Source organism: Lepisma saccharinum, chromosome 20 (genome assembly GCF_977018435.1).
Source record: "Lepisma saccharinum chromosome 20, izLepSacc3.1, whole genome shotgun sequence".
NCBI lineage: Eukaryota > Metazoa > Arthropoda > Insecta > Zygentoma > Lepismatidae > Lepisma > Lepisma saccharinum.
In genome coordinates, this window is record NC_139248.1 from 5,473,926 (window position 1) to 5,539,356 (window position 65,431).

The 65,431-nt window shown below is 38.9% G+C and overlaps 1 protein-coding gene across 1 annotated transcript; it reads right to left on the bottom strand.

Moving 5' to 3' along the window:
* Positions 1-6,364: 6,364 nt before the first annotated feature.
* Positions 6,365-53,718, bottom strand: LOC146003517 (sialin-like). Its single transcript, XM_083141805.1, has 11 exons — positions 53,530-53,718; positions 47,411-47,553; positions 36,051-36,271; positions 31,584-31,811; positions 29,920-30,004; positions 27,662-27,882; positions 24,921-25,067; positions 21,269-21,401; positions 14,820-14,978; positions 11,933-12,018; positions 6,365-6,816 (listed from the first exon to the last, which is right to left on the bottom strand). Exons 2-11 carry the CDS (start codon positions 47,433-47,435, stop codon positions 6,607-6,609), a joined length of 1,515 nt encoding a protein of 504 aa, XP_082997931.1. The 5' UTR covers positions 47,436-47,553; positions 53,530-53,718; the 3' UTR covers positions 6,365-6,606.
* Positions 53,719-65,431: the final 11,713 nt, after the last annotated feature.

The window sequence follows — 65,431 nt, forward strand, 5'->3', positions numbered from 1 at the left end:
TGTAAGACAGGTTCTTCAATTCTTTATATTTTGCTGTTACCTGCTGTAACACGCCTCTGATTGGTAGGTACATAGACGTTAAAAATATTTTTTTAAAATTTAACTATCTATTTGATTTGCAGCCAGAAGCACAACTGCAATGTATATGTTTAAACAAAAATTGGCATTCAAACAGTGGGGAATTTTCAAAAGGATGGGGATTATGTATGCTTTTTTTATAGTCAATTTTCATTTTGTATCTATTCCTGTCTTTGACATTCTCTTTCTTTTGGAATACTTGCCCAAGGGGTGCAGTGGCGTGGCCAGGAATTTTGAAAGGGAGGGGTTATGTACACTTTTTCTGGTAGTCAGCCAACATTTCGCCATCTTTTCCTACCTTTGACGTTCTTTTTTTTTAAGAATACTGGGCCAAAGGGGGGTTATAACACCACCAACCCGACCTTGGGCACGCCACTCAAGGGGTGCGTTGAGACCCCACAAACCTCCCTTGGGCATGCCACTGCATTCAACTGAACAGTAAAAATCTTTGACCATTGCACAAATTTTTTGGCAAATAATTTTTAAGGCACAAATGCCCCCTTGCCCTCTACTGGATGCACCCATGGATCAGAGTTTTAAAATTTCGAACTTTCTCATGTCACATTTTCCTCAGGATGGCCCTGTAATCAACATTTTGTTTTAAATGTCCAAATTCAAGAAGAGGCCCAGACAGGCACGTATCTAGAATTTTATTTCGGGATAGGGAGTTTGAACTTACAAGTATCTCAGTAATATTATTATTACTAATAATAATAATGATTAAATAATAACTATATTAAATTAAATTAAAATATTAAAAAAGTATGTAAATTAATTAATATTGTATTGTTATTATTACATGAATGAACCTCTCAACGTAATGGAACCACCAGCACAGTGGCGTGCCCAGGGTTTTCAAAAGGGAGGGGTTATGTACACTTTTTCTAGTAGTCGGCCCTCATTTTGACATCTTTTCTTACCTTTGACGTTCTTTTCTTAGGAATACTGGGCGAAAGGGGGATTATAACCCCCACCAACCCCTCTTGGGCACGCCACTGCACCAGCAAAAGAGCCTGCGCAGACCCGCGGCTCCTGTGCATCCTCTTCCCATGTGGAGGGGAGGGGCATGCAGAGTGGAGCAGGCTTCCTTATGGCCCCGAGTTGAACCAACAAAGGGGAAGGTGCATGGATACTTTTGGCCGAAGGTTCTTTCCCTTGTGGTCACTCTACACATGGGCATCGGGAGGGGCAACAAACCGGTCCCTTGACCCCTCTCCTTGAAATCAGCATCCTTTATTATAAATTATAATAAAAGAAGAAAGCCTGTTATTTTTATTGTTAATAACAGAAATAAGGTTTGGGTTGTTAGTATTTGAAGAAAATAACCAAAGTAAAAACTGCAGGAACCAGTTTCATTTCCAGGTTCTACTTTTTAATTAAAAGAAAAAATAGTTCCACAGTCTACAAAATCCTCTACCCCCACAAAAAAAAACTTTTTGTGCGAGTTCACATAACAATTATGACTAAATATTTTCCCTAACTTTTGTGTGTAAATCTTGGTAACAAAATACAATAACTAAATTTCAGTACACTCATGGTATGAAATTTAAAATAAAATTCTGAAAAAAACAAAACAGTTTTGTTAGATATTCATTCATCTAGTGGATTGAGTAGAACACTCTTCCTAGTTATAAAATATTAATATTGTGCTGGGCAGAACGGTAGCGAAAGGGTGAAGAATTTTCATAGCATGAGACTGTCAGGGTTAATTCTCCTCCATTACCACTCCAACCAGGCACTGGGAAAGGGTTGCTGCCATTTACTATTGCTATTCTTGGTCGACAATGAAAATAATTAGGTGTCAATTTAAACTAGAATATATTCTATAGAATGACATAAACAAAATTAAGAATTACAACTCTCCCACCCATTTGTTTTACATACGATTAAACCCTGTTGGCCAAAGAAAAGAAAATCTTTGAGTTGTGAGTTTAGTTCAGTTCGTGCACGTTAAAAATTCGACTTGATAAATTGGAGGTCCACACGCTTAGCTTCCACATTTCCTCTGTCCGTGAGGGTCTAGGAGACGCTGGGCGATAGTAGGAAGTGCCACTGCCACTACTGCAGTCGGGCTTCACTTTGTCTGGATCAGCTATCCTCGGCTACAGAGTACTAAATTGTTCTGGTGATATGAGCTCATCTTCTCGTGTTGTAGCACAACTCAGTGGAAGATAAATCCTCCCATCCACTGTACTATTCTTTCATCCACCTCACGAAAATACACAAAGGAGCTCGAGAACAATGAAAGTTCTTCTCCTTTCCACACTTATAACACAGTTGCACTCCTCCTCTCGTCAGATTCTCAAACACACTGTCCTGGAAAATGCACGTTTCCCTCTTCCAACTAAATTATTAATAAAGAAAGAAAGAGTCAATCAGTCCGTCAGTTCTATTGCCCTTTAGCTCCTCTGTCCTCCCTTGGACCAATGGTCAACCGTCTTTCATGGTTCCTCTCCATTTACCGGGTTTTACACAATAAAGGAAAAAAAGTCACTTCTTGCAGACCCCCCCTCCTTTTCACATAACACACACAACTGCCAACTCGTGTCCTTATTCACCTCTAGCTTAGTTCCTGTATACATTCTTTGTTGTAGCTTTAGTACTCTATTATTACATGTATAACCACCCTTCATTTCTATGAAATGGATAGGGGATAACTGGTGATCGGCGGAATTCGGCAGTGGACATGGACAATGACAGAGGATTCCGCTGATAACCAGTTACTGGACATCGGTCGGTGAGACGTTTTAACTGTTTGGGAGTAGACTTTTTATATTGCACCTTTCGGGGCTGATTAATGGGAGGGATACATAATATGGAAGTTTTCATTATGGCTTAGACTACATTCAAAAATCACTTTTTAAACCACATGCACCTTTTAACCAATCCTTTTTTTTTTTTTTATAATAAGTGACACGGCATGATACCAATGCCAAGAAAAGCCTGAAGAAGGGGAAAGTAGTTACCCCGAAACATTGCTCTAATCAACATTGGACTACTCTCTAATCGTAAGTAAGCAATTTTAGTGTTTTTAGAAAAAGTTTTTTTTTATTTTTAATAAATACATTAATTCGTTTATCTCAAGTGAGTAATACTACGCACTCGTGCTATTATTATGTACAGTCACGGACACTGCCGGCTTGTAATGAATACATTGACTTTCAATGGAATCGTTACAAGCCGGCAGTGTCCGTGACTGTACTAACAGACTGCTGGCCTCACTCCCACCTACCTAGGTTGCAAAGTAAAATAAACCAAATCAATCAACCACTTTGGTAGTTCCGTAGTTCCTTTCTGCTTTCTTTAAAAATTGTGATTCTCTCAAAATTTCAATAGGGGCTGTAGCATCCATACCCCCATCAGTGACCTCTGCAGTCGCCAAATCTGAACCCAATAGATATCTTCTGATTTACATGTCACCCCGTAACTGGTTGGATGATTTTGAATTTGAACATGCATACATGCAAACAATTTATAGCCACACACAAACATGTGCACGCGCACGCGCGCACACACACACACACATATATAAATGTATTATGTAAATAATATAAATGTTACTAAATTTTCAAAAACCATGTCCAGCAATTCCTCGTAGAAAAATAAAAGAACCAAATGAATATAAATAACTCCGCTGATAGAATAGAAAGAGTGTTAAACATATCTGTTTGCTCTGTTAATCTTTATATTGTTACGAATATACGGGGTGTTCAAGAAGTCTTTGTATGAAAACAAAAATTAACTGTATCTGCTATATGCAACATGGACAGGAAGAAATGGTACCAAAATGATCGGAAACTATTCAAGTTTTTTTTTTGTTTCAGTTTTCTGTAATGTTGCAGTAGTGTAGCAGTGCCAGTGTCCAGCAAACCGGAAATGTACACAAATCAGGAAAAAGCTGAGTGTGTCCTGTGGTTTCAAGAGAGCAGGTCACAAAAAAACAGTGCAGAGACAGTTTCAAACATCCTATGGAAAGGTGCTGCCCGATGGTAGGAGCATTAATTCGTGGTACGACAAATTCAAGACCACAGGATCTGTTGCTGACGCACCGAGAAGTGGCCGAGCATCAACCTCAGATGAAAGGGTGGAAGATGTCAGAGTGGCTTTTGTCCGAAGAAATCCGTACATACGGCCTCACGTGAATTACAGATACCAAAAAGTTCTGTTCATGATGCGTTACACAAATGTTTATTGTTTCGTGCATACAAAGAGCAAATCCTGCAGGCTTTGTTCCCCAATGACGGCAAACGTCGGTATAACTTTGCGATGAAAATGTTATCACGCATTGACGCTGATAATGGCTATCTGGAACATGTTGCTTCTTCAGACGAGGCGGTCTTTCATGTCAGTGGTTTAGTGAATAGACACAACGTGCATATCTCGGGTAAAGAGCTCCCTCATGAGGTGAGGGAGTCAACCATGGGAAGCCCGAAGGTGAATGTTTGGTGCATGCTGCTGCATGACAGAAAAATCGAACCATTCTTTTTCTGTGAGGACACCGTAACATTTGGAGTGTATCTCAACATGTTGCAATTGTTTGCTGTTCCTCAATTGCTAGAATACCACCCAAATGTTATCTTTCAATAAGACGGTGCACTGCCACATTGGAGTCTGGAGGTTCATTCGCCTACCTTGATTAGACATTTCCTGGAAAATGAATTGGTCGAGATGGACCGACAGCGTGGCCTGCACGATCTCCAGACATAACCCCTTTAGATTTTTTTCTATGGAGTTATGTGAAAGACAATGTCTACAGAACTTGCAACTCTGCAACAATGCATAACCCAAGTCATCACATCAATCCCTCCTGTGATGTTGGCTAATGCATGGTGAGAAGTTCAGTTTTGACTAGATGTACTCCGTGCTACCAAGGGTGCTCACGTGGAGATTTATTGATTTCTTTCCTATTGCCAATAAAACTTGAATAGTTTCCGAAATATTCTGGTACCACTTTTTCATGTCTATGTTGCATATAGCGGATACAGTTATTATTATTACATTTTTTTTTTCATACAAAGACTTCTCGGACACCCGGTATTTTTATATCCTCATTATCTTTCTAATCTTCAAATATATTATGTATCGGATTGGATCATAAACTGTGTAACACTCACGAATATATGCAATGTAATATGATATCATGTAATTGACGAAACCATGGACCATTGTAATCCCTAAGGTGAATAATAAATCAATCAGTCAATTCACTAGACATATTGGCACAAGTGTCCCTCCAAAAAAGCTAACAGTGGCGTACGCAAGGGGGGTGTTACGGGGTTTAAACCCCCCCCTTGAGCTTGTGGAAAAAATTAAATGGCCAATTTTTCACAGTCAAACATCTGGGACAATAATATTACTATTACTACTTCCACTACTACTACTACTACTACTACTAATAATAATAATAATAATAATTTGAATTATTATTTCCATGCAGCATGGAGAAAAGCAGAGCATTCCAAACACATGCGTCTTTCAGAGTGATGCTTTGAAAATAAACACGAGTTTATGAGGTTAGGTTAGGGTAACTATGATTTAAAAGAGAAAAAAGTTGTTTTGTATCTCAGTTGCAACAATGTTCAACAGACTGGCGTACGCAGGATGTGAATTATCGGGGACATTTATGCGGGGAAAAAGCCGGGAAAATTCCAACCAATTTCGGGAATTTCGAATCCGGATCTCCCGCGTGATTGTCACTTGTCAGACGCTCTACCGACCAGATCACCGCAGCTCCTTGGATGAGTTCCATACTTTGATTATTTCAATTTATTTTAATATATTTTCTTGTATTTACGGATCTTCTTCACCCTTGAAATGTCTCACCTCGTTGACCAGACAATTATTTCGTAACAAAGAAACAAAAGAATGCTCCCAGGATTTGATAAAAATAGAATGACTAGAAAGTAATTTCTTTCTATTGTTTTCATAAATACTATATTTATGTAGATCTCTACTACTTAATAGTAGTAGTAGTGGTATTAGTAGTATTATTAGCATTAATTCAGCTAATTAATTAATTATAAGTATTATTAATTACTTGTGATTATTATTTAATTAAAGTATAATAAAACAATGGTATGTGAATTTGGAAAAAGTTTTAGAAATAACACCCCCCTTGATGAAATCCTGTGTACGCTACTGAAAGCTAGTGCTATGTACACTGAGTTTGTTTCACTGGCAGACTAAATACATTACACATACCTTTTAAGTAGTTCCATAAATGCAATAGATATTGAACAATAAACACCCAAATATTTATATAAAAAGTTTTTATTCATTATGACAATTTAGTGAATGTATAAGAATATTATAAAATGGTACAACATATAAAAATATGACTAGGCTACATATTTTTCCGTGTCAAAACATGTTATAAATACTTAATTGACACTGTAAAAGACAAAGGCACATTATTTAAGTATGCAGGTAACTTCATCAATGGTTGTGTCCATTCACAGTACAAACAATAAAATAATGCAAGTTTTAATATATTTGATTGATTCATTCCTGTAAAATGGAGTAGTATTATTACATTTTGGTGCTTTCTTCTTCACAAGGCTCCTTGGTGGTTGCTGTTGCAGGCAATATCAGTTCCTCTTTTGCCTTCTCTTGGTGTTCGCTTGGGGTTGAGTTCCATGGCTGAACTTCACCAGAACCAAAAATCAGAAACGCTGTTCCGCAGAATAAATACACCCCTGCTGTTATCCAGAAGACCAATGTCCATTGGTGAGAAGTTTGCTGAAATGACAGAAGGAACTTTTCAGTCACCATAAGCACCAACACGAAAACACACAGCTACTTTATTAAGAACAGTATCTAGTAAGAAGTAAGTCTTATTTTAACCTTGAGAGTAACTGTAATTATTTCAGGAAGACATACGGTTAGATTTCAGAAATTTTCCAAGTGTATTGTATGACATCAGCCAGGCCTTACAGATTTTTCACTTTGTAATTCCAAAGATATTGAGTTTAGATCTGGTGACTGCAGAGCCCATTATTTTCGTAATATTTGCCAATTAAATACTTCCCCCAGTATGAACACTGTGTGTAATGCCAGCTTCGTGGCTGATCATATTCTCATTTTTCATCTCACCACTGAATTCCCTGTCTTACAGTTTCAGCCTGGTCATACATGTTTTTGTGAGTGTCCCTTCATCAATTTTCATCTAATCATCACTTATCCTCATTGTCTCAATTATCCAAAGTGGCAGAAAAGCGATATACAATATCAAAACTACAAAATATCATGCACGATAGTCTTCCCACCAAAAGGTCAACTCCATGTTGTATTTGTGTTATTTTACATCACATTTCTGCCACATTTATCTAATGACGACAATGAGGATGAGTGGTAATTCAATGAAATTGATGAAGAGATACTCAAAAAGTCCAAGTTGGGATTTGAACCCAGGAACTTCAGCGGTGGTTGGCCACCAAGACAGCCACCACTCTTTATAAAATAAGTATTATGATGAAAAATACTTAATAAATAGTGCTAGTATTTGTTACGCAGAGAAATGTCTCATGGATATCTCTGCCATGTACACTTTTATTTATACCCCTCCCCTTCTCCATATATACATCTCTACGTTATAATGCATTATCAACTCCTCCAGGTCGCCTCTTGCTCCATTACAGAGGAATGCACTTTACCGGGCTTCGCTCTATGAGTGCACTATTTACCATAGCGCTAACCCACTCTTGCAGTTTATCATGCAAGAGTCTCTACGCAGTCCTCTCCTTACGTGCTGTACCTCTAATTTGAGCTATGAGCACACTATTTATGAAAGCGCTCACCCGCACCCAGTGATCAGAACGCTACATTTTATAAGTAGCTTCGCTACAACTACAGCTACTCTTCAAAAATGTAGCTTCGCTACAGCTACAACTACATTTACCAAAAAGTAGCTCGCTACACTACTCCTGTTCGCTACTTCGCTACTTTTGCGCTACTTCTGTATTAAAAACTTAACCAACTATATGGCTATTCAAAAGAAGCCCTAGTATGATAGTTGTACGTACTGAAAAATAGATTCTGTTATTTATTACCATGATTCCCTTCATTCTATAATTTTTATAGCAGTGTTACTTCAGTTACATATTTTTAATAAAGTGTTTGAGAATAAAGTACCTTTGTAAGTGGCATATCAATTCAAAAAACTAGGTCTTACACGAATCCGTGATGTTCTTATTGTCATATCAAAAATATTTATGTGACATACTTCCTTTTAAAATTAATTGGAAGAATATCGCAAGTATCGAAATTAACTATAACGTGTTGCGCAAAATGGGAATAAGATAAAAATGTGATATTTAGCCATTTAATCTTCTTAACATAAACAGAATGTTATTTCGGGAATGGCGGATATTTTCTCGAACCTTGAGGATAGCTGGGGAATGCTTCTAATGGTATAAATGAGAAACAGGTGGAGCAATTTCTTTACGTAAGTTTTTCCATTGAAAATGCTTCCCCGACGACACAGTGAGAATTGTAATTGTCACCTTGTATTCAAAGGGCCCCAGGTGCGATACCCAGCGGAGGGCAGGCTACATGGAGGTTCGTATCAATCTCGATCAGCTGATCTGTGCATAAAGTGGACTTAAAACAAATAGTAGGAAAGACGCCTAGTTGGGAGGATGGGAAATTCCTGCTCCTCCATTCCCCACTCTGCTCATCATTCATCATTCTTCCTCGTTCTCACAATTAGTCAAAAGTGGCAGAGAACGGCCATAGATAAGAAAATAACTAAATAAACAATGCATCCTCATGATTAGAAAAAGTTACAGAAAAGGGACGCAAAAGTAGGAAAAACCCATAAATTTGAAAACTGTATTAACAAAGAAAATTGTTATTTCTGCAGGAAAGTCAATAACTTGTACATTCTTTTTACGATATGATAAAATATATTGAGTAAACTGATGTGTATATCCGAGTGTTCTAAACATACTGTTATTTTAAAATTTGCCATCAAACATTATGACCAGAATAATTGTAATTCCAGAAACACTTTCGCTCTTGTAACAATAATTTCTTGCCAGTGTGATCCTATACACTGACATTGATCAATGCTGTTAACGTACTGAACCATTGATTGCTGGCACTATTGCTTTGTCAGATTAGTAGGAAATGGATCCCTTATTTTGCACTGTAAGTTGAGTTTTACACAGTAAATATCGACATTTTGCTGTCTGTTACGTCATGGATATCCACAGGATTTGTTCCAGGGGTGGCGCAAACGGGGCATTTTTTACTGGAGGTGTAGCAAATGAGGCATGATTCTCCCCAAAATAACGATGCAGATAAAATAAATGGCTATTAGCCGGAATATATTCATGTATGCCAGTTACTTATCTGGATATTAGAATTATTCAGATGCTAATGAAATAAATTACGCAGATATCTATAATCTGCGTTATAAAGATATTTATAATCCAGATTATCTGTATTTGCATGTAATGGGGACTTTGTCTTTTTGAGTCTCTTGCAAAAGTAAGCAATATTAACTAACTAACTCTCTAGCCTTCTTAAACCCGAAGGTTCATGGCTGCAGCAACACAGGCCTTCCATCTGTCCCTATCTTGAGCAAGATCTATATACTCTTTTCCATCCATACCGATTTCCCTTAGGTCCATCTCAACGTTGTCCCCCGACCTTCGTCTTGGCCTTCCTACAGGTCTCTTACCATCAGGTTTCCCAACAAGAATCCTGTAAACTCCTCTTTCCTCTCCCATTCGTGCCACATGGCCTGCCCACCTAAGTCTTCTTGATTTAATTATTCGAATAATATCTGGACATGAATACAAATTATGTAGTTCTAAATTATGTAACCTTCTCCACTCACCTGTCTCCTCATCCCTTTTAGGTCCAAAGATTTTCCTAAGGATCTTATTTTCAAATACTCTCAATTTATGTTCCTCTTTCAATGTAAGGGACCAAGTTTCACATTAATATAATACTACAGGCAAAATTACGGTTTTGTATATTTTAACTTTTAATTTCTTTATGAAGAGAGAAGTAACATGCATTTCCTGAATGAAGCCTAAGTTTTATTTCCTCTTTAATATAATTTTCATTTGTTAATATTACTCCTAAGTATTTGAATTTGGAAACTGGTTCAAACGAGTTGTTATCAATAATTAGATTTTGATTATTACCTAACACTTGGTTTCGGCCTGTAAGCATATATTTAGTTTTCTCTTTGTTAACTTCCAAACCTATCTCTTTAGCAGTTTTGAAAAATATTTTAGCATTATTCTTAATTGTATTCACATCATCCCCCAGTAAGTCTACATCATCTGCATATGCTAACAACTGAGTCACACCATTTAATTTTAGTCCTTCTTTAGTTTCTTTTACCTTCCTTACAGCATATTCTAAGGCAAAATTAAAGAGCAATGGAGATAATGCATCTCCTTGTTTTAACCCATCATGAATTGTAAATTTGTCAGACACATTAATACCCACACGAATTTTACTTTCTGTTTCACTGGTGCATATTTTTATCATCCTAACAAGCTCCTTAGGTATTCTAAACTCTACTAATATATTATATAATTTCTCTCTTTTGACTGAATCATATGCTTTTTTGAAATCAATGAATAGCTGATGGACATTTTGATTATATTTCCACTTTTTCTCAAGTGTCTGTCTGATGTGAAAAATTTGATCTGTAGTTGATCTGTTATGTTTAAATCCACATTGATAATCACCTATAATTTCATTAGCATATGGTGTTAGTCTTGTTAAAAGAATGTTAGACAATATTTTGTATGTTGTTGAGAGTAGAGAAATTCCACGGTAATTATTGCAGTTCATTTTATCACCTTTTTGAAACACAGGAACAATTATGGATTCTTTCCACTGTTGAGGGATTTCTTCTTTATTCCATATTAAACAAATTAATTTATGAATTTGACATATTAATGAATTTCCACCATATTTAATTAACTCAGCTGGTAAGCAATATTACAGTTTATTTTTGACGCCACTTTCCAAAATTACCTCACAATTCTCAGGAAAAATGTAGCTGTAGCGAAAATTTCGCTACAACTACAGGAATTTTGTAGCTTCACTACCGCTACAACTACAATCTTCAAAATGTAGCGCCGCTACAGCTACCGCTACAAATTTTGTAGCTAGCTACAGTAGCGACGCTACAAGTAGCGCGCTACTTCCGACCTCTGCCCGCACCCACAGTTTATCATGCAGAGGTCCCTACGTACAGCGCTCACTCTTTATGTATCCATCTGCTCTATGCAACTCTCTATGTATCCATGCGGCTCTGAGTCTGTCTGTCACGAACAAGTCGGAACATGGTGTGTATATATACACCTCCGACAAACTGGTCTGCCCCCAACCATCAGGGCGAAGGCCCTATTGTTACCTTTTAAACCAGAAAGCTATTGGGAGGAAACAACCGTTGGCTTCCCCGGCTACTGGACAAGAAGCAACCTAGGCCAGAGCATTTACAAGCATCCAAACTTTTACATATATATTTCCATTTTCCAGCTGTGTGCATTAAAACCACACAGCATAATTCAAAAGTGCTTTGTCAAAAATAAGAAATAAATGGATATAAGAATGTAATTTATACACATAATTTGAATAGCTTTGAGTTTGATATTTGTGAATTTTCTCTCAATCTCAATCTCTGAGCAAATATAGTTTATAAATAGAAGATTTCAACTACCATGTCCCAAAATTAATATTATGATTAACTAATATGCTAAATAATAAAAAAAAAACATTGAGTAAGTTAGAGTGACATCCACTCTTGCCTGTGAAATGGTAATATATAGATAGCACTGCACTAACAATGTTAATTTTAAATTTCAAAGATTGTTTGTGTACTTACATTATCATTTGTCAGATAGCCGGTTATAATAGGTGATAAAACACCTGGTATCATGGATAATGTCTTTATCAATCCAAGTATTGCACCTGTAAGGAAAAGTTTCTCTTCTTGAATCTGTTTTCTCCATTATTTACTAACCTTATTACAACTACTGATTTAAAATAATAAAATTTTTGAAATAACACAAGTGTAGTTTATACACAGACTGAATCATAACACCATTAAGCTTTGTTTCCATGATATGAAAAACTCAATATGCTGACCAAGACAGAAATTTATTTTATTATAAAACATTAACTAAACGTAACGTTTCAACCTTCTAGCAAGGTCTTCATCAGAGTCTGTACCAAGTACAAATGAAACAAGGTACAAAACAGGACGATATATATACACAGAAATCACTCCCCTCCAGGCACATTCCAGCAGGTGGTCTTCCTTGTCAACTGTACTTTCACCTGACAGGCGATTTAGCTAAACATTTCCTTTCATCTGGAAAGTGGTTGGACTCTTATCTTACACTCTTTTTCCTTATCCTTTCTTTATTCATTCCTCTTCCTTCTTCTCTCTTTCCTTTCCACTCTTTCTAACACCTTCTTCCATTCTTTGTTTATCTTCAGTCCCCCATTCCAGTTCATTGTGTCTTCTTCACCTTTCTTCTCTATTTCCTTGGCCCCTTCCATTTTCTCACTAGTATTCTCTTCTCCCTTCCTATCTGCTTAGCCTCATCCCACTCTATGTCATGTCCTGTTTCTCTCGTGTGTTTAAATATCGCATTTCTCTCTATCTATTAAGTCGAACATCATCCCTATGTTGTTTCAACCTGTCTTTCAGCCTCTTGACTGAAATTATGGGCCAATCTCTGTTAATACAATATTCTTACAGTGTAATCTGAAACAAATACATTTTCTTGTTGCAAATTATATAAAAAAAACTAGTCTGAACTAGTAAGAAGAAATACAGAGAAGGAACTCAGAAAATATATTATAAATTATTAAAACCTTTGGTTCAACCTGGTGGACCTTCCCGATGGTGTAGTAGTAATGCTGTCACCTTGTAATCAAAGGGTCTCTGGTTCAAACTCTGGTGGAGGCACATAGTGGTTCAGGTTCTGCTTTAAACTGTAGGTCCAGCCCCATCTATGCATATAGTGGACATAAAAGAGCTTTGACTTTTCACTTTCACTCGACTAGGAATTGAACCTGGGCCCTCCTAATAGGGCTTTCAAGCCAACTTCTGACCTTACCATTAAGTTTTCTGTTTATTACAGATATAAACCAACATCCACCTTAAAACTTATAATTGAGGTAACTAATCATACATAACACCTATTTTTAAAATATTTAAAAATATTCAAAAAACAAAGAAAGTGGTACTTACATTTTGTGAGTATGTTATTTACAAGACAACATTTTGAGAATCTACTGTTCTCTTCTTCAGGTCCAAAACTCCGACTACGAAAAACTTTCCATAGCCTCGTCAAGATATTTTAAAAAACAGGAATAAGGATGTGGGTTTGATATGGGTTAGACAGGAATTTAAAAACTATGCCTAAAACTGTTGTTGCCTCCATTCTGTTACAAATTAACAGTCCCTGAAGTTAAAAGACCCTTCCATCTAAAACACGTATTTCAACATTGAACAATTTTAAAAAGTTTAAAATCTGCCCACGTCATTTCACTACCTGTAGTAACCTCAGAATGTTTCCTCACTGAAGGCATTCAGTTCAATTTTGAAATACTTGTTTTAGATGGAAGGGTCTTTTAACTTCAGGGACTGTTAATTTGTAACAGAATGGAGGCAACAACAGTTTTAGGCATAGTTTTTAAATTCCTGTCTAACCCATATCAAACCCACATCCTTATTCCTGTTTTTTAAAATATCTTGACTTGGCTATGGAAAGTTTTTCGTAGTCGAAGTTTTGGACCTGAAGAAGAGAACAGTAGATTCTCGAAACGTTGTCTTGTAAATAACACACTCAAAAAACGTAAGTACCAATTTTTTTGTGTTTTTTGAATATTTTTAAATATTTTTAAATATTTTAAAAATTGGTGTTATATTGCTATTGTGAGTTATTCGCACATTCATAATGAGAACTAATCATACCGAACTATCTATTGCTCAAAATGCAAATACCCAGCTGGGGTAACATTACCACCTTGTACCCAAGGGGTCTCAAATTTGATACAACAACTCAACTCAACTCCTAGCTGGTGTGTGTGTGTGGGGGGAGGGGGTGATGCTTGGTCGAATTTGGTGATAGGGCATGTTAGTATATATGACCTTTTGAATTTTAATTTTTGTTTTCAGTCCACTGGCTAATTGGGAATCTGAACCACTAAGTGCTTCCATCAGGTATCGAACCCACAACCCCTTGGATATAAGGCGACGATGTTACCAGTATACCACCAGGGAGACCCGCCTGCTTCCATGGATCAACTGGGCCTCCCCGATGGCATAGTGGTAATGTCATCGCCTTATAATCAAGGGGTCGTGGCTTCGATACCTGGTGGAGGCACATAGTTGTTCGGATCCCACTTTACACTGTAGGTCCAGTTCCTATTAGCCTATCTGTGCATATAAGTGGACTTAAAACACAAACTCAATCAAACTGAAAACCATGGATCAACATGGATACAATCCAGTAGGTGAGCTATGCATATGCAAGTATGAATGGAATGGGAATGCATTATGAAATCCATCTTAACTAAGGGGATAGCATCCTCCCATGCCCCCACCCCCTCCACTTCGAGCACTGGAACTATTTACATAAAATAGATTATGGCCCACAGAAGATATATTACAGCATAGTGAAAAAATAGAGTTATAGTATTCAGAAGTGAATTAAAATCTGGTGCAACATTGGAATATTTCCAGTTTAGTTACAAACCTGCAAAATTTGGGCTAATATCGACAATATTTGAAAGGCTCCCAGAAGAACTAGCTCCGCCTACTGCACTTGTAAGCACAAGGAGAACAGCAGCTATTGTAGAATCTGTATGTCCAATGTAACCAATCAGAAGTAGCAAGATTCCTGGAATATATTCACCTGAAAATTGACATCAGTACATATGCTAATGAATGCAATTTTCTTAAGAAAGGTAGCACATGAAATAAAGCTATACAACTCTAATTCCCAACAAAATATCATTAAAAGATATAGATTATCCTGTGGATTTTAACTGTTAAGTTTAATGTCAATCCAAAAACAAATAACAGTGTTATGTTATTAGAAACATGCTTAATCCTAAAGGGTAGATAGTGGGGTGTGTTTGAATCTTGAAATGGAAAGAGGGGTTACAGCTTCTCTTTCAGTGGTCAGCACTATTTTCTCTAGTGCCCAGTTGATACCAGAGTTGTAGTTGAGGGTATATGGTGGTATGCACCATATACCCTCTGGTTAACCTTCCTCATTGGTGTATACCTATTGCTACAATGCATATACATTATACTTTGGTTTCATTTATATTTATTTATGTAATTTGATCATTACTCCAGTTAGCTTATTACCGTTAAATGATTTATCTATATAATTTCTCAACCTATAGGTCACGACCCACTGCTGGGTCCTGAGGGGGGTGGACAGCGAAGTCTGAATCAAAAATTTATTTACATGGGCTGATTTTTTAGTAGTGGCAACTATGCTATAGTGATGCCGAGCAATGGAGCCAGGCAATGTTGTTTATACCAAAGGTTAGTTACATGCGTACCCTCCCTCAGAGCAAATAAACTTACTCTTCTCACTCCATGCCTATGCGCAGTTACAAGAACAGAGCAGTTGTGAGCGAGCGGTCGCGGAGTGCAGTCAAGATGTTTACAAAACAGGAGCAGCAGAGCTGGTTAAAAATTGAATATGCTAGAGGTTGCACAACACGACAGTGTCACAAACAGCGGAAAACAACCTGCGAGCAGCTCTGAGGAGAAAACGGCGACACATTATGCATACACACAAGGAGAACTAGAAGTAATGTTTTCTAAACATTTTCGTAAGGACAATAAGGTTGTGTAACCATAAGGATGAAATTTTAAAAAAAGAGGAAAATTGGATCATGAGGGTGGGTAAAAAGAATGGATATAAAGAGGCTGATTTGAGGAGGAACTTAAATAGAGCACGCAAAATATGCGAAAAAGAGTTGGAGGGTATGAGTGTGGAAAGAGACTCGAAAAGAGGTGAGGCGAAAGGGAAGGAAGAAGAAATGAAGTTGAGATATATATATAGGAATCCCGTATTTCAAAGGGGTCTTGGAGAGAATTGAAAAATTAATAATGGAATTTTGAATTAAGTGTGGGATGTAGGCTGCAAAACTATAGATAAACATTTCACTGAGTACAAGAAAGATGGAAAAGATAGAGAAAAAGAGGGAGGAAAGAAAGGGGTATACAGTATTAAATGCGAGTGCAATAAGGAATATATCGGACAAACGGGAAGGAGTATGGTATGGATATAAGATGGAGAGAGCACGACAAAAATATATAAGGGAGGGAGTTCCTAGAACAGCTGTCAGAGCATATTATTGAAGAGGGACATGAAATTAAGAAACAGGAGGTCATTTGCAATGAAAATAAACAAATCAGTAGGAATGTATATGAGGCTTCCTACATTTGCAAAGATAGGGATAATAAATTTAACAGGAAGGATGGAAATGTGGGCGGGATTTGGATAGGGATGTTTAAAAGATGGGAAAAGCATGATTACAAAAACATAGGTTTCCATGTTACGCCGGACGTTATTCGCAAAGCTCAGGAAATGCGCGACTTTGAATGCGACATGACATAAGCGGGAAGGGAAAATGTAGGGGAAGTATGTAAGAGGGGAGCGGTAAATGGATAACTTCCTGCATTCGGCGAGGAAGCATTCTAGAATCGCCACGGGGAAGTGAAATGGCATGCGCCTTTTTAACTTTTTAAGGAGAAATGCTTCTTTTAGAATGATTCTTTTAACTTTTGTGGTTTTAAACAACAGTGTGGAATGGGAGTTGTAACAGGTTTTGGCAATTTTTTTAAAATTCCTCCTTTACCAGAGTCAAACCTATATCCTTTTTCCTGCCTTTTGAATTGACTTGACGTGGCTATGGAGTGTTTTCGATAGTCAAAATAGAACCTGATGAAGGGAACAGTGGTTTCCCGAAACGTTGTTCGGAAATAATATATACTCACTAATCGTAAGTACAATAAGTTTTTGTATCTTTAAATATCATTTAAGAATATATATTATTCTGTAATAGTGAGTAATTCACACAACCATCCCCCATACTCTCTGGATTTAAGTCCCTGAGACTTCGACCTAATCTCTAAGATGAAGGAACCACTTCGTGGGATTCGCTTCCAAACAGTTCAAGACATTTTTCTGGCAGTAGATCGCTCTCTTCATACTATCAACAGATTAGGAAGTGCCAACAACATCCGACGGCTTCCACATCGCTGGCAACACATTGTACACAACGCTGGAGACTACATTGAAGGCCTGTAAAACTTAGAACCATGTATGTATGCTGTGTGTCTAGAAAATAAATAGTTGCCACTACTAAAAAATCAGCCCTTGTACTTTGTGTCTTAAAAAACATGAGAGTAAAACTAGGATAAAAACTGTGTGGTATCAGCTGTGATGATTCAGGCATTGGAACTAATTTTTAGATTCAGACTTAACAAAGTTTTCGATATCTTTAAGAGGTGAGTGCCCTGAACTTTCAGATGAGGCATTAAAGTTGCTTATTCTCCACCTCAAATTTGTACAAAATAGGGATTTTCATCTCTGATTCAAGTGAAAAGAAAATGCAGAAATAGACTAGACACGCACTCAGATTTATGACTTAACCAGTATTGAACCCAACATACCCCAGCTTATGTGGAAAAGGCAGCCCCAACCGTCACATTAGTTCGGATTAGCCTTTTAAATTACATATTTACTTTTCAAGATTGAAGTATGTGTAATTTGTTTAAGCGAGCGTAAAAGAAGGCTTCTTAAAGTTCTCGATGATAGCCAAAATTTGATTATAAACTGGGTGCAAGTAATTCTGCCGGCACACGTGCTTATGGGTCCCATGAAGTGTAATATCCTTCAAGGTGGGTCCCAGACTGAAAAAGGTTGAGAACCACTGCTCTGTATATTTAATGCAAACATAATTCAAAGTTAATGGACATGGACTCCACTTAATGTTCCATGAAGCATAGTGTATACCTTGTGAAAATTTTTGGACTACAGCACTGGCCGATACCATTTTGAACCGATACCCGTATCGATGTCAATAAAGACATTGAGAGATTCGTGATTGGCTGGCATGCTCGGAGCTTCGATGAGAATATGAGCATGCTTCGTCTTGAGGTACCATCATGGGGAAAGGGCCATGATAATCAAATGCTCCGATTGATTACATGTATGGTGAGTATGACTCGGTGGCATGGCATGACTTTTTCAAAAGTGTTATCGGCCATCAATACGACAATTATGCCTGCTAGATGTTATCACCCCCCCCCCCTGAAAAAAACATGTCTTCCAGCTAGATTTTTGTTCATTTCGTTCTTATTTTGCAATCGGCACAGTGATTTAGCCACAAACACTCCTAGAAAGAACAGCCCTTTAATGCATGGTCACTACAAGGGCTGGACCCTCCGATGTGTCGTGCTTGTGATGACAACAGTGTGCTATCAAATATTTTTAGATTTTTGCGAAGAGCTGGTATCTTCCACCGTCTCTGAGGAAGATTTTAGCTTTTTTGACTTTTTAATGTGTTGTGTTTGTCATGTGCAGGTCTTTTTACATCTTTGCACTTTTAATTTTTCCCAAGGGGCTTTTTACACACCTTGTTTTAATCTCTCAAGTCAGAATTTTAGATAAGGGGATATTTCCCTGAATAAATCGAAGGGTGCAAAATGGCCTTAAATGCCGTCGCACTCCAAACTTTTAATTCATTCATTCCTAGAAAGAACTACCACTTATGAGACAGTTACCGTGAAAATCCAATGAATAGTGGTTGACCCTTGTCAATTCTTCATCTGTCTCTGTTTCTTTGCAATGAGGAAGAAGAACCACACTTTTCTAGAGTTAGTTTGACATTTGTGTGGTGAGCAGATGACAGAACTCCCCTCCTCCAGTGACAGTCAATGTGGAAGGGAAGTCCAGCTGAACGTACTACTGTTGCCAACTTAGTATTTTGGAGCAAGGTTTGTCCAAATCCGAATCACACCAAGGAACTATATTTTCGTCTATTACCTAACTGGTCTCAGTTGTAGTTCAATCCAGCCTTGGCTTTGCAGTCTACCTCTAGTTGCTTCACAGAAATGGTATTCCTATTTTTAGGTGGGATTTAGCTCTTTTCTGCCAATACAATGTGACAACACTGGCTGATCCTGTAGGTCTGACCGGTAACTGGGCCCCTTTAACAGGCATATGAATAACCATGTAGCACACTTTGCCTCAAAGTCCTTCCCTGCTCTATCCTTGCATTGACACCCTCTCCCCTTGTTGCCTCTTCAGGGTAGTGGAACAGCCTCCCTCTTCGCTTCTGTCGGCTGCAGAAAAAAATGTCCTAGGCAATATCTACTCGATGGCAACAGTGTTCATTAACGTATTTAACAATGTTGTCATTATATTGAAACAATTTTTTAATTTTTTACATTTTGCTGTTAACCTCGGTAACACCGGTTACAAGCATGCCACGCCTCTGGTATGACTATAGGATGGGGAATTTAGGTAGATTGGGTCTCCTTTAAGTTCTATTAGTTTTTTTAGCAGTTAAGTTATGATATTATATTTCTTTTATTATTATTAAACTTTATATTCGTTTAGGTTTAGAGAAACCATTTATGAAAATTCTCAATCATATAGCCTCACTCACTATCCACTATCTTGCCTCAATACCAGCTCATTTGAATGAACACACAAAGGGAATTATTTTGCTTAATGGATTGCTTATAAGTCGAGCCTGGATTTTAGGCCTATTCATTCCGACGCTGGTAGACAAAAATTGAACACAAAAGTACACCGATCTGAAGGTTCTTAACATTCTGAACAATACTTTATGTTGCCTTTTCTTGTCTATTTCACCTTACGCTGCTTTTTTCAAACATTTTTGCCTTTTGTTGCCTCTTTTGTCATTCCAACAAGGCATTTTTTTAAAATTATATTTCTCTTCTTCTATTTGATTTCGTTTTTCAATAACCCTTCTTATTCAAATTATTATTTGTAAATACATTTTTAAAGAAGAAGAATTTAAGTCCTTCTCTTCAATTTTTAATACCTCTTCTTCAATTTTCACTGCCTCTTTCTGAAACTTGACTGCCTTTTTTTCGACATACACTGCCTTTTTTTTTCAATTTTTCGTTGCCTTTTTGCCTGCCATTTTTAATACTTTTCAGTGCCTGAACATCTGGGCTCTACTTATAAGGAAATGATTTTCATAAAATTGAGCTTGCAAAAATAATCAATTGTTCATATTTTGATTGAAGTTCTAGTTGATTGTCATGTAGTTCATTATTTGTTCAAATAAAAATGAAAGGAACTCTGTCCATAGCATGCATTCACTGGCATTCTGTGTGGTAGGTTTTGCTTGTCTTGTGACAGGATAACGGTAGAGATATATCGTGTTTCAACTCTTAAATATGGCTCTTTTACAGCATAGGTACAATCTGAACAGAGGCGAAGTGTGACATCTTTACGTAGTCATCGCAAGATTTGCCAAACGTCAAGATATATCTTTCAACCGAAAAAGGGGGGGGGGGGACAATATGTATCTGCGATAAACTTTAGCGAATCTCTTGCGTATTTCAAGCTGTTTCATGCTGCCGCTTGGCTTATTTCGCGCAATGTGAATATTCTGACTTATTTTTTACTTCTTCTCTAAAGTATTTAAAATGCAATAATTTTAATATTTGCCTTGGTTATCACCGCATCTCCCAATGACCAGATGCCTCGCCTCTGAATATGAATATTAAAATACCTGTTAGGTGGTCACAAAATACAGCTCTTTTATTTCACGCATTACTAGTGCAAAGTAAATGTAAACTTCGAATTTCACATAATTACTCGCACAGCATTTTTCATGCACTGCAACAGACCTAAATGCCAGAAAACTATCAGGCAGTATCAGTAAATAAGATAAAACTGATATGCTGACAGCTTCTGATTTCGTTACAAAATAATTTTGTATCTTGGCATTTGAAAAGAGCCATATTATCTACAATTATACACTCATGGATGAATTAAAACAATATAAATGTTAGGTAACTGTAAATGATATACTTTTAAATGCACAACATTTGTTGTAGAGTAATCACAATATTTATAACATTGTAGGTGTTATTAACCAGTAATATACATTGGAAGATAATTTTCATACTCACAGATAGCAACAGCAATTTTTCGAGCCAATGTAATAGATAATATTTTCCTTTTTAATATGAAATCTGTTAAAGCTGAGTATGCAAACCCAAACAAGCATTTACTCAATTCTGGCAAACCAGATATAAATCCATTCTGAAAGAAAAAGAAACTTTGTAAGAATAGTTGGCAATAATGATTGCTACTCAAAATATTTTCTTAACTTTCTTGAATTTATTTAGGTATATACTACAAATGGATGTTCCTTTGTGTTTGTTCTGTACTCAGTTCCGCTGAATCATTATCATCTTAACAAACCTCAGTGGTAGAGTGGATAGCATAGCATGCTATGATGTCAGAGGTCCCAGGTTTGAATACCAGCCTGGACATGGGTGTTCTTTGTTAGTGTTTCTTCATCATATCAATAATCATCCTCATCTTCGTGATTAGCCAATAGTGGCAGGAAAGAGTAGTAAAACAAAAACAAAAAAAACAATCATTAATCATCTTGTGATTATTATCTTGTATTCTGATAGGAGAGTCCAAGAACATTTTTGTGCTTTTCTGTTTGTTTCTGTGAGCACTGTGTTGCTAAACTGTTTATCTTTCCTAAGAAAGTTGAAGGGAACTCTCAGACCAAAGCGACAAATGACATTTGTAACTTGGGAACCAACCTTTATAAATAAATGGAGTATTTCATAACAAAGTGATATGAGAGGTTCTACATGTCACTTGTGTGTTTCTTGGACTGGGCCATTGTCTTAATATGGTACAGTGAGATTCATGAGTATTACCATGCAAATTGTCCATGACTATTTTCATTAATTTTTCTTTTACATCCTATGTGTATTTAAGCGATGAATTTTTATGTATGCTGGCACAGAAGTTGTCAACAGCTTGTTTTGAGTTTTCTTTTAATTCTTGAAGCTCTTATTGGGTCAAATAAAGTGCACGAACATGGTGATGGACAATTTGCATCGATCCCACCGTACATGTTGTAGCCTTGGTCTGTTGGTAGCACATACACAGTGAAAACCTTTTTACATTATGACTGTATACTGCTGACTGATTGATTGATTTGGTACATTTTACTTCACTTTTCTGCAACTTTTGGCTAATTGCAAAGATGAGGATGAGTGATGATGTTATGAAATTAATGAAGGGTCACTCACTAGGAACATGCCCAGGCCGGTATTCAAACCCAGGACTCCTGGCGTCATATCATGCTGTGACAACACTCCAGCATGGAAGTCGGCACAGACCAGATGGAACCCATGTTACTCGTCACTTTGGTGTAAACCCTCCACCCAGAGGCATCTCGTGAACGCATGCGTCAATTGTGGGAAAAAGGACAGCTTGCTCTGCGATGCATTCATGAGCGTTTCTACATTCTAATGTCTTCATATAGGAGAAGTATTTATTTTACATGAGAGCGCTCAACTAAGCTTTCCATTTCTTGCATCTGAAGTGAAAAAAAGTAATAATTCTTTTCCCACAATTGACGCATGCGTCACTTCAGATCCAAGAAATGTAATATAAGCTTAGTTCAGCGCTCTTGTGTAAAATAAATACGTCTCCTATATGAAGACATTAGAATGTAGAAACGCTCATGAATGCATCGCAGAGCAAGCTGTCCTTTTTCCCACAATTGACGCATGCGTTCACGAGATGCCTCTGGGTGGGGGGTTTACACCAAAGTGACGAGCAACATGGATTTCTATCTGGTCTGTGCCGACTTCCATGCTGGAGTGTTATCACAGCATGCTATGATGCCATGCTATCACCGCATGCGTTCACGAGATGCCTCTGCTCCCACCCCTAACTTGTCACCTTGGTCTCAAAGCTTACTAAGCAGAAAGGGCCAAACATTTCTAATCAGAGAGATCTTACCCCAATTGCCTATATAGATTGGCTACGATTTCTTGGTTATAAGCTGTTATATGGCATGCAGTATTCAATAATACATTTTGCTGCTTTGTTTCCCAATACCAAGTTCAAGAGACTCAAAAACTAATCCTGGAGTGCCCAGAGGGCAAATAGCCAGTGTGCCCTTGCCCCTAGCCACTAAGTCAGTGCACATGAGCAGTTAACACATTAGCAACATATCCTGTTAAAGTTGTTTTCATGAAGTAAAGCACATGAGTGTTGAAACCATGTAAAGCCAGATGGCCATCAGATATACCAGAAGCACATTGCATCAAAGGGCCACTTATAAGTGCTTCCCTGATGACGTAGTGGTAACATCGTTACCTCGTAATGAAGGGATCCTGGGTTCAATACCCGGTGAAGGCACATAGTAGTTTGGATCCAACTTTAAACTGTAGGTCCAATCCCAATTATCTATCATGTATAAAGTGGATTTAATACAAAAATTCACTCAAAAAGCTACTTATGTGCACTGAGGCTGAGAGAGCACTAAAAAACTTCGAGTTTGAGTTTCATTTTAAACTCACCTTATCCAAAGACAGACTAATTGGAATGAATCTATGGTTTAAAGTGGGATCCTAACAACACTGGGTATTGAACCCAGGGCTCCTTGATTACAAGGTGGTAACATTATCAAAAAGCTGCTGAGGAGGCACAGCAACCGTTACCTTCCTAAAAATTAGGAAGTGCTGCGATGATTTATGTTAACTTAATGGGGATGTGTTTGGCGGTCATTCTCCATTGGCCAACGAAATGAATAAACATCAATGAATTTATGGATATGAATTATTAAACATCTATTTATTCCCATAATAATAATAACTTAATACAACCAAGACAGATGCAAGTTTAGGTTCAAGGTTGGCTAGGATATACCTGGGTTTTGTGATAACCTTCTCCTCCTCTCCTTGATGCTCTCTCATTCCTGTCTCTAATCGAACTCCCTCAATCTCACCTTCTCCTTTACTCCAAAACTTTGACCTTTCACCTCTCTACATCACACACCCTTACCACATCTTCCCTTGCACCACCCTGCATTCAAGCTCACGCTGACGCTTACACTTCCTCATTCCTCATTCTTTCCAAACACACCACACAATAAAGAAATATTGTTGTATGTAAAGAGTGTCCCAATAAAAGATACGGATTTAATATGCTTAAGAAAATACAGTATATTTACAAAATGACAAAAAAAAATTTAAAAAATACATCATTACAACAGGTAAATGTTAGAATTTAAGAATGAAAGATGACATCCAGCATATTTCCCCCAACTAGATCGAGAGCACGGTACTTTAATGTCTGCTGTCGAAGCTGTTTCTTCAAATTTTTTGATCAACTTGTGAAATGTACTCGCTCACTAGGTGCACTTTCACGTCCAAGGATTGCACGAAGCTTCGTAACACACTCTGCATAACACTCGCCATTCTTGTAATGATCTTTCTCTATGAAATCTTGTTGTTCCGTTGAGTAACGCTCCATGTCAACTAAGCTGCAACAATCACTGATAAAGGAACTTGTAAGAACAGTGTTACCAACCAAACCACAAGACATGTTGCGAAAATCAAACTTGGCATTCTTAAATCGGAACATTTACCCGTTGTAATGATGTAAAAATACTTGTCATTCTTTTTTAAAAAGGTATTCTATTAAGCATATTCAATCCGTCACTTTTGTTGCGACACCCTATATTTATTCAACACATGTCACACAAACAACTATTCGACATAAAAATTCTTCAATACTTACCATTTTGATGTTGAGGTTGTGTATATTGTCAAAATAAGCAGGTAGCTGCATAGTCAGTGTGATAGTTCCCCACATAAGGCCTTGTGAAGCAACAAGAACAGCCCAGAAAGGACGGGAGCGAAGGATGGGCAGCCACGGAGTGTTCAACTGAAAATTAATTAATATATTTATTTCACATTTTGATTTTGCTTTCATTATAATGATGGATTTCAGACGAAAATATGAAATAAAGAATAGAACTCTTATAGTGGTGATGTTCTTAGTAAAATGTATACAATTAACCATGCTGGTGTTTAAGAGAAGGGTTTAATGGATCCATAGGTTTGACTTGGCAGAGGCAGAGGGGGGCACTTTCCCCCACCAAATGTTTGGGTTTATGAACATTTGCAAGTTCAGGGTACTTTTATTAACCTTCTGAGACCTGAGGAGCAAAGTAATACTAGTAATATTTTTGATTTTGTGATTTCACAAATGTAACAGTTATTTAGCAAATAACCCCAGATGCAATTTTTATGGGATGGAAAGCTTTTCAGTTCCGCCACCCCAAGCCCAAGTCTGATTCTTCTCTCCCCCACCTCTCCTCCACCCAAAGTTAGGTCCCAAATTATGCCCATGGTTGGTTTAAGAAACATTTTGCACAATTTCTATATAAAAAAATAATGGGCTTGCTGTTGAGTTTCGGGTTCTTTCAGTTCTTCAATTACACAAGAAATGGAGTCAGGAATAAAACAGTATTAGCAACACGAACGTAAATGTATAATTTAGGAACACAGTAACATAATCAGCACAATAACTTACATTGTGATATGAAGATACAAAGTTGCGTCGCACAGGACGGCTATATCATATTGGACATGTTTTACAGGAAGGACGCACAGACTAAACACCAACAACATTTAATAATCAGGTCTGGCGTTTGAGTTCAATCAGCATACGACACTTGCCTGTTTTGGCACAGGCATTCAGAGTGGATATAATTTCTATTAATTAGAGTTAATTGAGCAGTTCATAATATAAAAAAAATTAAAGTTAAAAACTGTACTTACGTATGTGAGTATGTTGTTCCTATTTTTATTTCTTTAGAACTACATTTCGGAGACTAATTATCCCCTTCTTCAGGTTCGTATGAAAAAACTAGGTACAGTTGAGCAGGAATGGCCGAACCTGCAAGTTGTATATAGAGATACACACAGGTTTTTTTTAGTTTTTTTAACGTTTTTAACATGAGAATAGGTTAATTGTGCAAGTTTTTAGTGAACGAAGAGCTTTTTATATACATCTGGGGATAGGATATAATATCTTAAATGTATCCACACCAACCCTTATCCACAATCCTCTTATTACATTTCGATATGGTACTATGCTAAGTACCTAGTTTTTTCATACGAACCTGAAGAAGGGGATAGTTAGTCTCCAAAATGTAGTTCTAAAGAAAGAAAAATAGGAACAACATACTCGCATATGTAAGTACAGTTTTTAACGTTAATTTTTTAACGTCTTTTTATATTCTGGAAATGTGAGTAATACACACCAAACCTACAAAATGTTATTGAGCAGTTCTGGAGTAAAACTTGTTAACCCATAAAAGTATGGAACTGAGAAAAAAACACAAGTGAAATTGTTTCATTGCACTGTGGCTTATCTATTACCAAGATTTTTCTGTGTGTTTTTACCAATTTGCGGCTACTGAATGGGCTTTGTTCTCTAATGCGTGAACAACAGGAGACTGTGCAGTCACTACACCCCAGTGTTACCTCAAATTTGATCAGATTGAGAGTTTTCAAGTTTTGCTCCCGGGCCGCTCGATTATAATTTGGATGCTGAATCAATTACTCTGATTGAAATCAATAATCTTATGCACATATTCTAAACTATATTCTCTCTGTATTTTAGCCTCTGGACTGGACCTTGCAGATACATATTCTCCTGATGGGTATGTATATAAATGAAAACAACTTACATTCACTTTTATCTATGGTTTCGAATGTCTGTGGTCTTAGAATGTGTCAAATGTTGATATGGAGGGACTACTGCATTTCCTTTCTTGACAATATTGTATTACTTCTCAAAGAAAGAGTATGTTTTTCACTTTTATTATTTTTGAAAAGTGTCACAAATGAGTCAATGAGTACATATTGTAATTAAACACCAAAAAATCTGCAAGTGAGAAACAAACAAGTACTATTTAGGTTTTTGATTGATGGATTGAGTTACTGTTTTAAGTCCACTTTATGCACAGTAAGGCTAATCGGGACTGGACCTACAGTTTAAAGTGGGATCCGAACCACTATGTGCCTCCACTGGGAATTGAACCCAGGAATCCTTGATTACAAGGCGACAACGGTACCACTGTGCCATCGGGGAGGCCCTAGTACTATTTAGGGTAGTGAGGCACAGCAAAATATCAAAAATCTCTTTTAAGTTCAACTGTAGGTACAGAGCAATAATCCTAACCACTAGGCTATCAAGGAAGCCATATATTGTTGAGAAACAAATAAATTTTACAACAAATTTGACGATATAACAATTACTCAATTGAAAAGATGCAGTTTGCACCTTGCACTATGATGCTAGAGGTCCCGCGATCGAATCCCAGCCTGGGCATGTGTGGTCTTTGTGAGTGTTCCTTCGTTAATTTCATATCATCACTCATCCTCATCTTCGTAATTACCCAAAAAGTGGCAGAAAGGCAAAGTAAAATAAACCAATTCACTTGGAAAGACAATCCAAATAGAACTAACCTTGCTTTTGTCTGTTGTACCAAGAGATGACTTTTGCAAATAGGTCCTTTCTTTCACAGATATCCGGGGATGTTGCTCTGGTGAATCATAAACAAAAATCCACCAAAAAAGGCACCAAATTAAATTTAAGCAGCCAGTTATGTAGAACACAGCTTCCCATCCCATGCTGGCAATAATAAGGCCACAAATTGGGTATGTCAAGGCAGTGCCAACAGCAGAACCTGAAATAAGAAGTAATATATTTAGTATACTAATATTAATTATAAAACTAAAGCATACATTGCAGTGACATCCATTGAAATGTAAGGACTCAGAGCAGTTTCTCATATGCAATGAAATAAATATATCTATGGTGCAACAGTTCTTTGATGGCCATGGCTCGTGAAGCAGCATTTTGATTGGATGATGCCTGGTCAGTTCATTGAGTCCCATCGCTGATGTTTTCTGGCTTTCCAGACAAGAGCCTTCTACTTCTTCAGTTCATCAGCTCTCCAATTGTTATCACAATGCTGGGTCAACACCAACATTTGTGGGACTTGGAATTGAACTCAAGCTAAATTCGATATGGACTTAGGCCTGCTAAGTGGATTCTTGTTGGGCGATCCATTGTTAGAGCATTGATTCCAATTCCCATGGCTTTCTAGACTTCAGCTCACTAACATTTCTTTTCAAGTATGTACCCCTATTCACAACTTTCCACATTTTAGCCCACTACCATTTCTTTTCAAGTAGCTGTCCATAGTCCTGCAACTTTCTAGATTCTAGCCACTACCATTTCTCTTCAAGTAACTGCCCATAGTCCCCTGACTTTCTAACTTATAGTCCACTGCCATTTCTTTTCAAGTAGCTGTCCATAGTCCCGCAACTTTCTGGATTTTATCCCACTACCATTCCTTTTCCTTTTCAAGTAGCTGCCCATAGTTCTGCAAGTTTCTAGATTTGAGTCCACTAACCTTTCTTCTCAAGCAGATGCCCATAGTACTCACAATACTGCATCAGCACTGAAGCTGTGGGGTGGAGATAGGCTTACCATGCGTCCGGGATTAGCCCAGACAGTCCTGGTTTTTTAGTGATGTGGATTGCAAAATGTCCGGGGTTTTGAGAATCTGAACATGAAAATAGCTACCGATATAGAATATTGACGACCAGAATTTAAAACAAACAAGCCATTTCTGAAAAAAAGTCATGTCTAGCGAAAAGTGCAACTGAGCCAACTAACAGAACAGAGAGGTTTCCTAAACATCAGAAAATGTATTATTCAATTAAACATTTAAAAATTAATTGATTAATTTTAGAAAATAATGTTAATATTTCTCTTGTACAATTTATAGTTTAATGTTCCAATAAAATATTAAGGCTTTTAAGTAATTTCAATTTATTTTTGTAAAAAAAAAATGAAATTCAGCAGTAACGAGTTGATCGCCAATATGTCCTGGGTTGGACCCAAAAGAATATGGTAAGCCTAGGTAGAGAACAAACCCAGGATTAGCCATAGAAACTGAAGAAGAGCTTCTCTCGGGATATCAGCCAGGTAAGTTTCGAATATGTTTCCAAGCTTTCGAGAGCTAACAAAACTCTCATCTTCACTGATTGAAGTCCCTGAAAACTTGAAAAGCCATTGAAGATGAGAGTGATGTTAGCAATTGAAAGCTTGGAAGCATATCTAGAACTGACAGGACTGATATCCTGACAGAATACCTTCATCATTCACTGTCGGGAAAGCTTCAAGCATGATTTCAAAACCACCAACTGCTAGGCTTTTACAAATAGTATCAAAATTGTAAATTTGTCATGCATAGACAAATTATATTGTCATGACACAAGTAACAGAGGTTAAATACCACATATAAGCATGCAATGAAAGTACAGACACAGTGACAAATTTGCTGATCATGTATATCAATATGGTGAAGTCAGAATTAGCAAAACAGATATTTTCCCAAAATTAAAAATAAAATTCTTGCCATGACATACTACAACACTAATAATTGCAATTGTATTCTTATGAAATATATTAATGCAATGATCATAATTTACAAATAGAAATAGTAACATGTTCAGCAGCATTCCCAAGGGGGGAAGGTTGGTGTAATCATAACCTCACCCCCTCTTTGGCTCAGTATTCCTAAATATAAGGCAGGAAAGGACAGCAAAATGAGGGCTGAATACTAACAAAAAGTATACACAAACCCCCTCCTTTCCGAAAATCCTGGGCACATCACTGAACATGTGAGAAATAATATCAAGCTGAAACTCACCATGATAACTTGCCATGAATTTGCTACGCTCCAAAGTAGGGATCCAACGACCAGAAAGGCAGTGCATGGCTGGCCATGTTACTCCCTGAAGAATAATATAGTTGTTCAGAAAATGCACTACAGTATATTTATATTTAAAAATATGACACTGAATATTGATAGGCCAAAGGTATCTTCCTTGAAAACATGCATTCTCCTTTTAAATGGGCTACATGAAAAGAGTAGATGTACTAAAATTTTCACATCATAAACTATAATCATGTTTGAGAAGAAGTGACAGTGCCAGAAGGGGCACAGTGTGTGAATGTCATCCTGATCGACTGTGATCGTCGGTTGAGTGTGTTAATTGGTCAACTTGCAATCTTACCACCAATGTTTCTGGGTTCAAATCCCAGCCTGTGCATGTGTGTATGCATGTCCCTTCATCAATTTCATGTAATCATTACTCATTCTCACTGTCACTGTCACGATCAGTCAAAAGTCATAGAAAAGTGATGCTAAAAAAAACCAGAAAACTAGATAAAAAATATAATACGCAACTCATTCATAGCTCCCAATTTCATCACGATGTTGGGTAGCCACCAGTCCCATACACAGGCTGAAATCTCAGGAGGAAGTTGATACTCTCTCCACAGAAGGCTCAAACCTGCATTCCGTAGTCAAACCTGCATTCCGTAGCCAGAGCCCAAAGCTTGTACCTTAGATGGCACAGCCACGGTTTGAGACAAATAAAGTATATCTTAGCCCAAATGTTGCATTTGGGACAAATGTTATTGTATAACTTACACTTTAAAAGAAATATTTCAAGCAAACAACAACTCCCTGATGTCATAAGGCAAAAATTATATATACACATACACACACAGTGTATTGAGTACAATAGTTACAACATTCAAACAATTGTTAATGCATAGCATTTTAATAAACATTGTAAGAATGATGTATATCTGCTTTAAATATAATAGAAGACAACAATCTAGTTTTCCTTAATAATAAAAAAAAGTAAAGTGCTCCCCTGTGCTTAGCACCACGCCATGAAGGCGTATAGGAGGTGTGGGGGTAATGCCCCATACTTTCTTGATCCGGTCGTGAGTGGGGGTGATGTGATCAGCATCACGCCCCTGACTGCCTTTACCCCCCCCCCAAGGGTTTCACCCAGGTACCCATGCCATTCGATGCTGGGTGGGTGCCACTTAACTTAAATAAATTAATACTGTGAATATATGGTGGGTGTTCTGACCTTGTCCCCACATAAAGCAGCTCTGGGGCTCACCCAGCCTCAAATCAATGGGTACATAGGGGCAACCTTGGGGGGTGGAGGTGGCTAGAGCATGGTGCTGCTCACATCATCTCCAAAATGGCCATGATCGAGAATATGTAGGGCCCTACCCCCACTTCCTCTAATGTGCCTTCACGGCATGGTACTGTATGTACAGGAACTTTATCTTTAACTTCAATATCAGTTCAATCCAAGAGCCAACCACACATGGATGTTGATGTTTCTTTGTAAGCATACCTCCAACATTTTCATGCAATCATCTTTCATTCTCATTGTAACAATTAACTTGAAGGGATAGAAAAGGGATGTAAATTTGAATAATATAAATACAATATAACAAACATAACATTAATAGAATAGAAAAAATATAGAAGAGACCTGTTACCAGCACAAGACCCTGCAATGCTCTGATGACACTCGCCGCCCAGAAGTTCAGTTTGGATGCAGATGGAAGGGCCATGTTCAACACAGCTGCGAGGAATACACTGCCTCCAAAAATACGTTTGGCCCCAAACCTTTGAGCAAGAAGGCCTCCTGGCAACTCGCTTAGCCAGTACGTCCAATAGAAGGCACTTAGGATAAGTGCTTGGGTATTTTCATCCCAATCAAAGTGCTGCAATGAAATAACATCATAATGCATTACCTAGATCATAAAATCATGTCATTTGTATGCTAAGTTAACATCAAATTAACTTTTTGAAAATTGCGACTTGACTAGAACTAGAAATTGTCAAAAGTGGCAAGAAAGCATTGTAAAGTAACCTAATTCAATTAATTGAGTTTGAATTTTGTCTTAAGTCGACTTTTATGCACAGTAAGGCTAATCGGGACTCAACACACAGTTTAAAGTGGGATCCAAACCACTATGTGCTTCCACCGGGTAACGAACCAGGAACACCTTGATAGGCTAACTGGGACTGAACCTACAGTTTAGAGTAGGATCCAAACAACTTTGTGCATTCATGGTGTATCGAACCTGGGACCCCTTCCTACAATCAATCAAATAGCTTTAAGACAGAAGAGGCATGTAGAATACGCAACTTATTATGAGGGACATACTGCCTTAGGGCAGGGAGATTTTCTAAAGAATGAAGAGTTTTGTATACTTCTTTTAGTTGTTCTCATATTTCTATCTTATCCTGCCTTTGACAATCTTTCTCTTTAGAAATACTTGGGCACAGGGTAAGGGGGTTATGACTCCCACCAACCCCCACCCTCAGGCATGCCACTGCAGGGAGGCAATTCGTCCCCGGCTTCCACCTGCCACCAAAATTTTTGGTGCTTTTTGAAGTGTTTAACACATAAAAGAAATGCCACCTGTAAAAAGATTATAACTCTATTAGTGGTAACATTTCATGAATCACTAACTTATTGTGTGGCAATAACAGGCAGACTGGCTAAGCACCTGAATCTTCTTACCAGATTCATAACTGTAGACAATTTACACTCGGTAAGTTTACGACAAACGGTGCATACAGGTGTGTGATTTGTTCTCCTATCGATGGTCATATACAAGCAAGTAAGTTAATTGGGCATTTTGGGTGGTGTTCATGTGTCAAGTTGCCATCTGGCTGAGCCAGTACATCCCTGCTTATTATTACAGACATTACCTATTGAGACTACTGGGAACTCACTCTACCACCTCTTGCATATTAAAAATAATAATTGATTGATTGATTTGATTTATTTTACTTCGCTTTTTATGCCACTTTTGGCTAATTTGCGAAGATTGGGATAAGTGCTGATATGATGAAATTGATGAATGGACACTCACAAACATCCATGCCCAGGCCAAGATTTGAACCCAGGACACCTGGTGTTGTAGCGGGATGTGCTAACCACTCTGCCATGGGGGCCGGTATTAAAAATAATAAAACTGAGTCATGAAGTTATTTGTGGTACACGTAAAGCTAACTCTGTCTTTTGATACATCTTCTAAGTTCACCAACAGCAAGCAACAAGAGCAGATTTTCTATCCAGTACTATCCTCAAATAATTGTCATTGGTGATTGTCATCTGCTTCTTATACAGAACATCCAGAAATTTCCATCTGGGTGGGTCATGTTTAGGGGGTGTAAATGTAAATTTGGAGCCAAAATGACCATAAATTGGGACATTGTGAAAAAATTTAGGGTGTGGATAATGATTAATTGAATTAAAAATTGTGGGTGCGTCAGTACTTAGGCTATTTACACCATCACATTATACGGGGTCCAATCCCTTACCATAATTAAAATAAACACGTGTCTGAGGACTAAAATATTCTTACCTGAGGCTGTAAAGGGGCACTCAGCACATATAAGGACAAAAGAACAGGACAACACACACACAGTCATACGAAGATTATACTGGCCATAGGTCCAGATGCCAGTGCCTCGTTGATCTGCCGAATGCAGCCCAGGGTGTACTACGTGGAAGTGAGGTTGACATTTGGGTGTACTACGTGGAAGGGTCACCCCAGATGTGGATAAATCACTGCCGAACTTTTGTGTATAAATGACACTATCTGTTGAATTTCTGGGATTATACAAAATTTCAGGAGCACATAGAGAACAGTGACCCCCCCCCCCTTTCTTGTATTACGGGGATTGCAAGGGTGGCAACTACACCACTGGCCCGAAGGTATAAATACATGAAAGCAATAGTTTAACCAATAAAATAAATTGCTACTTAACAAAATAATAAGGCTGGAACTGATCACTCGTATTTTCCTTGCAAACCCTCTTCATAGGTGTAATGGTAATATTATCACCTTGTAATCAATGAAACCCAGGTTTGAAACCTGGTTAAGGCACATTGCATGGTAGGTCCAGTTCTGATTAGCCTATCTGATCATACAGTGGTCTCCCCGATGGTGCAGTGGTAGCATCATCACCTTGTAATCAAGGGGTCCCGGGTTTGATACCCGGTGGAGGCACATAGCGGTTCAGATCTCACTTTAAACTGTAGGTCCAGTCCCGATTAGCCTTACTGTGCATAAAGTGAACTTAAAACAGCAAATCAATCAATCAATCAAATCATACAGTGGACTTAAAACAAGGTTTGACAAGGCTCTCGCTGCCATTCGGTGTCTGTCATTCCTTTTGCACTGTAAAAAAAATTCTCATACAAAGCGTTATTTTATAAAGTGAAATTTCACATTTGGTGGTGAGATATTTCAATACCCCCAGCAATGTAAAAGAGGTGAAAATGCTTTATGATACAGCTGATTTCATTGCGTTTTTTTTTTTTTTTTTTTTTGTTTTTTTTTTAATAGCCGCTATCATGTCTTATCTGTACACATTGAACTTTACACAAGACAGGTGTATTACTGTGAGGTAGACACACAAGCCAAATCTTACTCAAGAACATATGGTGGTGAAACAGCTGTCTCTAGGAAACAGAATATTGGAAGAACCTTGAACTATGAACTTCATAGCATGTTGAAATGTTCAGTATGTAAACGAGAGATGTTGACTTACATTTTCACAAGTTCTGCATGAGAGACTCAACTTTTTGAGCACAACTTTTAAAGATAAATAACAAGATCTCTCTCTTTCTCTATGTCTCTATGTCTCTCTGTCTGTCTGTCTGTCTGTGCGTGCATGTGTGCATAGATGTAACTTGATGGGGACAAAGAGGCACTTTCCACCCCAAAATCTTTTCAGGTTTTGTTCTGGTTTAAAGTACACTTTATGCACAGGAAGGCTAATCGGGACTGGACCTACAGTTTAAAGTTAGATCCGACCACTAGTGCTTCCACTGGGTATCGAACCTGTGATCCCTTGATTAAAAGGTAACGATGTTTTTTATGTTTTAAAAATTTACAAGTTGAAAGTATTTTGGTTAATGTCCTAGGACCTGAGGAATAAAGAAATAAATAGTAATTTTATCATTTCTCAAGTAGAACTGTTATTTAGTAGAATAGTCCTGGACACTCGCCCGAAGTTAGGCCCCAATTGAAGTCCATGTGCGTGATAGCGAAACCAGTGTGAGAGGACTGACATTCAGCAGTGGATTAACAATATTAGAATTTTAACATTATTTATAGTAGGAGTAGTAGTTATAATTGTATTTAACCAGTTTACAGATAACCAATAAATTATTTATTTCTAAAGAACACTTTTGATATAAGTAGTGCCTTCATGTAAGTTAATTCTATTATTGATGATAACATTAATTTGACATTCTACTTTGTTACTTTAGACTTTTATTAAAAATTAACTTACAAATGACCTACATAAATATATCCACATTCATATTTTTATTTTTAAAATACTATATGTTTAATTACTGCAAAAGAAATTAAGATAAACAGTTGTCCTGGACATTCATTCATCTGGTGTATAGAGTAGAAGAACCTCTCCAAACATATAATAATAATAATACATTGTTAATTAAATAATGATTTGTTTTATGTTTAGAATAAGTGTCATTTAATTATTATTATTATTATTTATTCCATTCAATTTTATGTCAAGGGCATATTCCCTACTGCAAAAGTTCCTGGTGACGCCCATGTACTTTCCTAGGGATGTCGTTAAGGGGGTGGGCAGGAGTTTCTGCTCCCTCTGAAACATTCACAAGGTTTACCTCAATTTTTCCATGGCTTAAAGAAAAAATCACTTACATGTTACAAAAATCCGCCAAATTATTTATAAAAACTTTGCATTAAGATCACTATCAGTTTCATAATTTTAACCTTTATATATATTAAAAAACTACAGCATGGCACATACATTTTATGCATATTATTACTAATAGAAAACAATTTATAATATGCATACATGTGTGTATATTTGTGTGTGTATGTGCGGTGTGTATACACATTTCTTCCACAATCACACCAATCTAGCTGTGTCCCTGTGCTTACCTCAGACTTGCTATGGCTTTCCACTGTGGTGTTCCGACTGTGTAGAATCCCATTGATTGATGTGAAATTTTGTGTGTCGGTGCTGTTTACTGTTGTGTTGACATGTTGCTTGTGGTTTACCATCGCCACTATAGCAATGTAGAGGTTGGACCGTAGCATCTGGGTGACAAGGAAACCGAAGAATGCCATTATACCCAGCACTAGCCGTGCAGGAACTCCATCTAGGAAAATAGAGAAAAATTCAGCAAATGGCCTCATAAAATATGAGGGCAATCTAAATAAAACTATCCAGTGGCATATTCTTCCATGTTTACCACAGGTAAACCAACTTTTTTCACATATATAGAAATTGCTGGAAAATTTGAAGTTGTCGGACCTCTGTTTTGTTTTACTTGTATTATTTCTATTATATCTAATAATTATATAATGAATATATGCAATAAATAATAATTGTTGCGGTAATCCAGGTCACATTTTCAGAATATACCACTGAAACTATCATCAAAGCTGTAAACACACGTGAGGGTGAAAATAAGAAATTGTGTCTTGAAATGGGACACACACACACACACATACAGCAAAACCTCAATTTTACGTTTTCAGTGGCAACAGAATAAAGGAGGAAACAATACAAAATGGGAGGGAAAGATAGTTATAGAAGAGATAATTCTTAAGAAGCTGATTCAAATACTGAGAAAGGAATTTGAAAACCCAGAAAGAGCAAATAAAAACAAGACAAGAATAATTAAGAAGTTATTTCCCTTATTCCAAGGGCCACCCCCGCTCCCCCCTCCTCTCTTGAACTTCTTTGTGGGCGTGATCCGAAATACTATGTGGCCCCAGCAGGTACCCGGAACCCCACGGTGACACAATACTTGTGTTATTTCACAACTGGCCAACTCATTCTCTAGAACAAAGCCTGATTTCTACCAAGTGATGAGTGGCAGGTTGCCCACGAACCAATAGTTTCATCACTGACAATTTTATGAGGATACATGTGTGTATTCTAGGAGGCAGAGCATAGATGCACTGACAGGGAGGCAATGGTGTGCCCAAGGGTTGGTAAGGATCCAGGCCCATAGCTAGGATTGATCCAGGGGCGGCTCGCGGGTTATCAGGAGGGGCTTTGTAAACAAAGTTCATTTTTAAAAAGTTTAACAGTATTAAATGAAGGTAAATTATTTGTGTGGGGAAGGGGAATTAAGATAATATAAAACATACAATGTAGAATTATCATACAAATACTATAGTTCTTTTTCTATATCTTCTAAAACATCTCTTGAAGTGTTAATTGATTGCTAGTGACATCATCCGTTATTAGTACACACCCCATACTACGTACTTTTGATGATACAGAAATTTATATCATACAAGAAAAAAATGCATAATATTGAATCATACTGCTTACCGTACATTTCACCCCCGGCCGAAGCAATAAAATCGCCCTTCATTCCTAATACTTGAGAGCTGTTGATCTTTGATGCAGATGTGGAAGGAATGTGGATGATTGCGTCAAAGTCACAGATTTCTGTCTAAAGGGGAGGCCGCACAGGGGCAACGAAGGTACAGATAAAGAAGCTGCCCTATGAAAGAACTTTCTAAAGTCTATAGAATCTTCTAAATACTTGCAGCTACTTAGACTTTTGCTCATAAAGAAGATGATGAATGTAATGGCTGCTGTTCTTGTTCTGTGAATTCATCATTCACCAAGTTGCGAGCAAAGTAATAACTGCTGTCTCATAGGTGCTGACTCCATGGGGCTTGTTAACGATGTGGAGACAGAGCCCCCTAAATAATTTTGCTTAAGAGGATCTAATGTATTATTTTGCTTCTCTTGTAAAGTTTACTCTGAATTGTGCCACATGAACTTAACTTGAAATACACATTTGAAATGTTCTAGACCGCTGAGACCGCTAAACCATCAACTTGGGGGGGGGGGGGACTATGACCAGAGACAGCAAAACACATGAATTATTACTATATACTAAGTATATAATTATGAGTATTATTAACATTTTTACTTAAAAAAGTTTCAAAAGACGATGTGCATGAACTAGGGTTGTGGATGGGACGTTCGGGCTACAAATGGCTCTCGCATGACATTCAGAACGAGATCATTGATATATTAGGGAGATGTTTTGCGCTTTGTGGTAGCAGATATTAAAAGTCGGGAATATTTTGCTATTATGGTTGACGAAACTTGTGACATATCCATCCGTGAACAATTGACATTTTGCATTCGAACAGTAATTGAAAATTTTAATATTTTGAGGAATTCATGGGCTTTTACGAGATTCCGAACACTGAGGCCAAAACTTAAAAAAGGGAGGGAAGGAGTCATTCATTAATTTATTTCTGTGATCAGAGACATCTTAGAGGTCTTTTATTTAACCTTCTGGAACCTGAGGTTCATGCACGACCTCCTCCCAAAATTACGCCGCCGGTCATAACCCTCCTTCCTTCCTTTGGACCAGTATGGCTAAAAAACGCTGAATGCAGAAAAGGATGACAGAATATAGGGGTGCCCCCTTCTTGTTATCTATGCCTTGTCTATCAAGAAATAGTGGACTATCCTTGCACCCCCCTCCCCCTTCCCCGTTTTGGGCACCCAATCGCCGCTACTGCTGAAGGCATACCAACCTCATGAAAATTCTGGACCGGGCTGCGCGATTTCGATTTTTCAATATTGAAGTCCTATATTGATCGGATATCAAGTCGATGTACGAAAATCGAAAATATCGACGATACCGACATGTCTTTCAGTCTTAACAATTTTAACTAACAGAATCGTGCTGTTCTTTGGATAGGCTTAAGCGACAAATACAAGTCCCACAACACAATGGAATGGTTCGCTCCTTGGTCTGTATTTGTCAACAATACTCTAGCATGGAGCAACTTTAAAAAAAATAAAAAAGCGGAATTGAATGGTGTTGCATTCCTCATGTACGTACAAGGTAAATCAAGCCCAAGGTTGTTTATGAAGGCAAGTATTAATTAGCGCCCGTGGTGTATAGTCCACGCGTTTACTTCGATAACGTCCAAGAACTGAAGAGAGCTGCCGCCACAAACGTGGGTGAGGATAAATAGCGGGAAGTTGTTTTCGTCCAATCACACTCAACCTTCAGCCAATGGGCGCAGCTGTCATTCTGCTCGTCTACTCCACGTGGAGTCTCAGTCACATGACTGCTGATACGCTGTTGCCGTATTTTGCAACTTCAATGTGGAGACCGTGGGAAGGCGGAGGGACAAGGTGGCGTAGAGTAGATGTGCGGCAACACTGTGCGTTGAATGTGATTGTTGCAGCTGGTGGGCGCGCTCCGTGGACTTCTTCAAAGCCAGCCGGTTGTTAACGTAGCTAGCGCGTCGATTTTACACAGCAATGTCCGTTGAACCGCGGAAACTGCCGGTGGGTGCTGCGATTCAATGTTTTTGATGTACAGAATTTAAAAGATAGTGATCGTGTGCAAAACTCAAAAACTCGGCCCTTTTTTGTTCTCACGACGATAAAAAAAATAGAAAACACACTCGAAAACAATTGGCTAGCATCAGAGGCGTCTCGTGAACGCATGCGGTGCATGCTGCGCATGCGTCAATTGTGGGAAAAAGGACAGCTTGCTCTGCGACGACATTCATGAGCATTTCTACATTCTAATTTCTTCATACAAGAGAGCGCTGAACTCAACTTATATTACATTTCTTGGATCTGAAGTGAAAGAAAGTAATAGTTCTTTTCCCACAATTGATGCATTCGTCACTTCAGATCCAAGAAATGTAATATAAGCTTAGTTGAGCGCTCTCGTGTAAAATAAATACTTCTCCTATATGAAGAAATTAGAATGTAGAAATGCTCGTGAATGTCGTCGCAGAGAAAGCTGTACTTTTTCCCACAATTGGCGCATGCGCAGCATGCACCGCATGCGTTCACGAGACGCCTCTGGCTAGCATATATTAACACAGAATTGAATAAGCTAAGTTTTGATGTAGGCTAACTCGTTTTTATGTAGGTCTACTGGTTAATTTTTAATCGGAGTACAAACTCGATGATCTATTATTTTTTAACCGATAGTAGATTTCCCTGCACCAAGAGAAATTTCCCTTCCCTTCCCTGCCTCTACCAAGCGCGGCACGGAAAGCAGGAAGGAACATGCAGTTTTTCCCGCCAACTCTGCTTGCAGCGGTGGAACTGATGCCCGCAGCAGGGTTGTTAAAGGTACAGGAATTTTCAATAAATTCAAATCCGGTCCAGCAGCAAGCGTAAATGGGTTCTGGACCGCAAAGAACCTTTTTTATCTGTAAAGTATTTAAATTCGGTCCAGGAACCTTTTCTCCAGATGAATTTAAATACGGTCCAGGAACCTTTTTTCCGGTTCAATTTGAAAACGGTCCATGGACCATTTTTCAGGATAAATTTAAATACAGTCCACGAACATTTTTTTTTCCCCGGATGAATACGGTCCAGCAACCATTTTTCAATGAAATAAATGCGCAACTTTTACCGAATTTAAATTGTGCGATTAAAAACGTTCCGGTCCCCAATAGAACCCATGAGAATTTATGGATTCCTGAACCTTTAACAAACCTGGCCTCCAGGCCACTCGCTTCTGCTCCCTCACCCTCCCTGCGTACAATCGGGGAGGTCACCCCGTCGCCAGAAGGGTGCGATGGAGATTGATAAGTGGCGTACATAAGCCAGTCTTTAAATAATTCACTTAAATTGTTGAATTAATTAGTTTATTTCACCTCGCTTTTGTACCACTTTAGATTAATCGCGAAGATGAGGATGAGGGATGACATGGTGAAATTATGGAGTCATGCCCAGCAGTGGCGTGCGCAGGATTTTCGAAACGGAGGGGTTGTGTGTACATTTTTAAGTAGTCAGTCCTCATTTTGCCATATTTTTCTGCCTTTGACGTTCTTTTTTTAATACTGGACCAAAAGGGGGGTTATAACCCCACCAACCCCCCTTGGGCCCGCCACTGATGCCCAGGCTAGGATACGAACCGGGGAGCCCTGGCGTTGTAGCACGCTGTGCTAACCACTCCGCTACGGAGGTCCGTTCACTCAAATTGTGGTTTAATAATTTGCATAATATACCGGGTGTCCAAAAAGTCGCTTGACCGAGAAATAAATATTTGTATTTGAAAACAATACTTGTGTTATTAAATCAACAATACAAATACAAATATTCATTTCTCGGCCAAGCGACTTTTGGGACACCCGGTATAATGAGCAATTTACTCATGAGCCGCAATGGTCTAGTCGGCAGGGCGCCTGACTGCCACGCGGCAGGCCGGGGTTCGATTCGCAAGGTGGGAATTTTTCCGGCCTTGTCCCCGCATAAAGCGGCTCTGGGGGCTCAGGTGTGTACATTGTGTGTTAATAGTAACAAGTGTAATGAGGCGAATCATTACTTGATCCTTTTTTATGTTATATGTTTAATTAATTAATTTAATTGGATCGGTCGGGTTTTAGAGTCATGTGTTTGGTAATGTTGTGGATGTCTATGTATTCATGTACGTACGTATTCTTGGCCGTTGAGTAGGTAGGCGTGTCTCTGGACAGCCGACAAGCTGAAAGTTCCCAGCGACAAGCGGAAAGTTCCCAGAAACGGTTAGGTGATTAGCGGGGCCTATAAAAGCAAGGGAAGAGAGCAGTCGGCCTCAGATGTCTTGGTGCAATACGGCGAGGTAAAGAGGTGTATTTTATCTATGGGGCGAAACGAAGAATTTTTCTTAGAATCGGCGGATACTTTAACTTTCTTTCTTGCTTATAATACACTCACTTGATCTTTTTTTTTTACATTTAATTCAATAGTACATCTCATGTGGGAAACCGGGTACATATGTACACATACCTTCAGCCACCTTTTTTGGTACTGAAGGTCATATTTTTTTTTTTACTCGTGAAGTCAGTGGGTACACGATTCTACACACTCTCTTCGGGAAGGGGGGACAGGGTACACCGAAATGTAGAATTAACTTATGTAAATATTACATGAATAAACCTATATACATCTAAAAGAAAATGGGCGTTAAGTTTTAATTTGAAGAAGTACGTGTCTATTGCCTAAACTAGCATCCACAGAAATTCAGGTACTGCAAGTTTCGAACCTCGGGACAAGGATTCAAAAATGTATGGTTGTGTATATTGTGTACGTTGCTGAGAATCGCCTTAAAAGCACAAATTATACCTATACACAAGTTACTTTATTTAAGTAAAGTAACGGCATCGCGTTACTTTTAGTAAAAAAGTAGAGCAACTTGTAATGTCTTACTATCCCCCAACAGCTAGTGCTATAATATGTCAGGATAAAAATAGGGTACTATGTAAATACCACGGCCTTTCAAAATCTACACTCTGTCCCGGGAACCTACGGAGCGAGCGAACGAAAAGTCTCGCGGATGTAGTGACTCGAGACACCTCACCAAATGAACACGTGAGAGGGAAGGGGAAAATAGGCTGCAGAAACCAGCTGTTTGCAGCGGTGTGTACTGCTTCCCTCCGCCAATTCTCTTATTTCCCTTCCCGGCCTTACTCCACAGATGACCAAGATAAAGTATAAGCTGTCTGTTTACACATGCTCTCCTTGCTTCGCAATGATGTGCACGCTTTAGTCGTAAATATTGTTCAATCAAACTAAGACTGTGACCATATCAAACAAATATGTCACGTGCCCTTCGCATTCCTTCTCCACCAGACAATAATGTTCTTGCGTATATATAGACAAGATACAGAAGACAGGGGCGGCTTATGTCGGGGGCGCCAAACTGGGGCGTCCCCCATGATTAGCATCAAAACTTTATTTCTGATTACATAAGCGTGGCTATTTGTTTGGTATTTTTGAATCAACTTTATGCGCAGAAAGGCTGAGCGAGACTGGACAGCTGGATCCGATCACATGTGCCTTCACAGGGTGCGTAGCTATTTGTTCTAATAAGAGTTGCATTTATTGTTGACAAGAATTAATTGAAGTTACTGCTGCATAATATAATAAGCATATTACAAAAGTCAAGAGATTGTTGTTATTTTCATGCCATTCAGGCCCGTAGCTAGAATTGGTCTCTAGGGGGGGCTCACGGTTTATCAGGTGACTTTTTAAAAAAACGTTTCACATTAAATAAATGTAAGCTATTTTGTGTGTGTTAAGGGGGTCATTAAGTTAATATAAAACATTAAAGAAATAGAAATATAATACAAATAATACCCTATTTTTCAATATCTTCTAAAACACGGTCATATCTCGAAGTGTTAATTGAATGCTAGTGACCTCATTCCTTACTAAACACTTCATACACTTTTGATTACACAAATATTTGTATCCCATATGAAAAATGCATGTTACTTCTCTCTTCATAAACTTTTGTCTTCTCGTTTAATATCTAAGAAACTAAAAGTTAAAATATACAAAACAGTAATTTTGCATGTAGTATTATATGGATGTGAAACTTGGTCCCTTACATTGAAAGAGGAACATAAATTGAGAGTATTTGAAAATAAGATCCTTAGGAAAATCTTTGGACCTAAAAGGGATGAGGAGACAGGTGAGTGGAGAAGGTTACATAATTTAGAACTACATAATTTGTATTCGTGTCCAGATATTATTAGAATAATTAAATCAAGAAGACTTAGGTGGGCAGGCCATGTGGCACGAATGGGAGAGGAAAGAGGAGTTTACAGGATTCTTGTTGGGAAACCTGATGGTAAGAGACCTGTAGGAAGGCCAAGACGAAGATGGAGGGACAACGTTGAGATGGACCTAAGGGAAATCAGTAGGGATGGAAAAGAGTATACAGATCTTGCTCAAGATAGGGAAAGATGGAAGGCCTGTGTTGCTGCAGCCATGAACCTTCGGGTTTAAGAAGGCTAGAGAGTTAGTTAGTTCGTTAGTTAGCATATAAAAAATGCACAATATTTAATAATAGTGACTACAGTACATACCTCTGCCTTAAAAAATTTGGAGTCGGCGATTCTTCATGTTGTTGAACCTGTGAAGCAGTCTCGACATATCTATGTTCGATGCTCGTTTCTTTTCAAATGCCAGAAAAACAAGATTTGCCACGCGCTTGCTGCACATTGACAGTCTCTGAGGGCTATTGATGCGGGTTAACACAGAGAAAGTGGATTCACACAACGCTGTACTGCATGCAAAAGTTCTTATGCCAGCAAGTAGAGCATAAGGCCATTCTAGTTTTGTACAGTTCTTTAAAAGTATCAGGGGAATCCAGTTTCTTGAGATATGCATTGGCAACAGTTAGTTCCTCTTTTGACGGAATGGTGATTCCAAAGGCTGATAAATATTCAATGTTGCTAAATTGAAGGGACTCAGCCGATGATATAGCCTCCAATAAGTCGTCGTTATTGGTAAAACGTCTATTTATTTCTTTTAGCACAAGATCTAAAGATTCGTAGAATATTTGTGTGAGAGATGTGAGCTTTTCATCTCCTAGGACGTCAGTGATAACGAAGTCTTGCAACTGTGTATTTCGTTTTCTCCTTCTTGTGGGGAGCTCAACAATCTCGTCATGAATTCCATCCTCTTCTAGCAGTACATTACTTTCTTGCAGAATGCCTTCGTACACATCTTCCTGACGCATGCTCCTTAATGTTTCTGTGGCAGCTTCAATCATCTTTCTACCAGCATCCAAATGAACATTACGTGCTTGAAGCATTTTATCAACTGGGCTTAATATTTCAAGGATCTTTTTCATGAACACTAAGCAAAACCGAAACTGAGGTTTGCTAACGACTACAAGCAAACCAACACTTGCTGCTACGTCATCCCCGTTAAAATTTCCATTTTTCGCCAACTGCAAAACATGAATTATATCTCTGTAGTTTTCAAATATTGTTCTCGTCATTTTTAAATGTCCTGACCAACGTTGTTCTAAAAGTCGCGAAAGACTTCTCCCCTCGTACAAAATGGCAACTTTTCCCTTTTTTAGAAAATTGTGCAACATGGAACTCTGTTCGAAAAAGTGTTTAATTGGAGAAATTTCATCCACACATTTAACAATTACCAGATGTAGCCGATGGTTAAAACAATGAACGTAAGGAATTAGACGCCCAAGCCGTTGCTGGATTAAAGCTTGCACACCCCCTTTCTTCCCACTCATAACTGAAGCCCCGTCAAAACACTGGCTGAGCAATTTCGCACTATCCAAACCATATTTCTGAAAAATATTTAGTGTTAGATCTGCAAAAGACTGCATCAAAAGCTGACAGTGTTTCTATGCACAGAATTGATTCCATGACCGTCCCATTCTTTGCATAGCGGATTCCTATGGCTACGTTTTCTGTGTTGTTTTTATCTCGTGTACGATCTTCAAGCAAAGTATACAAAGGAATATCTGCACTATTAATGTCACTATTCACGTACGATACCAGCCATTATTTCAATAATGTCATTTTGAATTTCAGGGGACAAGTAAGATGCGTTTTTAGGCACCTGCTTAAAACAGTCTCCCAGTTTCTCATCTTTTCGAAGCGTGAACTCGAAAAGATTTCGAAACAGGCTTTGTTCCTCATGTTCTTCTAAGTGGTACGTTCCCCTAAGAGGCAATTCGTTTATTGCAAGGAACTGAATAACTTCAGCAATGCTCTTGATATAATATTGATTCTTTTCAAGAACATTCTGATTGACTAGTGTAGAAATGGATTTTCCCACCAACGAACGGTTTTGCTTTTCTGCCTACCTTGACATTGCTTCTATGTGTTTAAGTTCTCGCATCATGTTTCACTAGCCCTGCTTTGGTTTTATCGAGAGCTGCCTTCCAGTTCTTAAAACCTTTAGATGTAAAGGCCACTTCTTTGCATCCGAAACGCCGATATTGTCTACAAGCATAGCAGAATGCTGCATCTAAAAATTGTGAATACTCTAACCATTTGAACCTTTTAAACCAGTCACTTTGAAAACACCGTCCATCAGCATTTCGGGGGTAATGTTTGAGTTTTAGCTGTTTAATTTCCTCACCTGGTTTGGAAATGTCCTTTACTTCTGTAGGCAAGAAATCCTCTTCTTGATTGGAGGCAGCCGTAGATGGGGAAAGAGTAGGTACGGTGGTCGCCGTGGTCAAAGATTCAGATGTTTTTTTACGAATTATAAATTTATCCATGGTGCTGAGGAATCGTTAAAATATCACAATACTACACACCAAGGACGAAACATGGTTATATTATTCGTCACTAAGACCACTCACTATCACACAAATCAGTTTTACGAAGATACGAAACACAATAATACCCGCGCAAACGCGAAACCTTCTTTACACGAATGAAGAACTCAACAAAGTGTCTTTGTCAATGTTTTTCCCCGACAGGGCATGGGCAAGCCCTTATATTCCACCCCCGACCGGGCAATAAAACTTCCCTTCGCAAAATTTGGGAGCCGATGACCTTTAATGCAGATGGAAAGGACCAGGGAAAGCCGAAAGAGGGGGAGCGAAGGTGCATAGATCCCCTGTGGAAGAAATTTGGAGAACCTTCTAAATACTTCCCGTTACTTAAACTTCGGTTTATAAACAAGATGAACAAATGTGATAGCTGCTCTTCATGTACTGTGAATTTATCCTTCTATCAAGTTATGAGCAAATAATATCCACACTCTACATTTTCACTTGTCACGGCAAACAAATTATGCAATAGTTTTACCTAATACCAGGGGGCTGACGACAACGCCAGGGGGGGCTGACGACAATGCCAGGGGGGGCTCGGCCCCCCCTGGCCCCTGCCTAGCTACGGGCCTTGTCATTATGTCGGTATTAAATAAAAACCTACCTACTGTTCCTTAACAGTAACAAAGTATTTTTAAAATAGGGCTATTACTTTTCGGCATTAAAACCGTAAATATACCGCATAGCATTCTACTTCGCCCGGATGAAAATTTTATCTTGAGTCGCCCTTGTAAAAATAACTGCTGTCAAATTGCATTTTTGACTTGTGCTTTCCCGAAAATCCTAGAATAACAAAAATAAAATAAAATCTGCCCTCCAAACTTCCTCGACACCTTAATTTTTCAACACACAGCTCATTGGATAGTAATTTTGGCTCTAAATTTACTCTTACACACCCACATACAAAGTTATACCCTCTCCCAATGTAAAATTACAGAAAACATCTAATTAAAAGCAAAGAGAACATAATACATAATAATCTCGTATTGTTATTATAACATGATGCTGAAAACGCTTGGTGTGAATCCAGCTTAAGAATCTCAGCATCCGAGAAACATTTTACTCAGTCACAAGTTTTTATCAGTTTTCCGACCAAAGAAAAGTGACAACAAAAAACACAAAACAGAGCATAACAAGTTGGTGCTAGCAACACATCGTACTACGTGCTTTGAAATACGTCAACGACCTTACCTGCAAATCGTCTGCGTTCCCCCATGCTCACAAAACAATTGATTCCAGCTTCTGTTGTCAGTGAAGCGAACTGCGCGACAGGCCAGACCGAGCTGCCACCAAGCGGAGATTACGGGAAACTTCGCTATCTGCAGGTGCTTCATCTGTAAACAAACAACACACTGCTGATAACAGCTTCCATTGTTACATGCACTTCTGTTCAAATATAATCCTATGTATCAAATCTATTTATTTCTAGATTTCCTACGATGGAGGAAAAACATGTCTTTGAGGTCACTCGAATTAATTTCAATCCGGTAAAAAAGTTCCTGGACCAAATTTAAATACTTTAAGCATAAAAAGATAGATCCTTTACGGTCCAGAACTCATTTACGTTTGATGATTTTCTCTCCCGGATGGGATTTATTTACAATTCCTGCATCTTTAACAACGCTGGGATTGTTAAGGGCATGCGATACAATTTCCACGGGAGTCTTCCCAAGCCCTTCCGTCCATGCCACTGTGCCAACTTAGCTCTCTTGGAGCCAGATCTGGCTCTTTCGTGCACTCTAGCCGGACCCTGTGGCCGAGTGGTTAGCACATCGCGCTGCGACGCCAAGGGTCCCGGGTTCGAATCCCGCTCGGGCTTGGTTGTTTGCGAATGTCCATTCATCAATTTCATTACTCATCCCCATCTTCGCAAATTAGCCAAGAGGCACAAAACGCGTAGTAAAATAAACTAAATCAATCAATCAGTCTTTCGTTCACTCGTTCGCCCACCCCACCCCGTGCCCCACTATGATGCCATCTCTGGTTCCGACCCACATAGACCACCTTTCGTTATAATTATACATTTTGCACGTGACGTGATATTGTTATATTGGCTGCGTCGCCCCACTGTCTCTTATCTCCCCAGCTACTTCTTTATAGCGCAATGTTAGACTGTGAAATTGACATAATATTGTCGTCAGGGAATTCTTTACTTTCGATTTCTTACGACCATCGGTGGATTATTGAGATGGGTGATGCCGCCGGATCTAGATGTTGAAAACTAAGAATAAATTGTCATCAATTTAGAGTTAACGATAATAGCAGTTCCCCACCCCTTTGACAACTAACATTACCCTAGAAGGCACTTTATCCAGCCTTCGTAAATCTAGCTCCACGAGAATCAGTTTTAACTCCATTTAAGGTGAAATTTAGTTCTTTTATGCCCATCAGGTTTGGCAACACAGGTTCCTGTTTAAATTCATCCGGAAAAAAATATTCCTGGACCGTATTTAAATTCATTCGGAAAAAAAGGTTCTTGGACCGAATTGAAATACTTGACAGATGAAAAGGTTCTTTCCGGTTCAGCCCATTTAAGCTTGACGCCCACTGAGACGCCGGAAAGGAGGCACTCAGAACTCAGCATACCCGCTTCCGTGTCTCAGTGGGCGACAACCCTTTAGATAACCTGCAGACTTCTCGGCCGGAAATTCCGGCTTCCGTTCCGCGCTTTTCCCTGTAGTGGGCGTTACACCATTGGATTTCAATGGAAGCAGACAACAGAAGTTCTGTTTCCTGATACTTCCGTGTTTCGCCGCGTCTCAGTGGCCGTCAAGCCTTGCTTGCTGATTTTGAAATTTCAACCCTGCCTGAAACCACGGGCTTTCAACCATTGCACTGGGCGTTCGAGGAAGGGGAAGGGGGAGTAAACAGAGATGCACAGAAGTCTTTTCCTCTTGCTTGCTTTCCGCGGCAGCATCCGCATTAGCGATGGGCATAATCGAATTATTTGACTAATCGAATTACAATCGATTGTTAGAGAAAAATAATATAGGCCTATATGAATAATCGAACGATTTTGTGGAAATGAGTGATTTTGAAGCGAATTATGGAACATGAATGATTTTAAAGCAATTATGGATGGTGAATGATATTTAAACGATTATGGAATATGAGTGATTTTGAACTGAATAATTCGATTGTGCTTGCGCATGCTCAGTGATCAAAACTACATAAGCAGCGGTTTGCTGGGATGAAATCATTCGAGTAGAAGCTCTTGTACAAGAGTATGCCACTTACAAGTGTGACAATCTACCGCGCTGTTACGTACTGAAACGTGTCGGCTCAATGGTCGTGGGCGTTTATTGGTGGGTTCCCGATCTCACCACCGGCGGTTGTTCGAGCCCAGTAGTGGTGTGCGGGATCCCGAAAAGTCAGGACCGGGATCGGTAAAAAAAAAAAAAAAAAAAAAAAATCCGTCCCGATTCTGACTTAGGGAAATGAATTCGCGACTTTTCGCGATCCCGAGCAGTTGGGAAATACCGAATGGTCATTTTAAAAAGGCCGTTAATTCTCGACGTTTTCTGCATTGTAAATGTCTGGAACTTATGGAGAATTGTTAGCTTTTGTACCAGAAATGCAAAAACAATCACTTAAAGTGAAAATGACGTAGAATTCGAGATTTCCAGAGCTTCGGGAAATTTTGAACACTTCCCGTCCCGAATGTCGGGTTTTAAAAAATGTCCCGTCCCGACCCAAAAAAATCTGTTCCGCACACCCTTAGAGCCCAAGCACACGTGTGGTTGTTCCTCACAATCTGTAAATCAGTTCCATGTAATCAATCGCGTCGTCACAATGGACCTGAATTCGGAGCAAAACGACGGAAAGTAAATAACATTAGAGGATCCAGCAGTGGCGATGAGAGGTTTGTGGAGGCAGTTAACACAAATCACCTTCCCGGTCCCTAGATGACATACCGAATATAGATTACAGAATTACAGAGCAATGTCAGTACTAACAATCCCACTCACGCATGGAAAAGACAACAGTAATCCTTCCCACATAAATTGCTCTCAAAAGAACTGGAGGAGAGCACAGCGTAACAACCCAGACACACCACTGGTTAAACCTCAACTGACTGAAAGATAATCGTTCACTAATATTTAACCGGTGGTTCTGGTCCTTATTTAATTTTGACATTAGGTTCATTTCTCTCCTTAGCTGCATGGAAAATGAACCTTATGTACCTAATACATTTGGGACCATACGATTTCACTCATTCAAATCACTCGATTCGGCGACCGAATGAATCGGATATTCTTCCTTTGCTGTAGCCGATTGAAGTCAACCAATTAATAGGTTACAATTCGGCTACGGGCAGTTTTGAAATGTTCTTAGAATAATCGAGAATTGATAAAAGAGATAGAATATCTCGAATTATTAAAACAATCGAAATAAACGATTATGCCATCACTACTCCGCATATGAAGCTGGTCTGCCTGCCTCCTTCCAGTGTTGCCACATGAAGGGAAATTTCCCTTTTGCAGGGAAATTAGGACCGAAATTTTAGCCAAAAAGGGAAAAGGGAATTTCGATGAAACGTACCACAATTGCAGGGAAATTTTAAGGTCATTTGACCACATTATTACAGTTTATGTTAATCTCGAATTTCATATCCACCTTTTTATGTTATTTATTTATTTGCTATTCCTACTTGTTTCTGGTCCTTTAAGTTTATTGTACGTTGCTTTTATGCATCTTTGGATAAGTAGTAACGATGAGGATTAACAATTAAATGGATTCCTGACCAGGATTCAAACCTGGAACATCTGATCAAGAAGTGATGAAACTGAAATGTGAAAGTAATTTTAAATATTTTTTATTCAAACTAGTAACGAATTCAACGGAATACTTAACTTCGTACTACTACTGCTTCCACCACCACCACTAATAATACTGCTGCTACTACTACCACTACTAATTATTATTATTATTATATAATTTATTTAGGTGAAGGGAAAAATTGGTCCTAAAAGGGAAATTTTGTCCCTTGGAAAGGGAAATTGTGTCCCCATATTGTGGCAACACTGCCTCCTTCCAGCCTGCCTGGCGATCGTACCGAGGGGTGAGAAGCGCGTGAAAAAAAGTGCTGCTTGCTTATGAACTGTGGCTTCCTTCCAGACGACAATAAATATTGCGATTTGAAAATAATTACTACAACGCGAGATCATTGATTTATCACTGCTGGACTCATGCCCGAAATTTTTTTCGAAGCTTCACAAAACTGCAACAGGAAGGCAATGTTAGGATGATCGAGTTAGAATTGTCCGGCATTTGGAATTCACCCACACACACACACTCTTCCCTGGAACTGGCATCATTTATTGTAATTTACAAAATAGCAGAACGTTTGTTATTCTTTTATTGTTAATAACTACGGAGCGGAAGTTGATGAAATGTCATCCTTTTTCTGACATCTCGGACACGATGCCCATTAAATATACACAATATTACACTTCGTCTAGAAATCAAAGAAGGTAATTTTAATTTTTTTAAAATTTTTTTTTGCATTTTTGCCAATTTTCAGGTTTTAGGTTATTTCCCCCGATTTTCTGCATTTTCCCGTCATTTTTCGCTATATTCGGTGTATTCTTTCGTCATATTTTGTCACTTCCTTCATTTTGGTAATATTCTTGAGTCTTTCACCAAGGTGATCATAGGCCTATATATATCTATATCTTGCCCCCTGTGGCCGAGTGGTTAGTACATCGTGCTGCGACGCCAAGGGTCCCGTGTTCGAATCCCGGTCGGACTTGGTTGTTTGTGAATGTCCATTCATCAATTTCATCATTTCATCACTCATCCTCATCTTCGCAAATTAGCCAAGAGGCACAAAACGCGAAGTAAAATAAACTAAATCAATCACTCAATCAATATATATATATATATATATATCTCGCAGGATTGCAATTTAGGAGCAAAGAAATGCTGAACTCGTGACAGTCTTTGTTGTGTCGGGGGGGAAAAAATCAGGTGCCCGTCTGGGGCAAACTCAGATTTAAGATCAGATAAGGATAGGTTGGAAATACCCTAGCCAGACTGGCCTGATTTTGGTTTCCCTATTTTTTATACAATTTGTTAAATTTCTGAACAAAAATTGTATTACGTATATCGTGATAATATATTTTTCTTTACAGTGCCACAGTGGCCGCTGTGGCTCAGTCGGTCCCGGGTTCGATCCCCGGTCGGTTCAAATCCGGGAACTTTTCTAACGTTGGAAGCGGCCCCGGCGCCCACCCAGCGTCGAATGACATGGGTACCTGCGGGAAACCCTGGGGGGTAAAGGCGGTCAGGGGCGTGATGCTGATCACATCACCCCCACTCACGACTGGATCAAGAAAGTGTGGGGCGTTACCCCCACATCCCCTATACGCCTTTATGGCGTGGTGCTAAGCACAAGGGAGCACTTTACACTTTACTTTTTACAGTGCCACAAAAACACACCACAGTACATCACCAGGCAAAGATGCGGGAAATAAATGTATTTTACACCAATTCATTCAGTGTGTACGACTTTCTCATTAAATTGTTCTAATATTATTCATTGGAAATCCTCGTTGCATATTTCAATTGAATGTGCATGTGGTACCATTTGGTGCCTTTGTTTTGAAAACAAGGTTGCATTTTGATTAATTTCCTTTTCATTTCAATTTTTAATCTGAAACTAACAAATTTAATGGTCATTTTTTCCCATTTTTTAGGACATTCTATAGATTATATACCTATATTTTTTTTAGGTTATCAACTTCCGCTCTCTATTAATAAGAGCAAATAGACTGCATCAAGATCGAAAAATTTAGTACAAGCACCAGGTTTTTTTTCTTTTTTAATATTCTACCATTTAATACAAAGAATAACTGGTTCCACAGTTTTAAAATTCCAGAAAATAAGTTTTATGTGACAGGTCAAAGAACATAAACATTATGACTAAAATTTCCCCTCTAATTCTTAAAGCTTTTTCTTCAAGATATCTAAAATTTAATGACAAAATATAATAACTACGAATTTCAGTACACACTGCATGAAACGAAAAAAAATAGAAACAGTTGCGCTGCAAATTCACTCATCTGATGGATCGAATAGAAAAGCCTCCTCAAAGGATATAATAACAGCAATAATAATAATAAATTTTGGAATAAATTGTTTTTGAAATTTTAATTATTATTGTTATTATTCCTATTAATCAAATTTCTGGTGACGCCCCCACTCCACATTTTTTCTGGCTGCGGCTAGACTCACTACTCCTCAGTGCACGCCACTGTAAGAAGAACGAACATATGAGATTTCAGGATTGACATCGCGATTAAACTTACCTGACAACTGAACTATCAACGTCAATCCAATTTTCGCAAGTACAGGACTTCGAAAACGGGAAACCACACATCTCTCTTCCACTAGTCTGTTTGTGGCAGAAATCTACTTGCTTTTTTGAAAACTTCTTTCAAAAATTGTTGCTTTGTTCACTTAAAATGGCTCTTGTGATGCACTAGCACTACTTGTCATGTTATTTTCGTGTGGCGAGTGCTGACATCTATGAGCTCCGTTGCCAACGACCAACTGGTATCATCTGGCATTGTGCCATTGGCATCGCAGATCGCGGACGTCTTCTCTGTCGCAGAAACAAGTTTATCGGCATTACCAGTTCAGTCCAGTGCTGCCACATGTACGGAAAATTTACCACGGTGCAGAGTATTCATGTAAAATCTTAGATGAGAAGGGAAATGGGATTTTTGGGGAGAATATCAAGATTTCCATTTAACGTATCCTTTGTCGCATTGTTTATATAAATAAAATGTTATCTGGAAATGTCACATACAATTAGCCACTGGCACGAGAATAACATTTCACATTTTCTCCGTACTTATCAGGCATAGGCGAAACTTGGCGGATGCAAAGGGGCACTTGCCCTACCCCTAAATTACGCCCATGGTTATCAGGAACTTTATTTCTGAAGGGGTCCGAACCAAGTGTCTCACGTGTAATAATAATAATAATAATAGTAATAAAGTTTATAATTAATAGGTGAAAAGATTAATATGTCCATTAATAATAATTGGATTGGCAAAATGATTGATTGATTGAGTTAAAATTTATGGGTGCGTCGGCACTTAAGGCCATTTCGCACCCTTCTGTGTATACGGGGAAATGTCCCCTTATCTAAAATTCTGACTGAGATTTAAAAAAGGGGGTGTAGATAGCCCCTTGGGAAAAACTAAAAGTGCAAGGTTGTAAAGAGACCTGCACGAGACAAACACGACACATTAAAAAGTCAGAACAAACTAAAAACCTCCTTACAGACGGTGGAAGAGTCCAGCTCTTCGTAAAAAACTAAAAACATTTGATAAAATATTGCTGTCATCACCCAAGAGGGATGACAAACAGCCGGAAAGGTTAAAAGTCTGCCGGAGGTAAGCAAGATCGACACATTCAACGAGAATGTGTCGGATGCTTAAAATAACATTACAAGTACGACACAACGGAGGGTCCAGCCCTTGCAGTAGGTGACCATGCGTGAGACGGCTGTGTCCTATACGCATGCGGGTAAGAATTACTTCTTCGCGCCGAGAGGGACGAGACGAGGAACGCCAAGCACCTATGGTGGGCTTAACAGAGTGAAGCTTGTTCCCCGTTTCCACATCCCACTCGGTCTGCCAAGTGTCAAGAAGGCGACAACGGAACACATTCTGCAGGTCGCTAGCTGGCAAAAAGTGGACGAGAACGTCGCCATCTGCATCAGCAGACTTGGCGGCAGCATCAGCTGCTTCGTTCCCCTGGATGCCCACGTGGCTAGGGACCCAACAGAAGTGTACATCCGTGCTGGCAGATAAGGACAAAAGCCGTCTGAATATGCGTTGCGCTACCGATTGGCAAAAATTGTGCTTTTAAAAAACAAAATAGTTTTTGTGTTTTAAACATGTTTTAAATGTTTTAAACAGTGTTTTAATCAATAACAAAACTGTTTTAAAGAATAAAACGTTTGAAACATAATTCCAAGAATATTTTCTAAGAATGATTGATAAGGAATCTGTTAATCATCCAAGGTATGACCGTGTTTCTACGCGTAGTTAAATACACATGCCTTCAGTGGGGGCGATTGAGGGGCAGTTGCCCCCCCCCCATTTTTGCCACTTTTGCCCCCGCACTATGGTAAACCTTATGTGGCAAACAAGAATGTACTTTTCCAAATCGTGTTCTTTCTTAAGAAAATTGGTGACATTTAAATAGATCTCACTTTGATATTTATTATTTTATACACTAATCAACTTAATATACAACATATAAACATACAAACAATAGAGCGAACGTTTATAAAGCTGTACTTATTAGTTACAAGGCAGGAATACTTTGCGCACATATGAATTACTTCACTTACATTACTCATGATATATTACAAACCATAGGCTTCGTTAAAATGGGACCAGGGGGATATTGGACCCCCGAAACTTGTGCCCACCTAAATTGTCCGTGGCTTACAGGAAATGTTACTTTAACATTTTTAAAACCAACTTAAAATTATCACAATCGGTTAAATATAGTTAAATATAAATATAATAATAATAATAATTTAATAGATATATTTATTACATAATGACCACTACATATTAATGAAAACTTCTTATGTCACAGAATTTGTGTGTGTGGTTAATATATTTTGTAGGCTATGTAATGAATATTATTAATATATAGAAACAATATAGAATTTTAGGCCATATTAAGCTTTATAACTATACATATATATTTGAATTTGCCCCCCTTCCCCCAAATACATCAACATAGGTACGACCCGGTTACAAACTTCATATTTTTAACAGCCGTGTAACTGCAAGCAACATTTGAGTAACAATATGTGAGCTTATTTACAATGCAACAAACATATAGTAAGAAATGTGAGCAAGATGTAGTTCGCCAGTGGCGTGCCAAATGTGGGGGTCATAACCCCCCTTTGTTCCAGTATTCCTTAAAGAAAGAAGAACGTGAAAGGCAGGAAAAGATGGCAAAATAAGGGCTGGCTACTAAAAAAATATACGTCCTCCCCCTTTCGAAAATCCTGGTCACGCCACTGGGTATGCCATGTGTGAACTCTCCCAGTTTCTATTCGTTTTCTTTCTCCTTCTTTTCTTCCCCATTCTCCAGGCGTAGAGTAACGGGATCATTCCAAGGTAGAATCTCGGCGTTGAATGTAGCGAGATATAGTAGGCTGGACGTCGCATAGATGGCAGCACATAGGCAAAACACAATTCTCCAGCCGAAAACACTGGGCTGAAAAAGACAGAAGCCTTGAGTTGGCAAAAAAAGTTGTATACAAGTTAAGTACTATAGTTACCGTATGTAAGCTACAATTACTAGCAAATATACAGTAATTTTAGGCATTTTTAGTCGAACCAGGCCCGTAGCTAGAATTAATCTCCAGGGGGATGGGGCTCACGGGTTATCAGGGGGGATTTGTAAACCAAGTCCATTTTTCAAAAGTTTAACAGTGTTAAATGAAGGTAAATTATTCGTGTGTGGGGGGGGGGTCATTAAGTTAATATAAAATTTAGAATTATCACACAAATAGTACATTTTTCAACAGGTATCTTCTAAAACATATCTTGAAGTGTTAATTGCTATTGACAAAATACATCATCCCTTATTACATACTACACACTACTTTTGATGATACAGATATTTATATCATACAAAAAAAAAATACACAATATTCAATCACAGTGCCTACCGTGCATTTCACCCCCAGCTGAAGGAATAAAACTTCCCTTCGTTCCCAAAACTTAGAAACTGTCGACCTTTGATGCTGATATGATGATGACGTCAAAGTCACAGATTTCTGTGGGAGACCGCAACAGGAGCAGCAAAGGAACGGATAAAGAATCTCCTCTGGGAAAGAACATTCTATAGGTTAGAGAATCTTCTAAATACTTGCCGCTACTTCGACTTCAGCTCATAAACAAGATGAAGTTTATGTTCTGTGAACTTATCCTTCACCAAGTTGTGAACAAAATAATGTCTGCTGTCTATTTTCACTCTTCACTGCAAACAAATTATAAGAATAGTTTTACCTAATGTCAAGGGGGAGCTCAGCCTGGCTAAGGCCCTGCTATGCAAGAACTTTCTAAACTCTATACAACCTACTAAATACAGGGTGTCTACAAATGATTAAAGCAGTTTCACGATGTTACTGTACGTGTATTATTGAACATATTGTGAAGTAACTTTACAGTTTTGTAGAGAAACTCAACAAGTTTTGTGACACATTACAAGTGTTCGATATGCCCCTCTTCGTGATTCTGCAGACATAAACTTTATAATCAAGATCTTCCCAAACGCGATGAAGCATGTAGCATTCCATCAAAAGCACTGATGATACGAGCCCGCAGTTCTGCTAGATCACTCGGTAATGGAGGTACATCCTTCACATAACCCCACACACAAAGAGTCCCCGTGAGGCAATGACAGCAGTTGTTGATCATCATTTCCTAAACGACCGACCCATCGGTTTGATACTCTGGTGGTTAAGATTTTGTAGACATCGTGATGGAAGTGGGGCGGAGCACAATCCAACTGGTGGATAAAGTTCTCACTGTCTGTCTCGAACTGTGGCATGAGCCAATTTTCTAACATGTCAAGATACCCGTATTTTGTAATGATTGTTCGCTGGAGAAGAAGCGGCCGTAAACTCTAAATTTTGAGATTGCACAAAAAGCATTGAGTTCTGGAAAGTCACGAATATGCTCAACGGTGCCACGGCGAACAGAAAACTCCCATAACTTGTAATGTGTCACAAAACGTGTTGAGTTCCTCTACTGCAAAGTTACTTCGTGATACGTTCAATAATACATGTACAGTAACATCATGAAACCGCTATCAATCATTTGTAGACACCCTGTACTTTCCGCTACTTAGACTTCAGTTCATAAACAAGATGAAGGAGTGTGATAGCTGATCTTCGTTCTGTGAATTTGTCCTTTCATCAAGTTATGACCACATAATATCCGCTGTCTACATTTTCACTTGTCACAACAAACAAATTATACAACAGATTTACCTAATGACCGGGTGCTATCGACAATGCAAGGGGGCTGACGACGATACCAGGGCGGGGGGGGCTGACGATGATGCTGGGGGGCTCAGCCCCCCTGGCCCCTGCCTGGCTACGGGCCTGAGTCGAACTGGAGAGTTTCTTCAATAACATGCATCGTGTCAACTTCAAAATTTGTCGCGCTTGCGCGGTGAATTTCTTATGGGCTGAAGGGATCTGTGTCGCTTCGACGTCCAAGATGCTTATTATAAAGGAAGTTTTATGAAGGTTTCAGACAGATTGACACGTCTCACTGGCAAACTAACCTTCGGAAGTGATTCGACAAGCTGCAAGTACCGCTTGTCGCTCGGACTGGGCCGTTTTCCCAGAATCGTGGATCTTTTCGCATGTCACTTCGATCTGAAAGCCCCCCCTTACATATTATCATATAAAGTCATGTACACCAAATGAAAGTTAATTGTAGAAATAGGCAAGGATGTTTTACTTTGTTAAATTTCAACTGTGCATATACGTATAATGATGTTAAATAAAGTAAGTAATTAGATTACTTACATCATGAGCGAGAATAGCACTGGCAACCGCAATAGAAATCATGCCTGTAGACGACGCCATGCAGTTGCCTAATCCTCCAAGCGTTCCTGAAAGAATTACAACGTACATTTATCAGTAAAGACGCACTAAATATCTTGGCCAGAAGGGGGAGAGAAGTGTTACAACTCCCTCTTTTCAATGACTTTCAACAGTTCAGGTAGGCAGTTCCAAAGCTAAATGGAGAGTGGTCTGTGATCAAGGACGTATTTAGAAGGGGGTGGGGTCCGGACCAAGTACTAAAGTTAAATGATAAAAATATAATTGCTTAGCATTTGTCATATAATCGATGCTTATTTATTTCTGCTGAACTTATTGGAAGGCAAGGAATTTAACTCGTACGGCTTTTAAGGACAGTTCCAAACATTTATGCACTCTACTACTTATGATAATATCCATAAAATATTAATCAAGAACTTTACTTTTCGTCAATTGGATCTAACTCCTTTTTTGTTATTCAATAAATATTCAATTCTTTAACTATTTAACATTAATTTCCTTGCCATGGCAGTTGTTTTTACACAAATTTGGCGATCTTAACTAGTCATATCTATTCTTTACCATCTTTTTGCCTATTCATGTAATAATTGCAATACAATATTAATTTATTTACATTTTTAATTAATATTATTTTAATTTAATTTAATATAACTATTCCAATTATATAACTAACTAACTAACTAACTAACTCTCTAGCCTTCTTAAACCCGAAGGTTCATGGCTGCAGCAACACAGGCCTTCCATCTTTCCCTATCTTGAGCAAGTTCTATATACTCTTTTCCATCGCTACCGATTTCCCTTAGGTCCATCTCAACGTTGTCCCTCCATCTTCGTCTTGGCCTTCCTACAGGTCTCTTACCATCAGGTTTCCCAACAAGACTCCTGTAAACTCCTCTTTCCTCTCCCATTCGTGCCACATGGCCTGCCCACCTAAGCCTCCTTGATTTAATTATTCTAATAATATCTGGACATGAATACAAATTATGTAGTTCTAAATTATGTAACCTTCTCCACTCACCTGTCTCCTCATCCCTTTTAGGTCCAAAGATTTTCCTAAGGATCTTATTTTCAAATACTCTCAATTTATGTTCCTCTTTCAATGTAAGGGACCAAGTTTCACATCCATATAATACTACAGGCAAAATTTACTGTTTTGTATATTTTAACTTTTAGTTTCTTAGATATTAAACGAGAAGACAAAAGTTTATGAAGAGAGAAGTTAACATGCATTTCCTGAATTAAGCCTACTTTTTATTTCCTCTTTAATATAATTTTCATTTGTTAATATTACTCCTAAGTATTTGAATTTGGAAACTGGTTCAAACGAGTTGTTATCAATAATTAGATTTTGATTATTACCTAACACTTGGTTTCGGCCTGTAAGCATATATTTAGTTTTCTCTTTGTTAACTTCCAAACCTATCTCTTTAGCAGTTTTGAAAAATATTTTAGCATTATTCTTAATTGTATTCACATCATCAGTAGTGTATATTGGCCGGTTCTACGCAATACTTAGTAGGTATGCCTTTTTTTTATCAATCGAATATAAGTTTTTGACATATTTTGACAATTTTTTGTCGATGTTTTAGCGTTTAGCGATGTTTTAGTACAAATTTTCATTATACTCATTTTTTTTCCACTCATACTTGGTAGGTATATTATGATCTTACGTGATACAACTTAACCTATTCTTTTTTTTACGATTATTTAATTTTTTTTACGATCCTAAGTGATATAACTTAACCTATTATTTTTTTTATTTATGCACTGTTTGAACGTCATCATTTGAGGATCATATTTTGTAGGTATTTTTTTTTATCAATTGAATATAAGTTTTTGACATATTTTGACAATTTTTTGTCGATGTTTTAGCGTTTAGCGATGTTTTAGTACAAATTTTCACTGCACTCATTTTTTCCACTCATACTTGGTAGGTATATCACGATCTTACGTGATACAACTTAACCTATTTTTTTTTACGATTTTTTAATTTTTTTTACGATCCTAAGTGATATAACTTAACCTATCATTTTTTTATTTACGCACCGAACTAACCTACAAAGGACTCTGTTTGTTTTAATATTTCAGTATTATAAGGTTTTCACAAATTTTATATAACCTAAAATGTGTTGGATGTTGATTTTTAGTATGTGGCAATTTTTTATGAATTTTAAAACTGTTCCGTCACCCTCTCGTTCTTCACGTCGTGGACGAAGGACTTTTCTGCAATCAGGATGACGCTGCATAGAGTATCGGCAGGCAGCGCGTCGTGGAACTCGCAGACGACCTTGATGTTGGTGCGATCGTTGACCACCACCTGCTTTCTCTTAGATGTGTTGATGACGGTCATGGGTCTCCGTGCTTTGAATTCGCTGGGCGTGTAATACATGTCCACACTTCCCTTGGTCACGCGTTTGTAAGCCGTGTAAGCTTCGTAAAGTTTGAGGTAATCGTCTTTGGTCATGTCGAGGTTGTAATTCTCGCGCGGGAACACTTCGTTCCTACCGTTTTTCAGATAAACGTTCTTGATCTTGCAGTCGTCGAATTTGCTGGAATTTTTTTCCTGATTCTTGTCCCTCCCGGTCTGAAAGAGCACTACGACGAAATCTGGCATGTCGAACTGTATGTTGTTGAACTGCGTCGTCACGTCGAATTCCATGTGACTCCCCGACGCCAACTTCTGCACGCACTGGTAACCGTGAAAGTGAATCGGTACCTGCGGACTTTTCAAGATCTCCGCTTTGTACTTGAGGGCGTAGTTTATCTCGTATTCCACCACCGGCATTCTCAATTCCATGCTCCGGATGACGCACTTGGCTGCTTCGGGTAAAGTGTTGGCTATCGGCGTGGTGCCGTCCGGACCCAAAGTAGCGTATCGCATCAGTGCGTCGTTGTCGTTGGCCGCTCTTCGAAACGTGATCCTCAGTCCTCCCTTCCACATGATCTCCTTGTAGTCCGAGAAGAATCCCGGCAGCAGACGCATGGGAAAGAGCACTGTGTGACTTCTCGTCGATATTTTCGCCCCGGCTTCGAACCCTCCCGCCTGGTAGTATGCTGCGTCTGTTTTCGATAATTTCAATGTTCCCACTGCCGTCGACGTGATGCCTGGATAATCGATTCTGTCGATGACGGTACCGTGTTTCCTCACCTCCACCTGCGAGAACAGGTGAGGCACGAAGTTGTCCACGAGTATCAAATTTGCTGCTGCGGGAAACGCGTCTCCGCTTTCCTTCTTCACCACGTCGAATTGAAGGTAGAGGTCCGCTCTGTGAGGATGAACGAACCCGTCCCCTACGTCCACGTCGTATTCGATCTCTCTGTTCGCTTCGTTCAAATTTCCGAACATAGGTTCTATTCATACTTTTACTCACGTATAGGCGTACATGATGAATCAGCAAACATATTTTTTCTAAGTTTTGCCGTTTCCAAGATAACCCTATTTCCGGGCGCCATTTTCGATTTCCGAACATAGGTTCTATTTATACTTTTTCTCACGTATAGGTGTACGTGCTGAATCCACAAACAGATTTTTCCTAAGTCTTACCGTTTCTAAGATAACCCCACTTCCGGTCGCTATTTTCGATTTCCGAACATATTCATACTTTTTCTCACGTATAGGCGTACGTGATGAATCCGCAAACAGATTTTTTGCTAAGTCATGAATTGGAGGGTTCTATGACAACCTATATTAATTCTCGTAAGAGAACAGAACGTGTCCTACGGGGCAAGTTAAGGGGCATGTGCATGGCCAAAGGGGAAGTTCCTTTGCGCGCTCAAGCATGATTTAATTTTATTATATTTTCAGATTGACCACAAAACAAGGTGTTGACAGGCAGTGTGTATATATATTGTAAGAAGATGTTTCATTATCAACCTCCACTTCTTGCAGTACATCCTGGACACAGCGTTGCAGGTTAACAAAGGACCTTTGGTCAGTATATATTTTTTTTCTTAAAACTGTTCGGTTACTCGCTCGTTCCTGACATCATACACAAAAGTTTTCTCCGCGATGAGGATGACGCTACACACGCTACACAGAGTGTCGGCAGGCAAGGCATCGTGGAACTCGCACACAATCTTGATGTTGGTGCGATCGTTAACAACCACCTGCTTTCTTTTAGATGTGTTGATGACGAACATGGGTCTGCGAGCTATGAACTCGTTTGGATTGTAGTACACGTCCACGTTACCGGAAGTCACTCGTTTGTAAGCTGTGTACGCCTCGTACAGTTTCAGGTAGTCCTCTTCTGCGATGTTTAGGTTGTAGTTCTCACGTGGGAAAACTTCGTTCCTGCTATTTTTGAGGTAAATGTTCTTAATCTTGCAGTTGTCGAACTGGCTTGAATTTTTCTCCTGATTGTTACCCCTTCCTGTCTGGAAGAGTACGGCTGCAAACTCGGGCATGTCGTACCGAATGTTGTTGAATTGCGTGGTTACGTCAAATTCGAAATGATTGCCGGAAGCAGGTTTTTGCACACACTGGTAGCCATAAAACTGAATGGACACTTGAGGATTCTTCAGGATGTCGGCTTTGTACTTGAGAGCATAGTTTGATTCGTATTCTACCACTGGCACGCGCAGCTCCATGGACCTTACAAGACACTTGGCAGCGTCGGGTAGTGTGTTGGGAAGCAAGGTAGTCCCGTCCGGGCCCAAAGTGCTGTATCGCATCAGTGCGTCGTTGTCGTTGGCAGCTCTGCGAAAAGTGACGCGCAAACCACCCTTCCACATGATCTCCTTGTAGTCCGAGAAGAAACCGGGCAGCAGACGCATGGGAAACAGTACTGTGTGACTTTGAGTTTTGATTTTTGTACCTGCTTCGAATCCCCCTGCCTGGTAGTATGCTGCATCGGTCTTGGAGAGTTTCAGTGTTCCCACGGCAGTCGAGGTAATCCCGGGGTAATCAACCCTATCGATGACGGTGCCGTGCTTTCTAACTTCCACCTGCGAGAATAGGTACGGCACAAAATTATCTACGAGTCTTAGGTTTGCGTTGGCAAGAAATGCTTCGCCGTTGTCTCTCTTCACTACATCAAACTTGACGTACAAATCAGCTCTGTGAGGGTGAATGAATCCATCCCCGACGTCCACATCGTATTCTATCTCTCGATTCGCTTCGTTAAGGTTGGCAAACGTGCGACGGTTGGGAGGGAAGGACTGCAACTCGTAACTTTCGATTTGTTCCATGATGGTTATTTATTATATGTTAATCTCCACGACGGCAGTGGTCACGGCTCCTGCAAAATCAACCACCCCGCCCCCTTCTTGTTTGTCACTGCTAATTCTATGTTGTCTATGCGATTACGAGATACAGGAAAGTATATCGGTGGGGAGGGTGTGTAGATAATTGGCTCCATGATCTCAGAGTTTGGTTTGAACGTAGCGATAATATCTGTCTGCTTGTGACTCCCTGGGATGCCGTCAGAGGATTTGGTGATCATACCTTTATCATTTTTTTTTTACAGAGCAGTTCGGGTAGGTTGTTATTTATAGACCCCACCCCAATTTTTTTTGTTTTGTGTTCATGGCGATGGTCGTACCTAATGCGGCGACCCGTTCGCCCAGCGAGACGTCTCTGCTGACGAGTCTCCCGAAAGCTGCGTGCTCTAACTTTCTGTCAGCATCATGACGTACATCGAGATCGGTATTGGTATTGTAGGCAATATCGTGATCCTTGCATGCAGCATCCAGGGGATTCACACCCTTGTCGCCTCTCTTTAGTCGCTGTTCGAGTTTGGTACCGGGGCCGCGGTACTGGTAACCTGGCAAGTGCATCTTGAAGGGTAGCTTGTTGATGATGTCGTTCACGAGACCTCGACCTTCGGTCACGTTCCAAAATTTCGGAGGTAGGGTGTTGATGATTTTGATGAGGTACCCTATGCTTTTGTCGTCATTCACAATGAAGTTGGCAAGCTTGGAGCTAACCATGTCCACAATTCCTACCTTCTCGTTGCGAAAGTTGCTGTTGCCTGCATTCTCCTCTCCTGCAATAACCAACAACCTGTCTATGAGCTTGCGCACGTCGTCCACCCACACAAACTCTTTGGGCAGGGTGTTGTAGAGTTTGACTCCGCTGCCTGTTTAGACCTGGTTCCATATCGGCTTGATGAGGTTCTTGTATTTTTCGCTGCTGCTGGATTTGACGCGATTCTGCGTTGCCTCGTTGTTTTGGTACAAGGCATCCGTCATGATCAAAATTTCCTTGTAACTTTGGTAATCTTCGTCTGTGTAATCTCTTGGCTGCTTTTTTGGTGATGAGTTCCCACAGTCCCACCGTGCCGGGATACCTGTTCCAGCTGTTTTTCTCACCCAAATTGATTTTCACGTTGTCAACCTCGAACGTGACTTTCAGTTTTTCCGATCTTCCAAACCACGCCCTCGTTGAGTTCCATGGTTGGGTACAATCCGAAAACCTCGTTTTTCTCGAACTAAACTCAACGGCCTGTTGATCAATCAATTTTCGGAACGCTGCTCTTCTTGCTGGAACAGTGACGATTTCGGATTCGCGACGATCGACATGACGAGGAAACCCAACGACGGAAAATACAGAAACAAAATTAACGACTTTCTAAACGTTGCAACGTTGTGAG

What these genes read in the sequence shown, in the direction of transcription:
- LOC146003517 (XM_083141805.1), bottom strand. Translation starts at nt 47,435, where the DNA reads ATGGGGGAACGCAGACGATTTGCAG. An exon ending in GTACAACAGACAAAAGCAAG is followed by an intron (nt 25,068 to 27,661) that starts GTTAGTTCTATT and finishes ATTAATTTTCAG; the next exon opens with TTGAACACTCCGTGGCTGCC. An exon ending in AAAAATTGCTGTTGCTATCT is followed by an intron (nt 14,979 to 21,268) that starts GTGAGTATGAAA and finishes GTCAATTTTCAG; the next exon opens with GTGAATATATTCCAGGAATC.